Raw genomic sequence first — 72,089 nt, forward strand, 5'->3', positions numbered from 1 at the left:
CATAAAAACTGTCATCTACTTCAATGAAGATTTTTCTAAGTTGCTTTCCAAGGTCTCTATAACAATACGGTCAAATTTCCCTCTTTTTTAAGTTGATTACCAGTGGTCTCTATAACAATATGCTCAAATTTCCCTTTCTTTGAAGTGATTAACTCAAATCATTCTCACAAAATCACCCCTCACACCCTTACAGTACAATGAAGGCAGCCATTGTTCAACAACATAATATCTTCAGCGCCAACGATTTTTGCCGCAACTAAAGAGCCATCTATATCATTTTCACTGAACTAAAATTGATACAGAAAGCCATAATTATAGGCACAGGCATAGTCATAATCATATACAAATTCATATTTGATACACGAATAATAGAGATTCCGCAACGCAACATACCCTATTTTCAGTTCTCTTTCCATGTTCTGCTGTCAGAATATGGTTTAGCATCGCTGTCTCTTCAATTCCATTGCAATTTAATAAATAGTTATGAAAATGAGAGGAGATAAGATATATACTTTTCCCGGACCGAGAATAGATATGTATTTAATGGATTCAGATGCATATCTCTAAAAATGTATTTTTGAATTTTGAAATTTATTATCTGCTAAACTTAGTAATCTCAGTAATGAGTCTCAATACATAGACAGAAACACTATCTTCAAAGATTCAAGCCACAATTGCAACCAACAGTGTATATAATGTTAATTGGTCACACAAATCTGTCACATGTATGTTACGTGCATGGTTGATAGGTCACATCTTACTGAAAGCCTCGCTTTGAGCTTATAGAGGACATTATCAACTTAATCAAAATGTGGCTTCGTTGCATTTTTTGTGCTCTCAATCCACTCTTGAACTTTCTTGTATGGGCCAATAATACGATCATGATCCTTCTCGTCTGAAATCTGCATCCAACAAATATGTAATTATCACCATATGATCAGATTATGTTTTGCATGACACATTTCTAGCTAAACAGAATTTAATCAGGTCGACATTAATTGTAGGAAATATTTCCTCTCTTTAGCCGAACCAGACTCAAATAGACGTGCCAGACTTCCCTTCCGTGTTTCTCTATTTTTCAACCATACAGTGCAAATTGAACAAGAAAGACCTTTACAATTTATTTTCTTTGAACTCAGAGAAAAATCTCAATAAAAAAATTCCTTCATGAATCATGGCATGAAGGTATTTATAGGAACTCCCCAATCCCCAGACAAGACTGAGATCTGCTATGGAAGGTCGGAAGCTGCCAAGCAAGAACTGTCCGTCACGCTTAAGCCAGATATTCTCTATTGTGGGCAGAGATGATACCAAAACTTTCTTGGCTTCAGAAGCTGCTTGTGTGTTTAGTGGTAGACCTAGTAATGGAGCTAATACAGTATTTAGAACATATCCGGCTACAGCAAAAACAAGTAGACTGGGTCATGTGTGCAAAAACAAGTAGCAAAAATTCAAAGTGGTATCATGTGTGCGAAATGTTGTTTTGTACGTGTCGCGATTGTGCACACGAATCTGATGGTACCCCGCTCGTAAGTCCAATTTGGAAAACACAGTAGCACCCCCCAAGTTCATCCAAGAGCTCATCAATTGTGGGAATTGGAAATTTATCCTTGATCGTAGCTGCATTCAATGCCCGATAATCCACACAAAACCGCCAAGTTCCATCTTTTTTTCGAAGCAATAACACCGGTGAAGAAAAGGGACCGTGACTTGGAGTAATAATGCCCTGATCAAGCATTTCTTTGACCAATTTCTCCATTTCAACCTTTTGGAATTGCGGATAACGGTAAGGTCTAACGTTAACAGGTTTGGACCCTTCAATCAAGTGAATGCGGTGGTCAACAGAGCGATGTGGAGGTAATCCTGTGGGCTGGGCGAATATAGCAACAAAACGTTTCAGCAGGTCTGTAAATAGGATAGGTAAATCACCAGGAAACATCGAATCCAACTCAGAACGTGGCGCCGGAGATGAGTGAGTAATTGCAAAGAACTCAGCAATGTCCGCCTTTTGAACTAAAGCTAGTATGCGATAAAGAGAAAGCGATTGAGAAGCCAAGCTAGAGTCACCAACCAGAGTAACGGGCTTACCATTCCACACAAATTCCATAGTAAGAGCTGAGTAGTCATAAATTCTGCATAAAAATTTGCAGAGAGTCTCTTGAGGGTTGAAGCTTGAACAAGGCAAGGTCTCCAATCTCTAATGTGACATGCTTTCTCTTCTTGTCAGCCTGATTCTTCATTAACTTTTGAGCCTTATGTAGATTTTGTTGTAACTGAATCAGAATATGTTCTCTTGTTATAAGGGAAAGAAATGGCCAAATTTGGTTTATCCATAGCGACTCCTTGTCCCGATACCACTCTATTTCATTAAGACCAAAAGAGCACTTAGACAATTTTACAAACAGTTGGTGGTCACTGAGAAGCTGAAGTAGCACCTGTAGATGTTCAAGATGCGTGAGAATATCATCAAAGAACACCGACACAAACTTTCTAAGAACAGGCTGAAACACTTGGTTCACCAAATAGCATTACAGGCCATTCACAATGACCATGATACGTACGGAATGCTGTTTTGTGTCGATCAGCTGATTCATCAAGTCTAATTTGGAAAATATTTAATAGCTTAGTAATAAAACTTAACTGATTAAAAACAGATACATGTCCACTTACCTAATCACTAACCAACATACATTATGTAAATAACTTCAACTATGATCCCATACTTTTTGCTCAATTGGCGAGAGATAAACTTCAACTATCTATAGAATTGTAAATGCATCTTTCGACAGACTCTAATATACTAAATTCATGTCTAAGTTACTCACACCTTCGTTTTGTTAAATAATATTGTCCGAAATTATATTTTTGAAAAAATTCGGAAGTATACTTCCGTGGGATAAAAACTGTCATCTACTTCAATGAAGATTTTTTTAAGTTGCTTACGGAGGTCTCTATAACAATATGTGCAAATTTCCCTCTCTTTTTAAAGTTGATTACCAGTGGTCTCTATAAAAATATGTTCAAATTTCTCTTTCTTTCAAGTGATTAACTCATAAATCATTCTCACATGATCACCCCTCACACCCTCATTGTACAACGAAGGCCGTCATTGTTCAACAACATAATATCTTCAGCGCCAACGATTTTTGTCGCAACTAAAGAACCATCTATATCCTTTTCACTAAACTAAAATTGATACAGAAAGCCATAATTATAGGCACAGGCATAGTCATAATCATATACAAATTCAAATTTGATACATGAATAGTAGAGATTCTGCAACGCAAGATACCCTATTTTCAGTTCTCTTTCCATGTTCTGCTGTCAGAATATGGTTTAGCAGCGTTGTCGGTCAATTCCATTGCAATTTAATAAATAGTTATGAAAATGAGAGGAGATAAGATAAGATAAATACCTTGCCCGAACCGAGAATAGATATGTATCTTATGGATTCATATGTATATGTCTAAAAATGTATTTTTGAATTTTGAAGGGTATTTTTGAATTTTTTAAAGGTGTTTCTTCACCATTTAGAGTGGGAGAAACAATTCCTATTTAGAAATATATATGGGGTATACGATTAGAAATACTAAATATTGCTTTGTCACTTTAGTGAAAAACCAAAACTATCTCTAGAATTCGGAAATGTATCTCCGGACGTACCTCATCCATACACAATTCATTTGTTTTTTAGTCACGCTTCAATTGTATGACTAAATTTAATTCAGAAATGCATCTTCGTATATCTTATAGAAGTGTATTTTTGGAACCTACTAAACCAGAAACAAATGCAGAAACAAAGATAAATTAACATCAATAATTGTTATGACATACATAAAACGAAATATTACAAAGATAATTGTTAACATAGATTGAACAATACATTTCATCATCAAGTATGACATTTCAACATCTTCAAAATATTTTCGGTGGATCTCACAATTTTCGCATCCAGCTCAATCAAACCTTTTGTTTTGTAACGGTGAAATGTACTCCACATAACCCTTAAATTTGCATTCATCTTCAGCTCAAACTTTCTAAAATGTGTCAATTGAGGGTGAACGATACTCGAGTTTCACAACTCTTAGATTGTATGAGTATTCTAGGAGATTCTTCAGTATGAATTTCATATCTACAAGCGATGTGTACTTAATGACCCTAAGTTCAAGCGAGGTGTTCACGCCGTTGAAGTAGACAAATGCGACCTGTCAATATATGTCCATTCTAATGTGATGCGATTTTGTTAAAAATATGAGAAGAAATACACATATTTATTCAAGATTTAGGCCAATATGGACCTTAGAAATTCAGTTATGTCTCATGGGATATTCCAAAGATGTACTTCAGGATACATCTCATTTCATTGTGTGAAATTTGTGAAATTATGGTGAATTCAGAAATGCATTTCTATATAAATATATGTTTTTTTAATATTTGGGGTAGCTTTGAAAATGCATTTTCGAATTAACTTGACACTGTTCACACATAACCTATTTCAGAAACAGGAACTGTTATTAGAAAACAAATATTAAGACATTTTTTTGGAAACTGAGTTTTATATTGAAATTTGTGAAAATGTATATATTTTTTTAATATTTATTCAATATTTCATACAAAACATGTCTAATCCATAAATACATCGTTGAATAAAAACTAAAATGAATTGAAACATGTGTCAGTATTAAATCTATATCTATGGATGATTCCGCCTTTGATTTTTGTTTATTTGTTTCTCTTTCAATCTCGCTCAACTTGGTGAATTCTTGCATCCTTTCTATTAAAATGATTCGGCCAAATCTCGGCTTCCCTTGTTGAATGAGTTGTCCACTCCAGTGATGTCAGTGGTATAAGGTCTCTCGGTTTCAAATAAACTTGAACAAAGTGTCGATATTATTGAAAGTCATTCAATACACATAATACAATCAGTTGAATTTTAAGGTGGGGCGGTGCGTTATGGAAAAAATGTTTTCGAGAAACTGTATCTTGTCATATTAATACATACCTTACTTATTATATGAATTTGCTATAAGATTATCCATTTTTTCTTCCGGTGTCGATCCACTAATGCAAGGAGTAAGACATTCATAAATTGCATCAAAGTTTTCTTTTATCCTGTATAGTCGTGTGTATGATTCTTTATGGCTCTTCAACTCTTTGATAAGTTGTTTCCAGACAAATGTATGATCATCCTCTCCTTTACCGAGCAAAGTATAAACAACTCGAAAACTATAATTATTGTCACCCTTAACATTGACGACCCGTTCAATGTATTTGTGCATAAAAACTGACATCTCGTCAATGAATTGGGTTTTTGGTAAAAAAAATGGTGAATGAGGTGGTTTGCTAATGCGAGCTCTTTTGAAAACACATTTTTTGAGATTTTGAAGTTAGAGAATCTGGAAAAAAACTTGTCAACATGTTCAAAATACGAAGGAGACTGCATTGTTAAATTGTTACTCGATGTTAGTTTGACCTTCTTAGGAGAACCTTTTGTTTTTATTGGTTGAGACAATGGTTTCAAATTTGTGGTTTCTGGATAGGCAATCTTCCTCATTTTCTCTTTGATGTGAAGTTTCATTTTGTCATTGACTTTTAAAATTCTCTCTTGTATCACTTTCCATTCGGTCAAGATAGAGATATTCGATTTATCGTCTTTCATCACATAATCATCATCAAACATGACTCTTTTCTAGTGAGTACAAACCTCATCCATTTGTATTAGGCTATCATGCTTAACTTTCTTTGAAATTAGACAAGCACATGGGAGACCATACGTTTTTCTAAGTGTGCAACCACAGTTTAAGCTATCAGGACCTACATACTAAACTTGTTTAGCTTCATGAAAAATAAAATTCAATCTTGATCAATATATGTTGCCGACCAACAGTGAATAAAGATTGTTATCTTTGAACTTGTGTTCTAACACTATGATGTTGTGACCAAATTATATTTGTATATCATTATGTTGATTTTGAATCATTTGGTTCATAGAGAATCAATCTCTACACAAATCTCCCTTACTATTTCCCAACCAATTCTTCAGTGCAGCATGGGCAGACTCAACTTGATAAGTTGTTGTATTTCCAAGGTGTCTAACTTGATCGGTCCAAGCACAAACAATCTTCTCCTTCACCTGGTCCAAAATTGTACTTTCTATATATTTAAACAAATACGAATATTTCTCACACACCTTCCTGAAAAGTATAATAGCATAGGCATATAATTATTTCGTAGAATAATTTATTATAACATTCTATGCATCTATTATTCTTTCCACTATCACGCTAGATTTGATCATTTTTCAGTTTTCTCCATTTATTTGTTTGGTCCCCACTGCAAGTTTAACTAGACTTCTCATATCATTTGTAATGTGATACCTACAAAGTAATGTGTATGAAGTAGGAAATACGTTTGCAACCAAATTCATCAATGTGGTATCACGATAGGTGACAACGACATTCGCCGTGTTATCTTTGTCCTTCAACATTGTCTGACACACTTCTAAAATCGAAGTAACATTTTCCATTTTTTTGCTCTCCAAAAATGCAAACCCAACAGAATAAGTCTTCTCAGTATAGGTAACACCAAAAAATTCCAATAGCATATGCCTCTACTCATTGGTCTTATACGTTGAATCAATGATGAGTACAATGGGAAATATGTTGAACAACTTCATGGAATCAAGACGAGTCCAAACTATATCTCGAACGGTTACTCCATTCTTACACGCTCAGTACCTAGATACATAATTGTTATCATCCAGAAGTTTCAACAATTGTTGCATCTTAGTTATATATCCCATTAACGCCTTGTTGTTAAGGACACAAATATTGTATACTTCCTTGATATTTGAGATATTTTCAGATCTTTTACGTTTCAAAGTTGAAAGTATGTTTTTGGGGTGCACCATATTCAAAGTCATGTACGAAACGATTTCCCTCTCTTCTAGCATAAGGCGACATGCAATGGGATGACCGACTAACTTGTCACATATGTCATGGTTATGTAAACCACAAATCACATTAAATCTCCATTTATTATTTGCCTAAAGATAAACACACAACTTAAAGGGACACTCACACTTCCTTGAACTAATGTCATCTTGAACTTCAAACTTTTGTCCATTTGTAAATTGGTTGCCAACATATACCTTCTTGACACCAACATGTTTAACATCTGTAGACATGATAGGTTTGGGGATAACATCAAGGTGAACCATAACTAAGGCAAACAATAACAGAAATTTTGACATGTGTTATTTTACGTTTTATAAGTTAAATGATGTTTTTTTGTCTATATATAAATATTATATTATGAAACTTTGCTTATATTCATTAAAATATATAAGTTATTTTGAAAATTTGTTGAAAAGTTGGTTGGGAGACACATCACATACTCATAAAAAAATTTAAAATAATAAATGTGTAGATTCTTTCACTTATAAATGCTTAAGCCTCCATATTCATAATTAATGTAAGACTTTCCTACATAGGTTAGTCTATATGGAAAAATACGGAGAAAAAACAAAATCCGAAAAGGTGCTATGTACTTCACTTTTTAATCATGATATGATGTTAGAATAATTCAAAATAAATGTAACTAAATTAAGTGTCACTTGATGCGAATTAAAGCATTTAAACTCAATAAAGAATGTATAAAGTGCACCTTCAAGCAACAATGTCAGATTGCTTAGAGAAAAACAGAGTCACGCCTACAACGATAGATATAATTAGATATTTATTAGATATAGTTAGATACAAGTGATTTATATTTAAAAAATAGTTAAAATTTGTTACTTTAAAATGCACTTTAAATTCTCTCTGTCATGTGGTTAGTTTTAAAAGTTATCATTATTTTAGTTTATTTTCTTTCTAAATATATGACTCTTTTTTTTAGTTTTATTGAATTTTTCTAGTTTTACTTTTAAAAAGACTTTCTTCAAATATTAAAGTGCACTAATGATTTTTTTACATATATGCTCCTAATTATGTTGCACTTTTTTTTAATAATATATACTAAATACTTTTATTCAAATATCAAATAATTCTTTTTAAAAAATAAACTTATAAAATTGTATAAATAATCAATAAATTTAATAATTCACCATTTTTAATTAATGTAATTGTTTCTATAAGGTTTGTCGGAGGTAGACTAGTAAATATTTTAAAAACCGAACTCAACAATCAATGAGTTTAAATAGTCAATAGTCAAACTAGACAGTGAATGATTGAACTATATGTGTGACTCATACAAAATTAAATCACTCGATGATATAAATTAATTTCGCTGAAAAAAATTTAAGTAGAACTTCTTTTGCATATGTTTAGTGTTATTTTAATCGCTTTGATAATTAACAATGTATGTCTTATCATGTTGTGTAAGATTTCTTGATTAACTTAATTGAAACAAAAGAGCATGGTGGGCGTGTCTGTGGGGTTGGAGATGATATCGTCTGAGAGTATTTTTTGGTACATCTAAGAAAAACCACCGGACAGGTGCAAAATGAAACGTTGGAAGAGTTTCAGAGGAAGATAGAGACTCAAAAGCAAGAATTTTATGAGAAGTTAAAAGCGGAGCGGAAAACTCGAAGGAAAGAATTGGAAGAATAAAAAGAGTTATATGCAATATGTGAGAGTGAGAATTGTGTTATATGAAATATATTAGATTTAATTATTAGATTTAATTCATATTTAAGTTTGTTAGATATTAGATTTAAATATTAGATTTGATTCATATTTAAGTTTGTTAGATATTAGATTTAAATATTAGATTTGATTCATATTTAAGTTTGTTAGAGGCTTATAAATAGGGTGTCAATCATTGTAACTTTTAATCCTTTTGTAGCCATCATTCTCTGAATAAGAATATTTCCATTCATCATATATTCTACCTTTGCACCAACAATTGGTATCTAGAGCTCCGGTTCGGATTCATTGGGGAAACACGGGAAACACGAGTGAACGTGAGGTCTTGTGTGTTTGATTTTGATTCTTAGATTCGTGTTGAATCTTGAACAAAATCTGATCAGAATTTTTAATTCTGTGGGTTGGGAAACACTGTGTGAGAAATCTGAGTGTACTGTGCAAGGTAGAAAGATGAACGGAAACGGCAACATGAACACCAAACTTCCAGTATTTGACGGTAAAAACTGGAATCGTTGGATGATCCAAATGCGTGTACTGTTCGGTGCTCAAGATGTTCTAGATCTTGTCACTGATGGTTATGTTCCGGTAGCAGCAGATGCGACGGATGAACAGAAAAACGCGCAGAAGGAAGTAAGGAAGAAGGATCAGAAAGCATTGTTCTTCATTCATCAATGTGTTGATGTAAATGTGTTTGAGAAGATTGCAGATTCAACGACAGCAAAGGCTGCGTGGGACACACTGGTTAGATGTTATGGTGGTGACGCATCAGTGAAGAAGGTGAAGCTTCAGTCCTTGAGAAAGCAATATGAGAATCTCAACATGAAGAATAATGAGAAAGTTTCTGAATACATCTCCAGAGTGATTCTGATCACTAATGAGATGAAAGCGTGTGGAGAAACTCTTTCTGAAGAAACAATCATGGAGAAGGTATTGAGATCCCTTACCTCTCAATTTGATTACATTGTGGTAGCAATAGAACATTCCAAAGATCTGAGCACCATGAGAATTGAAGAGCTGCAGAGCAGTCTAGAAGCGCAAGAGTTGCGTTTGACTGAGAGAACTTCTGAAAGGGAAGTAGAGCAGCAGGCTCTGAAAGCAACTTCTGATAGGAGGTATCAGAAGCAGTCAGAAGCCAGGAGAAGATCTGATGGTGGTCAGAAGTCAGAAAGCTCAACCTCTGATAGACAAAAAAATGCTCAGAAGGGAAAAGAGAAGTATGACAAGAAGAAAATCCAATGTTACTGCTGTAAGAAGTTTGGTCACTTTGCTAGAGACTGTTGGTCAAACAAGGAGAGAAAATCAGAAGAAGCAAATATAGCCAGAAGTTCTGATGACGAATCTGTGCTATTGATGGCCTCTGAATCTGATGATATGGATCTGATAGACTGGTGGTATATGGACACTGGCTGTTCAAATCATCTTACTGGAAACAAGAAATGGCTGGTTGACTTTGACTCTGAAAAGAGAACAAAGATCAGATGTACTGATGACAAATATCTTAATGCAGAAGGTATGGGAAATGTCAGAGTGATTCTGAACAATGGGAAAACAGCATTGATTCAGAACGTGTGGTATGTACCTGGCATCAGAAGCAATCTGATGAGTGTGGGACAATTAATTGAGAAAGGTTTCTCAGTTACCATGAAGGACAATCTTCTGAAGCTGTACGACTGTAATCAGAAGTTGATTATGGAGTCAGAACAGGGAAGGAATAGAACATTCAAGGTGAATGTCAGAACTGCAGACTCAGAATGTCTTAGTGCAACAAGTGCTGAGAAGGAGAGTGAGCTGTGGCACAGAAGATTTGGTCATTTGAATTTCAGAAGCTTAAAACATCTGAATTCAAAGAAGTTGGTACATGGAATTCCTGCAATTAAGAAGCCTGAAAAGTCATGCAAAGTTTGTATGGAAGGAAAACAACCACGATTGCCATTTGCGTCAGAAACTGCTCCAAGAGCAAAACATGCCTTGGGAGTTGTACATTCTGATGTGTGTGGTCCATTTCCAGTAGCATCGATTGGAGGGAATAAATACTTTATGTTATTTGTTGATGAATTCACAAGAATGACATGGGTATCCCTTATTAAGTTTAAACACGAGGTGTTTGATGAATTCAAGAAGTTCAGAATGAAGGCTGAGAATCAGAGTGGTCAGAAGTTGAAGATTCTTAGAACTGACGGTGGAGATGAGTATAACTCCAAAGAGTTCCAGAAGTTCTGTGAGGAGAATGGAATTGAGCATGAGGTTACTGCTCCTTATACCCCTCAACACAATGGTCTTGCTGAAAGAAGAAACCGCACTTTGCTTGATATGGTGAGAAGCATGCTAAAGGAGAAGAAGCTTCCTCAGAAGCTCTGGGGAGAAGCTGTTGCCACTGCAACGTATGTACTCAACCGATGTCCTACGAAGAAGTTGAAGGAAATAGTTCCAATACAGAAGTGGACTGGAGATAAGCAAAGTGTTAGTCATCTGAAGGTGTTTGGTTCTGTTTGCTATAAACATGTTCCAGAAGCCAGAAGACAGAAGCTGGATGATAGAAGCAAAGTGATGATTCTGATAGGGTACCACAGTACAGGTGCATACAAGCTCTATTGTCCAGAAACCAATAAAATTGAATTCAGCAGAGATGTGATTGTGAAGGAATCAGAAGTTTGGAATTGGGATAAGTCTCAATCTGACTCTGATGTTAGAACCTCTGAAGAAAGGTCAGAGTTCAGAATTTCTGAGGCTGGAGTAAACTCTGATATTGATTCTGATTCTGATAGTGATTCTGATTCTGGAGAAGACTCAGAAGATGAAGGTGACTCTGATGACCCAGACTCTGATGGTAATCCAGATTCTGGTGGCAATTCAGACTCTGGAAATATGCCAGACCCTGAAGATGGTCAAAGCTCTGGAGGAAGTCAACCATCTGAAGCTAGAAACTCTGAAGCTCAAGACTCTGAACAAGTTCAGAGACCACAAAGAATCAGAAACATCCCCAGAAGATATGCAGAATTTGACATGCTGAAAGACACTGAAGTAGACTCTGAAGGAGAAGTTATTCAGTGTGCCATGTTAGTAGACTCTGAACCCATAAGTACAGAAGAGGCTCTTAAGCAGAAGCTCTGGCTGAAGGCCATGAAAGAAGAACTTGATGCTATAGAGAGAAACAAGACTGGAAGTTCTGAACAAGAGATAGCCAAGTTCAAGAAAGTTCTGATGAATGAATTCGAAATGACTGATCTAGGCAAAATGACATACTTTCTAGGGATGGAGTTCAGATACTCTGAGAAAGGTATTATTTTGCATCAGCTCAAGTATGAATTAGAACTTCTGAAGAGATTTGAATTAGAGAATTGTAAGATTGCTGTCACACCTTCTGATACAAATCAGAAGCTGGATTCTGACTCTGATGGAAAGGATGTGGACGCTACAACCTTCAAACAGTTAGTTGGTTCTCTGAGGTATTTGTGCAATACCAGACCTGATATTTGCTATTCAGTTGGGATGGTTAGTAGGTTCATGAGTAAACCTAAGTGGTCCCATTACCAAGCTGCAGTCAGGATTCTGAGGTATATCAAGGGAACTCTGAAGTATGGAGTATTATTTCCTTCTGGAAGAAAGGATGAGTCAGAACTTCTGAGTTATTCAGATTCTGATTGGTGTGGAGACAGAGTTGACAGAAGAAGTACGTCTGGGTACTTATTCAAATTTCTGGGAGGTCCCGTTTCTTGGTGTTCCAAGAAGCAACCTGTTGTGGCGTTGTCAACTTGTGAAGCTGAATATATTGCAGGTGCTGTTACTGCATGCCAAGCTGTGTGGATTCTGAATCTATTGCAGGATCTGAAGATTAAAGTAAACAAACCTCTGAAGCTGATGATTGACAACAAGTCTGCAATCAATCTTGCTAGAAACCCAGTGTTGCATGGGAGAAGCAAGCACATTGAGACCAAGTATCATTTTCTGAGACATCAAGTTCAGAGGGGAGTGTTAGAAGTTGTACACTACAGCACTCAGAAGCAGTTGGCAGATGTTCTGACGAAAGCTATCAAGACTGATCAATTTCTCAGATTAAGGGATGGAATTGGTGTTACAAGTTTTGATGGAATATGAATTAAGGGATGGTATTAGATTTAATTATTAGATTTAATTCATATTTAAGTTTGTTAGATATTAGATTTAAATATTAGATTTGATTCATATTTAAGTTTGTTAGATATTAGATTTAAATATTAGATTTGATTCATATTTAAGTTTGTTAGAGGCTTATAAATAGGGTGTCAATCATTGTAACTTTTAATCCTTTTGTAGCCATCATTCTCTGAATAAGAATATTTCCATTCATCATATATTCTACCTTTGCACCAACAAAATATAGGGTATATATTGTGTTAATTCTATTTTGTGTTACTGTGTGTATTTTATGATGCAGAGAATCAATGGAATTGTCCCATAGTGTACAAATGAAGATGATGATGATGATGATCAATTTTCTAATAAAAATGTTGTACATGGTGCAAGCACAAAAGGCAGTTGTTCAGTCGCCCCGACCTGTAGAGATATCCATTACGGATTATTGGCTCCTTCTGAAGAATCATATTCCAAAATGATAGCTTACGTTATGCGCAACGAAGAAGCGGTGTTTACTCTTCCGCTAGAACATGATCCAGGGATTGAGAGGTTAAAGGATTTTTTTATGATTCCTAAAAATATAAATGATATGATTGTTGGACAACGGTGGCTGGACATAGGGCTACTATAAGTTTGGTGCACGTAAGTATATCTAATTATGGTACATTCATTATTTTGTATATAACTAATTTCTCGCATGTTTTTTGTATTTTGCTTAACCGTTTAGGAACATTCATCATATATGTACAAAATTAAATGAACCGAATACTTATGGATTGTTGGATCCAATTAGAGTTCGATTTACAAATAATTATCCAGAAAATATTGAAGAATACTTAACATTACGGATAGAGAAGAGGGAAAAATGTTACTTAGCATTATTCCTCTCAATAAGTAAGCAATTTTAAAATTATGGTTTCTCTATTATAGTTAATTTTCATGTTTTATCAAATACTAATAATATATGCTTGTATTTTTCATTCAGAGAACATTATCAATTGATCATTATATCTCTTTAGACGAATATGGTAACTACACTGTGTTCGTTACACTGAGAACTTGAGCCTACGATGAAACAAATTATTACTATGTAACTTTATGTTTATGAGAATTTTTCTGAAATTTTATCTTTGACTTTGTAATTATCTTAGTGTGTAATATTTTGAAATCATTTTCAATATACAGGATTGTTGAGAGGCAGTGTGTACAATATTCAGGATTGTCTATACATATATGATGATTGTACAATATTCAGGATTGTCTATACATATATGATGATTGTACAATATTCATGAAATGCATATGTGATTATATATTTATGAAATGTGTAAATTTGTAGACGATGAGACAAGCAGAGAGATACGAGTGTGAGTACTTGTAATGAAACACATGTTTAAAATCGTCTCTGCCGGCATTGTTGATTTGTGGGATCAGGTGTATAATATCATGAAATATTTTCAATAATATATTAATTTGTTTATTATAATTCAAATCACATGATATTCAATTTTTTCACTTGTTTAGGTAGACGTTTAACAACATGACATCTTTCTCTTCTGAAGACTTAGACGACGTCCGTAGACGTTGGACGTTTATTTTTAATGTGTTACTTGAAAATGAGGAGATTGTATGGGATGAATTTGTCTTTGATAGTGTAAATATATATTTTTGGTTAATTTGATATTTTGTATATATATATATATATATATATATATATATATATATATATATATATATATATATATATATATATATATATATATATATATATATATATATATATATATATATATATATATATATATATATATATATATATATATATATATATATATATATATATATATATATATATATATATATATATATATATATATATATATATATATATGGTAAGGATCAAATGACACCAAGATGTCAAACTTAGTCACATGACACCTTCGATAACTCTTTACCGCATATACGTATAAAAAAATTCACTATTATATTGAAAGATATTATCATATAGATCATCTCTATAAAAATTAACATCAATCGAAAATCATCTGATATGTTTATGAGAATGATCAAAATTAACGGTTTTGTTAAAGTTTTGTAAGACGTTAATTTTTATGCATCTTGTTGACATATCATGATTTTCTATTGATGTTAAATTTTGTAGACATGATCTATATGATAATAGTTTTCAATCCAACGGTAGATTTTGTCATACGGATGTGTGATCAAAAATTATCGGAGATGTCATGTTATTAAGTTTGACACATATGTGTCATTTGATCCTGACCTATATATATATATATATATATATATATATATATATATATATATATATATATATGTGTGTGTGTGTGTGTGTGTGTGTGTAATATATGGAAAAAAAATAAAAATAAAAAAATATTTAATCACTTATACCAACTGTTGTTATATATAGAGCATAAAATATTATTAACCATACATTCACTAGGTTTCGAACACATGATCATTCACTTTATATTACAACAATTGTATTATTTGACCGTTGTGATATATATAATCACACCCTACATAACAACGGTTGGTCGAACGTGGTTGTATCCTTTTTCCAACCATTATGATAAGTGTTTTTCTTAGTAGTGATGGTCTGTAGAGTGGCAATCTGAGTGTCTTCCTCAAACTCGCCTCATAGTCATGGGTTCTCTCTCAATAACAACAATACAGTGACATGTCTACAACACATTAGTGACATGGTCCACCATTGTCTGCTCATCTTCATTATTCCATTTAGGTCACTCATGTCCCTCAGCATGCTTCGTGGAGTACCCATCAACTGTCGTTATGGTCATCTAGTTACGGACAACGTTTAATCAGCAATAAGGCACTCGAGTCTACATCTAGGGTCCATAGTGGTTTCAGGTTGAAGGGTGGTATACACCATTATCACCATGAGAATAACTTATGACACTTTGCATAATATTCTATATAGTATTCTCATAGCAGGTCAATCCAGTATAAATATTACTCTTAATATTCATACCTATGTTTAAGACTTGATAACTCCTTATCCATGATCCATGAGATGTGATCATCAGTCTATATACATAATAGTCTTAATGTTTTAATGTTATCCCATTTCACAACAAAGCTCGACTACGGATACTTTAAGAATAATGTCCTTATGTTTAATGGGATCTCGTGATTAAGTCAGACTTGATACATTAAACAGACTAGTTATTCTAGGGACTTTATTAAACAAACATAATAAAGAAAAAACCTTTTATTATTAATAAATAATTCGATACAAGTAACAAAAGTATTGGCATCTAGGGCTTACACCAACATATAGTACTCCACAAATATTCCATCAACATCTTTGCAGATCACAGTGGCAGGAGCAACAACGTTGTGGTCTCTATGTATACCCTGCATATACCTAAACCTCCGCATGACTAGTTCAAATAGATGTGGGTACATAAGTCGAGACCCACAGGTCAGTCATCTAGAGTCTAAGGATATCATTTTCAAGGGTTATGTCTTACGATGATCGTTGTAGGATATAAAGCAAACATTAATTAGCACGATACGGTCAAGAGCAAATTGAAATGGACCAGTCTCCTGATTCTGTTTGAGCATGATGATTGAGCATGCATGTGGTATAGCCTCATAGTAGTCCTTCACGTATGCCCAGACGGAGAGACGTGAAAAATACTTGTGGATCCATGAAAGAAAATGTTTCAAATGAAATATTAGTAATAGTATAACATAAGTATTATGAAATTAATATCAGTAAATGTGCAAAAAAAGTTACCATAAATAACAACTATTTCTTGTCAACTGTCTCATCTTCCATAAACTACTTTTAACTAACTTAGAGTAAAGGTACACAATTTGAGAATTCCTCTAAGGTATATAACATCGACATAGGTTACATTTTTCCCCATAAATATGGGTGAGCCAACTAAAACCATATGGTATGACCTTAATGCACATGCTCAATGATATGCAACTCGTGCATCATCCCCATCAACATCCACAGCTGCAGTCGGGTGGTTTTCATACAGACCCACCAAATGAACATTGGAAGACGATGCGTCAACATCAAATAATGTTTCTCCAACTGCAGGTCGCGAGGTTCTAACTTTTTCTCTAAAACTAAAGCATGTTGGGTCACTCTACCATGTCTCAATACTTTTTGATTCTCAACCATTTTTTCTATAATTAAACAAGAAAAATCATGTCATAACAAAATAAATTATTGGCAAATCGAACCATAGAACATGGGTAAATCCAGATTTTGTCATCTGGACTAAGGGTCCAGATTTCAAATTTTGGATTGGACGAAACTAACACAAGCAAAGTAGAAACAGAGCATGCGCGAGCGTGAACTCTAAGTTCTAAAGTTCAAAATTTTCAAAGAAAGGACAAACAAATATGACGTATCTATTGAATTTAATATATTGTATCATACTTGTAAACTATTTAGGTTATGCATGCATGTCAAATAAGAAAGGTAAGGAAATGAGTAATTTACCAACTGATAATGTCCTTCTCGATACACTTAACTATATAAAAATCTCATGTTTAAAACATTAAAATATATTATATTATTTTCTTTTCTTATATTTTATTCTTCTTATATTTCTCTTAAACTTTTGAGTTGATCGATTGTATTTTCTCTTATAATAAGGAGAACATTTATTCAAGATAAAAAACATCATCAATATTACTTTCTACATGATATCTCCTAAAGTTTTTGAGTTGATTGATTGGTGGAATCAAGAATTGCAAAGTCCTTTAGGTTCTTACCTACAATAAAACATGTATAAGATGCCGTAAAAAATACTTATTCAGATGTTCAGAACTCTTCTCAAGTTTATGGTATGGAATCAAAGTTGTAGAACTTAAAACAACCACTAAAGAAACAATGCTTATAAAAAAAAACCTAGTTGAAGATAAGAAATCTAATAGACCCTAGTGTGAACATTGCAAATGTCCTTGGCACACAAGTCAGACTTGTTGGAAACTTCATGAAAAGACTTGTTGAATAAACTTTAAATGTCATAGTTAATGGGCTTTTATTAATAAGTTAATGGAGAGTTTTGGAAGGTCAAAAGACAGTGGTCAAAATTAATAGTATTTACAATATTTCATGTTTCCTAGAATAGCTAAAGTCTATGAGTCTGTATAAAGACCAAAACGTATTCTAAAGAAAATACAGAAGTTACAATAGATTTGTCTCCTTTCTCACAAATTGGTATTAGAGCTAATGGCAAACATGATGAATCAAATGTCGTTGCCACGGCTAACGAAGTTAAATTACGAAAACTGGAGTATCCAAATGAAAGCTCTTCTCGGATCTCTAGACGCGTGGGAGGTGACCAAAGATGGGTTTGAAGAACCAACAGATGTTGAGGGATATACGGCAGCTCAAAACAAGGCGTTGAAAGAGACGCGATTGAAGGATAAAACGACACTTTACATGCTGTTTAGGGTTGTTGATGAATCAGGCTTCGAAAAGATTGTCGGTTCGACTACGTCGAAAGAAGCGTGGGATACGCTAGAGAAAGTGTTCAAAGGAGCAGATCGAGTAAAGCAAGTTCGACTCCAAACACTTCGTGGCGAATTGGAGAGGATGCAGATGAAGGAGTCAGAAAATGTATCTGACTACATCACGCGTGTACAAAAGGTGGTAAACCAAATCACCAGAAATGGCGAAACAGTAACTGATGCACGAGTTGTCGAAAAGATTTTGAGATCTTTAACAGATAAATTTGAGAATATTGTGTGTGCAATAGAAGAGTCGAAGGACCTTTCGACGCTCGCAGTCGAAGAGCTCGCTGGTTCCCTCGAAGCACACGAACAACGTAAGATGAAAAAGAAGGAAGAAGGAGTAGAGGACGCAAATCAAACCAAGGAGCAAATCAAAGACGAAAAGGTACTATTTTCTCAAAACTTTCGAGGAAGAGGACGTGGTCGTGGAGGACGTGACAGTGGTCGAAGTGGTAGAGGCAGCAACTTCGAGAGAGGACAGTCGATCTAGCAAAACTGGCGTGGCAGAGGACGTGGTCAAAGAGGTGGTAGGTCGAACCATTCCAACTTTGAATGCTACAAGTGTGGGAAGTATGGTCATTATGCGAAGGATTGCAACTCATTCAAACGCTATAACTGTGATAAAGTGGGACATCTCGCAAAAGATTGTCGAATCGAAAAGAAGGTAGAAGAAACAACCAATCTAACTTTGGAAGCTGAAGCAAATGAAGGTTTTCTCTTGATGGCTCAAAATGAGATCAACACAAATGACAATGTTTGGTATCTTGACTCAGGAGCAAGTAACCATATGTGTGGTCACAAACACTTGTTTAAAGAAATGAGAAAGATTGAAGATGGAAATGTGTCTTTCGGAGATGCATCGAAAGTGAAGGTCGGAGGAAAGGGAACGATCCGTTACTTGCAGAAAGATGGGTTGATTGGATCAATTCAAGATGTTTATTATGTACCAAATCTTAAGACCAACATCTTGAGTTTGGGACAACTTACAAAAAAAGGTTATTCGATACTTATGAAAGAACGGATACTGTATTTGAAGGACAAGCTGGGACATCTGATTGCTCGTGTCGAAATGGAGAGAAATCGAATGTACAAACTGAATCTGATAAACGTTCGAGAAAAATGTTTACAAGTAAGTGTCGAAGACAAAGCGTCACTATGGCATCTACGCTTTGGTCATCTACATCATGTTGGTTTAAGAAGGTTGGCGAAAAAGAACATGGTGCATGGACTACCAGATATGGATTATGAAGGAAAGTTTTGTGAAGAATGTGTGCTTAGAAAACAAACAAGAACTTCATTTCAAAAGAAGGCAGAATATCAAGCTAAGCATATCCTTGATTTGATTCACACCGACATATGTGGGCCAATCACACCAGAATCTTTCAGTAGCAAAAGATACTTTATTTCCTTCATCGACGATTACTCATGGAAGACATGGGTTTATTTCTTGAAAGAAAAGTCTGAAGCATTCGAGGTGTTCAAAAGGTTCAAAGTAAAGGTGGAGAAGGAAACCGACAGACACATTAAAGCAATTCGATCTGATAGAGGTGGTGAGTATACTTCGACAGCTTTTATGAAGTATTGTGAAGAGCAGGGTATAAGGAGATTTCTAACTGCAGCATACTCACCTCAACAAAATGGGGTGGCTGAAAGGAAGAATCGAACAGTCCTTGACATGGTTCGTTCAATGCTTAAAAGCAAGAACATGCCAAAGGAATTTTGGGCAAAAGCTGTACAATGTGCCATTTATGTTCAAAATCGATGTCCACATTCGAAGTTAGAAGATCAAACACCACAAGAAGCGTGGAGCGGACAGAAGCCAACAGTCTCTCATCTCAAAGTATTTGGAAGTGTTGCTTATGCACACGTACCAGATCAACGAAGAACGAAACTTGAAGACAAAAGTCAGAAATACATACTCATTGGGTATGATGAGAAAACAAAAGGGTACAAGCTATTTGATCCCATAAGAAAGAAGGTGATGGTGAGTAGAGACATTCGAATAAAAGAAGCAAGTAAATGGGACTGGAACAGTTCGACAGAAGCTATTGTCGAAGTTGAAGAATCATCTGTCGCTGTACCACCAAACATTTCGACAACACTTGAAGATTCTGACAATTAAGATGAACCTACACAACCCAGAATGCGAAGTGTGCAAGATCTGTATGATTCGACAAGTGAAATGCACCTTGTATGTCTCTTGGCAGATGCTGAAAACATCAGTTTTGAAGAAGCAGTACGAGACAAGAAGTGGAAAAGTGCCATGGACGAAGAGATGAGGGCGATTATCCACAACAACACTTGGGAGCTAGTTGAATTGCCAAAAGGTAGTCAACCCATTGGTGTAAAGTGGGTATTCAAGAAAAAGATGAACGCTCAAGGAGAAATAGAACGATACAAAGCGAGACTTGTTGCGAAGGGATACAAACAGAAAGCAGGAGTTGATTATGACGAAGTATTTGCACCTGTTGCAAGAATGGAGACAATTCGATTACTCATATCTCAAGCTGCTCAATTCAAATGGCCAATATTTCAAATGGATGTCAAAACAACTTTTCTGAATGGTGTACTAGAAGAAGAAGTCTATGTTGAACAACCACTCGGGTACATGAAAGCTGGAGAAGAGAAGAAGGTACTGAAATTGAAGAAAGCGCTATTGATAACATGAAATAATATCACATTTTTGGACTCGATTTAATTAAATTATATTATTATTTGTTTGGATTTATTTCATTTTATTCGAGATTACTTGGTATTTTTCTTTCTATTTATCTCAGGTAATTTATTTGAAGCAAAAGTGAAAAAAGAAGAAAAGGGGTGCAAAAATGAGGAAAGCAAAAGCCCAGCGCACAATTACAAGCCAGGAGCGCTGAAGTTGTGACGATCGCCACACAAGCTGTGACGAGCGTCACGCCTTACTACCTTGTGTTACGAGCGTAACACATGGTGTGACGCCCGTAACACCCCTCTCCTATATTTTAGGCTCCAGAAGCGCAACAGAGGCACGTTGAAGCCTATTATTACGCTTGACCCTTGGAACGTGAAGACCATTTTACGGAAAGGACTTTTGGAAACCGTTACAAAGTAGACTAATATAAATAGTTGCTTTTAGCCAACCCTGAAGCGCTCCGTCTCTTTCCGCCGTGCAAGCATATTTTACAGTACTACTTTCTCTTTTTTTTCAGCATTCTACCTCCATAGCAACTTTTATTTTCTTTTCTTTTCCAGTCAATTTGTAAGCACTTAATTAATTTTTCACACAATAGTTTCTACACCGGAAACTATTGTGTATCTTTTACTAGATCTAACCTTACGTTAGATCCTAGAATTTTATTCCTTCGCTTTTATTTTCCTGTCCGATTGAAGAGTTCAAGAACAAATCCAACCGGTCTGTGGTGGAGTGTTCAAGATTGCTATTAATTATTCAGGTTATTTAATTTATTATTTTAATTTATATATGCTCTGCATTGCTGTTTATTTATATTGTTTGCCTGATATGGTTTTATTTAAGCATGATGATTGTTTAGACCTGTTTAGCATGTCCGGCTAATTAAATTAGATATCGGTATGTAAAGTAAGCGGAATGAATGAATCAAAACTAAGTTGGTTTAATTTCATTTAAAAATAAAGTCACTCTTTTTATGGCCTCAATTTACAGCATTAATCCCAAAGTTTTTGTACGAGAGTAAAAGACATAAAGAAGTTAAAATCAATAGAACGAAAGTTTGAGTTTTTAACTGGACAGTGTAAATTGAACATTAATTCTAAATCAGGGCGAAAGCAATTTTTAGAGTTAATTAAATTCTAATCTTTTTCAAAAAGTATTTTTAAAGGTTGAATGTGAGGACGAGAGTTAAGCATTTAAATTTAATTATATAATCTAAGTCAATAGAGCGAGAGTTTGAGACGAGGGTGTTTAAACGGTTAGTGTTTTCTTAAAAAAGGTTTCTATAGATTCTGTTGTTTTCAAAAAGTGATTTTGGACTTAACTAATAAGTGACAGCTACGTTAATATAAAGTCATAGTCTATTCAACAGAGCGAGAGTTTGAGAAAATGCTTTTAATCAATAGTGTCTACTGAAAAGATTTATTTTAAAATCAAGAAACCAACGAAGATTTGATTCCCTAATTACGACGAACTACATACCGATATCCGCTTAATTGATATTTAATTTAGATCTAATTTTAGTTTTACTTTTCCCCCAAACAATCAAAGTATTATCCGCCTTAGCTTTACGAAGTAACCTTAGAAAACGGTATATCGATTCATAAGTCCCTGTGGGATCGATATCTTTTAAAACTACGCGATAGAACTGTGCACTTGCATTTAATACCCCAATTCGACTCATAAAGTCGCGATCAAGTTTTTGGCGCCGTTGCCGGGGACTTTTATTTAGTCGATATCGTAACTCTTCTGTTACGCTGTAGAGACTAAGGCATTTATTTTTATTTTTTTCTTTTTCTTTTCGTTGATTTGTATGCCACACACTCGCTCACAAGGCGAGCCGTTTTACTTACAAATCAACGACATTGAACTATATCTCTGAGTCTTACGACGAATTCGGGAATATCGTGCTGCAAACAATCTCCCTCCTATCGAAGTGCCCGACCTCAAAAATCTTCTTCCTTCACCGATACCCGAGATGGCAGAACCAGCTCGTGCCCTTCGAGATTACGCCGCTCCATCGCAAGATGAGCCGCATTCGAGTATTGCTCCACCTGCAATCGAAGCAAACAACTTCGAACTTAAGCCTTCGCTGCTACAGGCAGTGCAACAGAATCAATTCTCTGGAAATCCTACCGAGGATCCAAACCTTCATTTGTCCGTATTTGTCCAATACGCTAATACTGTTAAAGCTAATGGTGTCACTTCAGAGGCAATTCGACTTCGTCTTTTTCCTTTCTCGTTAAGAGATAAAGCTAGAAGATGGCTTCAGTCTCTTCCTTCCAACTCAGTCACCACATGGAACGAGTTGAAGAAAGTCTTTCTTGCCCGATATTTTTCTCCAAGCAAAACAGCTATGTTGAGAGCCCAGATAAATGGATTTAAACAGAAAGATAACGAGTCTCTTTTCGAAGCATGGGAAAGATACAAAGACATGATGAGACTTTGTCCACACCATGGTTTAGAAGACTGGTTAGTAATTCATACCTTTTATAATGGTCTCTTGTACAACACAAGGTTAACAATAGACGCCGCCGCAGGTGGTGCGCTTATGGATAAACCTTATGCCGATGCTTATCAACTTATCGAAAGCATGGCCCAAAATCATTATCAGTGGGGAAGCGATCGAACAATGGTAGAAAAACCTCAAACGAAAAGTGGCATGTACGAGATAAGTAGCCTTGATCATGTTAATGCAAAAGTGGAAGCTCTTGCCCAGAAAATTAAAAGTTTGAATGTATCACCTCCAGTTACCGTGGTTGGCGCAACTCAAAATTGCGAAGTCTGTGGAATCCAAGGTCACACTCCTGCAGATTGTCAACTCCTAACGGGAATCCAAGCAGAACAAGTGAATTATGCTCAAGGAAATCCCTACTCGCATACCTATAACTCTAACTGGAAGAACCATCCTAATTTTTCATATAAGAGTAATAATGCTTTATACGCACCAGGACAAGCCCCTAATCAAGCCCCATCTATACCTCCGGGATATCAAAAGCCGATCCCATCTACACCTAACAATAACGTTCCTAGGAAATCCAACTTGGAAATCATGATGGAGAACTTCATAGCTTCTCAACAGCAAACCAATAAAGATTTCTTAAACCAGAATGTACACACTAGCGAACAAATTAAACAACTAGCAAGTAAAGTAGATGCCCTGGCTACCCATAACAAAATGCTGGAAACACAAATCTCACAAGTAGCTCAACAACAAGCGCCTACTGCTGCCCCAACTGGTACATTTCCTGGACAGCCCCAACCTAACCCGAAAAGCCACACTCATGCAATCATATTAAGAAGTGGAACAGAAGTAGAAGGACCGTCTGATCCAAGGATGGAAAACCAAAACTCTAAAAAGTCAACTGAGGAAGAAAGTAAACCTAAGGAAAAGGAAGAGAGTAATAAGGAAACCGTAGAAAAGAAAGAACCTTATGTACCTCCACCACCTTATAAACCACCTATCCCTTACCCTCAAAGGCTTATTAAAACCAAAGACGCGGGTCAATTTAAAAAATTTGTTGATTTACTGAAACAATTAAACGTCACAATTCCGTTTACAGAAGCTATTACGCAGATGCCCTCATATGCTAAGTTCTTAAAAGAAATTCTTTCTAATAAAAGGAAACTTGAAGATAGCGAAATCGTTACACTCACTGCTGAATGTAGCGCCATAATCCAGAATATGCCTCCAAAACTTAAGGATCCTTGTAGTTTCTCTATACCCTGTCACATAGGAAAATTTGTCATAGATAAAGCCTTATGCGATTTAGGAGCCGGTATCAGTGTTATGCCTTTATCCATATGCAAGAAACTGGAAATGGGAGAATTAAGACCAACTAAAATGTCTGTGCAACTAGCAGATCGTTCTGTTAGATATCCTGTACGAACATGCCCTCTATGTGAAGAAAAATGAAAAGAATGTATTACTTGTTGCTCTCTCTGTTGATGATCTTATTTTTCTGGGCAGTAATGATCAGATGATAGAAGAATTCAAAAGCATAATGACACGTGAATTCGAGATGACAGACTTAGGCCTGATGAGATTCTTTCTTGGTCTGGAGGTTCGACAAGAAGAAATAGGAATCTTCATTTCACAAGAAAAATATGCAAAAGAAATCTTGAAAAGATATAAGATGGAAAGTTGTAATCCGGCTTCGACGCCAATGGAACCAGGAACAAAACTGTCGAAATTTGATGGAGGAGAACGTGTCGAAGCAGGAAAATATCAAAGTTTGGTAGGAAGTCTTCGCTATCTCACATGTACAAGACCAGACATCTCATTAAGTGTAGGCATTGTAAGTCGATTCATGGAGGAGCCAGTTTACACACATTGGAAAGCATTGAAGCGAATTCTGAGGTACATCCAAGGAACAGTGTCACTTGGGATGTTTTACTCGAATTCAGACAAATACAAGTTGGTTGGTTACTCTGACAGTGATTGGTGCGGAGACATAGACGATCGAAAAAGCACTTCTGGATATGTGTTTTTCATGGGAAATACTGCATTCACTTGGCTTTCTAAAAAGCAGCCAATAGTAACACTTTAGACATGTGAAGCAGAATATGTAGCAGCATCCTGGTGCGTTTGTCATGCAATATGGCTCAGAAGATTGATGAGTAAAATGGAGCTAGAACAGAAAGATGCTACAATAATACACGTTGACAACAGGTCGACAATTGAGTTAGCAAAGAACCCAGTAAACCATGAAAGGAGCAAATACATTGACGTTCGCTTCCACTTCATTCGAGAACACGTGAAGGAAGGAAATGTCGAATTGAAGCATGTAGCAAGTAAGGACCAAGCAGCAGATATTTTCACAAAACCACTATCAAAGGAAATCTTCGACAGAGGCAAGAAGTTGATAGGCATGATGAATAGAAGAAACATTTAAGTTTACAGAGGAGTTTTGTTGAATAAACTTTAAATGTCATAGTTAATGGGCTTTTATTAATAAGTTAATGGAGAGTTTTGGAAGGTCAAAAGACAGTGGCCAAAATTAATAGTATTTACAATATTTCATGTTTCCTAGAATAGCTAAAGTCTATGAGTCTGTATAAAGACCAAAACGTATTCTAAAGAAAATACAGAAGTTACAATAGATTTGTCTCCTTTCTCACAAGACTCCTAATGCAAAGAAAAAAGTTGAAAGTTTTGCACTTCAATCTACTTTTGATCAAGAGTCACAATCTTCTCCAACTACATTTCCTCTCACCAATAAACAACTAATCTCATTGAAATGTTCTTTAAAAACCATCCAAAATGTATTATATATCCGGAATTTGTCTCGCATCTTGGTATCTTTTAGTAAGAAACACAATAAAAATTGTCAAGTTCATTCTTTGATAATCAACATGTGTGTCAAGATTTGCTCTCAGGGAATATGAGTGGCACTGCTAAGAAAAATGTTGGACTCTACTACTTTGAAGATCCAGAAAACAGACATCAATTTGGACAAATAAGTTTTTCCATTGATTTTTTTTTTGTTTTCAAATAATAAGGATGATATTATGTTGGGCATTTAAGTTTAGGCCACCCTAGTGTTAAATATAAAAGTGTATTTTTCCTTAACTTTTTGTTAAAGAAGATATTTTGTCGTTTCAATGAGAGGTTTGTGAATTTTCTAAACATCATAGAAATTATTTTTCAGTACAAACATATAAATATTTTATAAAAATGTTTGGGAGTCTAACATGATAAGTTCATTATTCAACAAAAATGATTTATTACCTTTATATATGATCATACTAGATTTTGTTGGGTATATACTTATTAAAATAAAAATCAAAGATAGGTCATATAATTAAAAAAAATGCTTAAATAGTCGATTAATTTTAATAAATTAATATGTTTTTTTTATTTTCGTTCCTATATTTTTAATTTTTTTAAACAATCTTTGAATGTTAAAATTCTTTTGATTTTAGTTTTAAAATTAAAATCCGGATGAAAATTTATAAAAAATCTACAAATTTTTCTGTGAATTTTATCTTTAGAAATTAAAATCAAATAAAATTTAAAATTTAAGGACTTTATTAAAGCTCTTGTGTTGAATATAAAAAGAAGGATTTGCAGAGGAAAAATCGAAGCCATCTTGAGGCACCATGAGTTCTACTCCTCTCTACCAATGTCCCAAAATTGTTATGGGACGAAGATATCTCGATAATTTCATGTTTACTTTATCGCATGTCATTTAGTGTTTTTGCAATTTCAAACTCATTTTTAAACTTTCTTGAAATATTTTTTCATTGCTTCAATATTAGTTTATTTACCACTAAAAATCTTTCGATGTACAATTTTTGTTCACAAACTCAAAACATCTTGCTAAACTTGAACCCTGTGATATCAAATATGTTTTTATTGATTAACCCTATACTAAAAAAGACTAGGGGATTTGTGAAGTTATGTTGATTCTTAGAGTTTTTAAATAAGTCTAGTTGTAGAACTTCTATTGAAGTTATATTGTGAGACTAAAGTCGATATAAACATATCTCATAATCATGTTCAACGTGAAAAAACAAAGCATGTTGAGATCTATCATAATTTAATAAAGAAAGAAAGATGTTATAGTATTCTAACCATAATTTGACAAGGACGATATTTAAATATTTGATAAGCTAGTTGAACCTGATTGATATATGTCCAACTAAACTTTCACATAAGTCCATTACTTAGTTCTCATGGTTAGTACAAAACATTTAGTAGTTTTTTAAAAAAAAATATATCCACCTATTATTAATTTTACTTATTTTTAACAAAATTTGTTAATTAACGATTTAAAAATTATAAAATATTTAATTTTATTTAAACTATATATATTAATGCAATTTTTTAATAGAGTATGCATTTTATTTTTAAAATTTCACTAAATTATATTTAATTAATTAATGTGATGCAAATTTAAATAATTATATTAAATATAAATGAAATATAATTTTAAATAGATCATAATACCCATTTTTGTCTAATAGTTAAAATCGATTTTAATCTAAACTATCTATTCTAGGTCGGACTTACCCCTTTGAAACCGACCACTTTGAGATAATTCATTTCGAGTCATAGCTTCTGGGCCGACTACATTGTTGTGTCTCTATAGTCTTCTCCTCACCACAGAACTATCATACACTCTACTATATGAGATTTACGCCTCAAACAAATCCAACGGACCTCCTCATTACACTCCTGAAAGATAGCGAGATCGTCATTCTTCTCTCTTATATATAGTGAATGGCGTCATTTCAGGTAATAAGTTTCAAAAACAATTTTAATATTATATACTCTTTCACATACTTACTTGAGCGTTGGAGTACTGACCTTGCAGATACACCATTGCTTTGTCGCATCGGAAGCTCTCCTCTATCGCAGTTTCCACATCTCTCTCTCTCTCTCTCTCTCTCTCTCTCTCTCTCTCTCTCTCTCTCTCTCTCTCTCTCTCTCTCTCTCTCTAACATAATAGTGATGTTGTTTGTGGGAATCAAACTTTAATTTATGCATTTTTATCAAGAATAACTCGTTCTCGACCTGAAGAAAGATCTCTACCAGAAATAAATTGAGCGTCAGCGGTAACATTTTGGAAGATGATCGAGAAACCTGATTCCATTTCAGATATGGTTGTTGATGTATCATAATTGATTTACGCATTTCAAAATGACACAACGTCCAATGCTTCTCCGTCCCCCGTTTTTTTCTTACTAGACATCGATTCGGGAGTTCAACAAGTTGATAGGTCATAGTTAGGGTTCTTAGGTCGAGAAAAGATCGACAAAATCACAAACTCTGAAATACCTCTAGTTATCATGGTTGTCATCGCCAACCATGCCTTAACGTGAATCTTGGTACATGAAGGAAGATGTTGTAATGTCCTTTATGAAGACACGCTATAACCACTAAGTCTAAGGCAAACAAATATGAATCTGTTTGGAGGAGAAGATATGTTAACCTTCAATGATTTGGTTACTCGACCTTATGGAATGATAGATCTAACACTATCAATTGGATAAGGGACGGATCAAAGAAGAGTGACACTCACGCTCCTCGTGATATATTGTAGAAGTACCTTCAAATGTATTTTGGGAAGATCCTTCTTAGCAAGGTTAGACGTAGTCACTTCTAGCGTTCACTTGAAGGTAGCCTACAATAACGAAACAATAGTATCGGTCACCGTCAGCGCAGATTTACAGGAAGCAAGAAGAATCAGGAGGGCAATCTATAAAAATATATATCTTGTTGTCAATGTCAAGAAGCAGCAAGAATTTAACCTGAACGCACACGAATACGAAGGCAGACCTACCCCAAACTTGGATACAAATTTATGGGAAGCAAGAAGAATCAGCATCAAGAAGCAACAATGAATTCTACCTAGATGCACATGAAGAAGAAGTCATACCTACCCTAGACAACGAGTTCAAGTCCGTGCAGCTTGGAGAGAATTCGGCCATAACGGTTAAGGTCGGGTTTATGCTCTCCCCCGAGGTTAGGTTTGTGTTAATCAATTGCCTCCTGGAAAATGCCAACCTTTTCTCCATCTCTCTGCACAAAATGCCCGACATCGACCCCCAAATAGCTTGCCATCGGCTGAACCTGGACGTTGGTGCCCGATATGTGTCTCAACATCGGAGAAAACAATCCTTTGAGAAGCCGAGGCTATCAAAAACACGATGAAAGGGTCTCCTAGATTCTAAGTTCATTTGAGAAGCAAAGTATATTGAATGCTTATATAACATGGTTATGGTTAATAAGGCCTTGGGCATATGGAGAATGTGTGTCGACTACTCCAACCTCAATCGGGCATGTCCAAAATATTCATATATGCTTCCAAACATCGACCAACTTGTCGATAATTCAGCCAACTACCAGTTGTTATCCTTCATGGATGCATATTCTGAATACAACCAAATACCAATGTTTGGACCTGACAGGGTGAAAACTGTGTTCACGACCGAGCAAGCTAGGTACCAGTATAATGTCATGTCATTCGGGTTAAAAATAATGGAGTAACCTACCAAAGAATGATGAACAAGATCTTCCGAGAAGAAATAAGGGAAACACTACAGGTATACATGGACGATATAATAGTGAAGTCTAGTGCGAACACCTTCGCACTCAACTGTTCGAACAAGTTTGGTTCTACAACTATCCTTAATTTTTTTGATACCAAAGTGTAAGAGAACAATTTTATACTCTAACTATTTTGCTGAGTGTGCATAAAATTGGAAACATATTCTGACTCTAAAGATGTCGAGACTCTTAACCAAGGAATACAAGCGTTCAAACAAGTCAACATTCTGAACAGAAGTTCTCTAGACTAACTCTAATATAAATCTTTGACTATCAACTTGTGAAAGTCTCAGACCCCAACACTCAAAAGACTTTGAAGTCTCACTAAAATTATAAAGACATATTATGTTTACTACTTAAGCTTAAATCCACTTGCATACGAAGATTTGTATCAAAAGTCAACAAATATTTAATGTGACAAAAGCACAAAATCAAATCTACTTTTTCCATAAAAGTAATGTACTTTGTGTCAAATAAATCTTCCGCATTTCATCATCTTCACCATCTACTAGCTACAACGCCACTATAGTGTTACATTTGAAGTGATCTTCATACAATGAATACTTAGAGGATATTTCATCTTCACCTTCAACTGGTCTATTTGCATCTATATAAATAGGTCTTTGAATATTGAAGAACATACTTACACGCACTAATCTTTCATCAATGGTCACACTCAGGAAATATATACAGAAAATAAGAAGTGTTTCTTACACTTATACATTTAGAACAAAAAATCATTGAATATTCTTGTTAACTGTAAAAATTAATTGTAATCTTGTGTATCTGCTAATCTGAAGCATCTTGTAAACAAAAAACTTGTTATTACAACTTTGATTGTAATGCTCAAGCGACTAGGTTAGGTCAAACTCTTGAGAAGTCAATAACAGGTAGTTATTAAGGTTGAAATCTTCTTAAGCGGCCGGGTAGGTCAGGATCTTAAGGAGTTAGTATCAGTCATATTTCTTAAGCGTTTGGGTAGGTCAGGCTCTTAAGAAATTAGTGGCGGGTTATCACTGCATTTGTAATCAGTGTTGATTATTGGATTAATTCCTTGTCTAAAGCAAATCACCCAAGTGGGTAGACTGGAGGTGGCCTTTTAACAGTGAACTAGGATAAAAATCCGTGTGTACTTTATCATTGTTTTTAGTGCTTCAAGCTTTTATTTCGGGTTGAGAAAATCTACCATACCTGAAACCCAATGTAAACCCCCCTTATTGTGTTTCTTGAACCTTCAATTGGCATCAGAGCTTCGATTCTGGTATAGACAAGTTTGTGTCAGAACACTTAATCGTGTCAGATAAAGGTCTAGATTTTTATTGAAACACATAATGACATCTACTAATGGTGAGAAGTCATATACAAACAACAATGATTGTTACTCTACTAAACCTCCAATATTTGATGGAGAAAACTTTGATTACTAGAAGGATGGCTACTAAACCTCCATTCTTAATTGAAAGTTTCTTCCTTGCGTATGATGAAAATTTATGAGATATGATAGTAGATGGCTACACACATCCTGTGAACTCAAATGGCAATAACCTTGATAGAAGCAAAATGAGTGAACATTAAAATAGAAATAACAAAAATCACTACATATCAAGAACAATTTTTCTAAATATTATTTCCTACATTTAGTATGAAACGACTACCAATAGAGACTCTACTAAGTCTATATTTGATTCATTAAGAATGACTCGTGAAGGAAATGAGTAGGTGAAAGAAACCAAGGCCTTGACCTTGATTCAAAAGTACAAGTCTTTAAAAAGGAGGAAGATGAAACTATTGAGAGTGTCTTCTCAAGGTTTTCAAACTCTTGTTGGTTTGAAAGTTTTGGACAAAGGCTTTACAATTGAAGATCGTGTAAAGAAAATCATCAGAAGTTTGCCAAAGAAATAGAGGTCAATGGTGATAGCACTAAAGGTGTCAAAGGATCTGAACCAAATAACTCTAGAAGAACTAATGATTTGTCTTATAAGTCATGAGATCGAGCTAGAAGAGGATAAGCCTCAAAGGCAGAAAAGTTATCTGGCTCTGAAGTCAAAAACCAAAGTTCTTCAAGCTAAAGCACAAGAATATGAAGAATGGTCTGGTGATGAGGATGAGTTGTCTCTTTTGTTCAGAAGAGTCAACCATCTCTAGAAGAAAAGACAGAAAAACTTTAGAGGTTATAGAAAAGAAGGAAGATCTAAGTCAAACTCTAGACAACATAAGTCTAAAATAGACATATAAGGCACCTCATTTGAGTGTGGAATACCAGGTCACTACAGGAATGAATATCCGAAACTCATCAAGGAAAATCCTAAGAAAAGATTATGCAAAGAGAAGAAGAAATGTCTAATGGAAACATGAGATGAATCTGACTCCTCAGAAGATGACTCTGAAAAAGAACAAGCCAGCGTAGCATTCATGGCTGGCACTGAAGTTTCAGAACCAGAATCAGATACAGAGTCAGAATCAGAAAAGGTATTTTCTCAATTAACTCGTACTGAACTTTAAGTGGCCTTTGTAGAAATATTTGAAAAGATCCAAAAACTCAAGGAAAACACATGAAGCTAAAAAGGATATATGTTGATAATTATGGAGCACATAGTGAGCTGATAAGGGAAAAATCTTGTTTAAAAGAAAAAATTGATGTTCTAGAAAAGTAAAATCTTGCTCTCAAAAGCGAAAACAAAAAACTTGAAAAGGAAACTCTTTTAGCAGCTCCTATTAATTATGAATGTATGTCTAATAAATATGATACAACTTTTAAAAATGTTATAGCTAAGAACATAGACAAAAGCAAGATAGCTTCTATGATCTATGATGTTAGTAAAAATGGAAAAAGAGGTATTAGTTATTGTCGCATCTCGAAAAATACAATCCTTCGTGATGGTCGCGGAAAAAATGATTCGAACAGAGTCACTATCGAACTTTATTTATTCCAAAAGAGGAATAGGAAAATATTGATAAACCCCTTGAGAGAAAAGGAAAGTGGTCTTTGTAACCATATTCGGGTTCGAGAGTCAATTACGCAAGGGGAAAGTATTAGCACCTACCACGTCTGTTGTACTCAACGGGAGCCTTTTTAGTTAAAACTTGCAATTGAATGTTGACTTGTGTTAAATGTTTTCTTAAAGTAGATTAAAAAGAGAAAAGAAAAAGAAAAGGGGTGTCTGGAATTTTTTCATTAGGGTGTTTGACGAGATTGCGGGTCTCGCTCCTATGTATCCTCTGGTACAATGAGGAACTTAAAGCTATGTAGTTCGGGGTGAAGGCTACGGTTTGTTGGTTTGTTTTTATGAACGACTGTTTATATCGCGCTCTAATGGTTACATGTTTCTTGTGCTCTCAAGTGGAGGCTTAAAGCATTTGTTTGTATTTACATTAGAACAGACTAAACAATGTCCTTTTGAAAAAGAGTTTTAATTTATTAAAGTGTGTTGGATTGAATAGGTATCCATATTGCATTCTAATGGTAAAACATGGCTTGCTTACTCGCGACGGAGGCTTAAGCGCTTGTTTGTATACGTTAGAAGGGATTAGACAAATATTCTCTTGTGAAAGGTTTTCAATCACACTGGGGCGAGAAACTAAGTTTGATGTCTTTGAATGTTTTTTAATGGTGAATGACGAATATTCGGCAAGAACAAGATGTGAGCCTCAGAACCAATTATTCAGGATATTGTCGGAATGCTAGACTACAATAATACATTTTTCATTCAATGTATTTAAGAAATTGTTTGATGATTAATGAACATTCAAAAGTTTGTTCAAAGGTTCCACCGGAATGCTAGACTCCAATGACCCCTCTTTTCGTCCAAGTTATTTAAGTATTTTAAAATCGAAAAGAGTGAATGAAAATATAACCCAAGACGTGTGCCTCGAGAGAAATCATTCAAGGATTCAAGGAATTCGAGACTCCAAGGACTCATTTCTTTCGTATTTATTAGGAAAAAAGTTTAACAAGTTGAGAAAGCGGAAGAGAAACTTGATGTTGATCGAGTGTTTTGTCGCATTAGTGAAAATGGTTTATGAAATGGTTTGAAGTGATATGAGGTGCTTATTAAAGAAAAAAACTTAGTGTGATTTTGAAAAATGTACTTATGTTGATCAAACACGTTTTATCTTAGTATTTTTGAAAGGTTAATTTTAATGGTCATTTTGTTTTTTTGGATTAACAATTATATATCAACTAAAAATACAATAAACTAAACTAAAAAATAAGACAATAAAAAAGGTCAAAGAAATAATAAAAGGGAGGGGACGCACAATCAATACAAGAGGTAAAAAAAATTATAAAAAACTAAAGGAAATAAAAGAAGGAATAAAAATAAATAAATAAAGCAATAATAAGAAAATAATAAATAAATAACAAGTATACAAAAGACAAAAACAAACTGAAAATTAGAGTGTAGTTAGAAAAATACTCTGGGCCAAAGGAGGGGGACCCCACAGGAGTGTGCTGAGCAATCAAGGGGTGTGGGGAGACTTCATCTTCCTCAATCCCGCATTTAGTTACTATTCCCGTAGCAACAAAAATGGAAGAAAAATGTTACAACAAAAACATAAAAACACCATAATTTTCTTAATTTTTCATGGAATTAAGCAAATAAATAATAAAAATTTATCTACTTGATCTGATGAACACAATGATATATTCAAAATCAGCAAAAAAATTCAAAAATCAATAAAAATGTAGCAACATATATTTGCTTGATTTGACCATTTTATCCACCCTCATGATAAACAAACTATGGATTCATGCTCGATGTGATGTTGAGAAGTTATTGGATATATTATTTATGTAAAACAAGCATCAATTTGTATTTGACCATTTTTATTAATGGAGATTCAAGAACACTTCAAACTCTTGATTTTGAATCAATGGAGTTTCCATACAAAATAGTTGTGCTTAATATACTAATTAAGTGCAATAAGAATAATAATGCAAAACAAAATTAAATAAACAAAAATTAATTCATATTTAATCACTTTTTTTCATGAAGGTTCAAGAACACTTTAAACTCTTGATTTTAAATCAATGGAGTTTCTATGCAAAATGGTGGTGATTAATGTAGTAAATAAATGAAGCAAGAACAAAAATGCAATGGAATTAAATAAATGACAGGCATAAGAGTCTATCTAAAATAAAATTCAATAAAGAAAGAAAGAAATATCTTGAAGAAAAATGGAGAATTTTGACTTAGTTTTTATGAATGGCTAATGGTGTCATTTATGAATGAAATGGGGTGTATTTATAGGCTCTAGAAAGGATAGTTTAGAATTATGCAAAGAGTGTGATTGCCTTCTAGAAACTTATTTAATTAAATAGTGAATAATGATGTAATATATGCATGGAATTATGATGTAATATATGCATGGAATAATGATGTAATAAATGAGAGATGTTTTGGACCTTCTAGAAATATTGATTTTTGTTTTATGATGCACAAAAATGATTAATAAAATTCAAATAGATATTTTGATAATAAATCAAATGATCATGAATTTATTTTTTAAAATACATAATGGAAAATACAATTTTAGTCAATTTCTTCAACATGTAAAATATTGATTTTATGTTGACTTTTTATTATAACACAAATATGTATGATTATGGTGACTTTATTTGATGATAAAAATGCATATGGCTGAAAATACAAAACTTGAGAAATGAACATGTATCAGATGATTTAAAATACCCTGACAAAATTGGGGTATGACAGTTGCCCCTATTTAATTAACTTGAACTAGAAGGTATCAATGACAATGGTATTCGTACATTCATGATGGAAGATAATTAAATACGAAAAGACCCTGAATTTTTCTTAAGAGAAAGAAGGTGTAATGAGTTTTTTAAGAGAACCAATATTTTGGGGGTAGAATATCAGATCAATGTCGACCCTCGGGTGGACACTGAATAACTTGTACAGATCGCCATCGAAAAAAGGACAGTGGTTAAATTATAACTACAAAGATCACCATCACCAAAAGGATACGGTAAGATCACAAAAAAGCTTGCTAGCACCAAAAGGATGATAGTTAACTCATCAACTTCAAAGATCATCATCATTTAAAGGGTGAAGGTTAAATCACACTGGCAAAAACTTCCATCACCAAAAGGATGGTTGTTAGATCACAACTTCAAAGATTGCCATTAACAAAAGGATAATGGTGAAACCAACCTTTAGCGACGAAGCCAAACTTCAACGATCGCCATCACCAAAAGGATGATGGTAAGATCAAAATACTTCAAAGATTTCCATCACTAAAAGGATGACGGTTAAATCACAAGGACTTCAAAGATCGCCATCACCAAAAGGATGATGGTTAGATCAAACTGAAAAGATTATCATCACTAAAAGGATGATGGTTAATTCATAATGACTTTAATGATTGTCGATATTAAAAGGATGAGGGTAAGATCAAACAACAAAGTTTGATGTCATCAAAAGGATTATGGTAAGCATACAACTTCAATGATCACCATCACCAAAAGGATGAAGGTAAGATCAACAGCAAAACTTGCCATTACCAAAAGGATGATAGTAAACCACAATAATTTTAGAGATTGCCATCACCAAAAGGATGATGGTCATCACCAAAAAGGTGATGATTAGTATTATTGATTAAGGGACTTCCATCAAAAGGGTAATATTAAGAAAACATGTTGGAAAATAAGAATACCGACAAAAGGACAATAGAACAAACTTGTTGGGGAATAAAGATATCAGTGAAAGGTTAATAGAATAAACTTGATAGGGAATAAGACTATCAACAAAAGGCCAATAGAATAAACTTGCTAGGGAATAAGACTATCAACAAAAGGTCAATGTAAAAAACTTGCTAGGGAATAAGACTATCAATAAAAGGTCAATAGAAAAAACTTGTTGGGTAGTATTGGAACATAATTGGGTAAGACTTGCTTGGGAGTATCAACAACAAAAGATTGCAGAAAAAGATTCACTAAAAGATATAATTTCCATCAACAAAAGGTTGAAAGAAACAACTCACAAAGGAATTCCAAATGAGAAACGAGCAAGGTAAGAATTTATCCAAAGAAATACCATTGACTTAATTGAGGATAACATCTCCTAAACAAAAGGTTGAAAGAAATAACTCATTGGGGAACGCCCAATGAGAAAATAACATAGAGGGACCTTACTCAGAGAAAATACCACTGACTTAACTAAGGATTAACCTGGATACTTATGATTACCTGGATCACAATTCGTGGTATGTGCGTTTGATTTTTATATGGTATTCCACCTTAGTGGAAATACTGTGCATGCACTGATGCATGTAGGGATGCAACTGCTAGGGATTTTTTTTTAAGGTTCATGTAGGAATGCAAATGATTGATATAATATTGTATAATGTCTTACCTTAGCATAAATGTTATGTATGCGGTGATGTATGTCATATTTTATTGTTTTTAAACTTCTCGTTTCTGCGGGAATGTTATGCATGAAGTGACGCATGCGATGCATATTTGGATGCAAAATAGGTGATTGGATGTTTGGGATCGGTTTCCCTTTTTCAAAGGTGATAGCTTTTTTGGATACCAATGTCAATTGGATTTGGTTTAGTGACAATGCTAGCAATGTGGACTTTGGTTTTTTGTAGTTGCCAATATGAATTGGACTTTCATTCCTAAATTTGATCCCTTGCTGATAAGCTGGATATTTGTTCCTCAAAACTTCAACTTTTATGTGTGAGGGTCGGGATGACCTGCAAATGAGTGTAGCGACATGATCAACGAATGACGATTGTGTTTTTGCTCTCCCCAAGCATTCCTGTCAGAAGGTGATACGATGATGTACTAGCGTCATCTATGGACCCTTACTTTGAACTTAATGGTTACTAGTGTATGCCATAGTTTGCTTGACCAACTTAAAAGTATGGAAAGGACCTGCCCTTTTTCAATTTGTCTTGCCCCAATTTGTAGGGTATTTAAAGGAAATTTCCTTGAAAGGAAACCTTGGGAGAAATTATATCATGACATGGTCTAAGATGATTTTCCCAAATGTCTGAATCTTGTAGTGTTCTGCCCTAATTAGCCGGTTCTCGAAATAGTTCACTTTGGATCAACTGATCTTTGAAAGTTTGAATTCATTATACTCTTGAGATGAATTGTCCATGATTGAACCTTTGAAGGACTCGCCCCTGATAAATTGATGCTTAAATATTTGTTTTAGACTAACCAAGTCCACATAGTCATTTGGTTCCATGTCCCTGACCATAGGGTTATGAGGTGGTCTTGATTCGGGTGAACAATCAAGTTTCTCTCTGTTGCTCCTTGTTAGAATTTCCTTGGTGTCAAGTACTGACTTGCAATTAAAATTGTTCATTTAAAAAATGGTAATTTTAATGTGAGATTCATGCATGTTTTGAAAAAAAACATTTACTGGAATTATGTGGTAGTGTGTGACTAGTGGACCATTAGTCCAAACACAATGTTGATATAGCTAATGTGAAAGATACAACAAGAATATGATATCAATACATAATTTTAACAAATCTCTAGGAGTCAGTTTATGCAACATTGTTGTAGTATGCTTTCAAAATAAACCTTGCTTCAATTAGGTCTTTTGAGGGTTATAGCGTGGCTTGGTTCATGGTCTGTGAAACAAAGAATATAAGGCTTAATTTTGTTTTGTCCCACCCCTTCTACGTGATGATCTTCTGTCCTACATTCAATCGATTCAACACATGAATTCTTCTTTCAAGGGAATTCGAGAGTGTGAGAGTGAAGATGGTGATTCAAGATTTTCTTGAAATGGCAGTCACCTTATTTTGTTTTTGTCTTAGATGTTGGTGACCATTTGATTCGTGGCTGTTGAATCTTGTTTTGTTTTATTTGAGGATTTGGCGACCTTCTTTAATTGATTTTTTTCCCTTCGACCCCTAATTTTTTCCTAGACCATTTTGAAACTTTTAATTCACCAGGATTGCCCTAATTTTTTCCTAAGTCGCATTTTGGGTGTTTGACTTGGCGGGCTTTTCTTTTTTAATTATTTTCTTTTTGCTGAAGGGTTATGATTGCCACGTCCTTGGTTATTAAATAACAACTGCCATAACCTTTAGATTTTGCTTGGTTCCTTCGACCCTTCAATATGTGTATGAAGAATATGTGATTGATCCCCATACGGGATGTTTCATCTTGTAATTTGAATGCGTAGTCAGATTAACTGAACACTGCCCTGCCCCAGGTTAAGCATAATGGTTTTTAGATCCGAAAGAAATACCTACTTTTATGCTCAAAGTGGTTAACTAGGGACTAATTCCTTATCTCCAGTGTTTGAGAATTTGAAATAATGCATGTACATCATTAGTAGGATTTTATCCGAAAGCATACTGTTAGCAATTATGGATATTTCGTTTTCGTCATCCTTCCTTCAATCTTTGCTAAAATAATAGTATGATAAAGAAAGTGAGGCGGAGAAGTATGTGTTTGTGCTTTGCAATAAATGAGAAAAGATGAATGAATACGAAAAGACTTATTCAAAACATGCATAATCATTTCATTAATAACACCAATTACAAATAACAATGCTTAAAGCAAACAGTACTTAGACAAATAAGAAAAATTACAAGAACAAAAAATGGTAATATGGCTTAATGATTGCCCTCATTGAGGAAATGAGTTTGCCTTTCTTGATTCACTGCTGACTAGCTTTGTTAGAAATCATTCTGCCAGTTCAAACCTAGTATGATGTTTATCTTTGGCAACCCCTTCAATGGCATTCACTGACAACCCGCATGCGTCGGAATGGGGTTTGTTGCAACATTTTGGCTAATTGGCGTGAATGTGATTGCCTTATAGTCAATTAGGTCTTGAACTTTGTATTTCAAATCCTTGTGATTCTCCACTATGTGCCATGGGCCCCCCATATGATACTTGTAGTGAGCATTGGCATCATAGCTTAGTGGATAAGGGGGAATCGCGGGTGTTAACTCTTTCAAGGTAACTGGTCCACTTTTTAGCAGATAAAAGGATACAACTATATGGTACGGGCAGAGGATCAAATTGTCTTTCTAGCCTCCTTACCCTTTATTGGTTAGGTTGATTCTGTTGTGGAGTGCGTTGGTGTTGATTTTGGTCTTATTATTCATACCCTTGTGGTTGATAGTGCTATTGTTATTGGTAAGTTGGTTGTTGATATGGTTGGTGTTGCTGAAATGGTTGTTGATATGGCGTGGGCGCGTTGGCAGTAACTTGATGGTAAGGCAGGGGAATATGTGGATGAGCTCTATTTCCCCATCCTCCCATTATGACATTGGTTTGACCTTCTGGATTCTTTAGGAAGTTAGAGTATGGTTTCTTCCCTCCACTCGAGGCACTGGCGGCACAAGGTAGCTTTCCCTTCTTCATCTGGCTCTCAAGTCCTTCCCCAAAAGAAATAACCTCAGAGAAAGTTGGGAAGCTGGATCCCACCATCTTTTCCATATGTTGGGCATGGAGAGTCCTCATAAACATATTAATCAGCTCTTTGTCAAGGAGAGGTGGTCGGACATGAGTTGCAAGCTCTCTTCACCACTGGGCATATTCCTTGAATGATTCGTTGTTGCGTTGAGTCATGTCTTACAGTTGAGTGCGGTTGGGCACCAAGTCAATGTTGTATTGATAATGCATAAGAAAGGCTTCAACATGGTCTCTCCATGACTGGACTTGCCCTCTCTAACCGCATATAACACTCCAAGGATGCCTCACTGAGGCTATCTTGGAAATAATTAATCAAGAGTTGATCATTATTGATGTAGGCTTCCATATTACGACAATAAGCTCTAAGGTGAGTTCTAGGGCAGCTGATCCTTTGTACTTGTCAAAATCCAGAACTTTGAATTTCCAGGGAATCACTAGACTTGGCATCAGGCACATATCAACGACATCCAAGTCGGGAGTAATGTGAACCACCAAGGACTTGAATTTTTCCTCCAAAGCATGGAGTCTCTCAACAACTGGGTCTAGAAGAGCTCCAACAACATACCATGTGGGTTGTGGCATAAAGAAATCATCATATTGATCTTCTAGACCCATGTCGAGCAGACGCGACATAATGCTTCGAGGGGTCTACATTGACCACATGTACAAGTATGGGGATATGGCCTCCTTTAGGATGAGCAAAGCTACCATAGAGATTGACCACCATGGTTTTTAGAAAGAAGATTCATGAGTGAACTAAGGAGAAGATCATGCACAAAGAGAAATACAAATGCAAAAAGAACAATAAAACCAACAATTAAAACAAAAACAACAATGAACATTTTGGAGAAAAAAGTAATGCCACTTAATTGATAGAGAGCATGGATATTGAATACAATGAGTGCATGAATAGAGACATGGGCCCTAAGACCAACCACATGTCTAATGCAAATTAACATCAGGGAAAAGGAAGGTTTAGAAACATGAATGACAATAATCCTCTAAAGAGACATATAATTCAATAGTAAGCAGAAGGGAACAAAAACTAACACTTACACTAATGTTAATGGGTACTCCGGATGTAAGAGTAGAAAAAATGTCGAAAGTTGTAGCTTTAGTCAAGCTCTTCGAGGCCCTAACTCAAACCACATACACAACAAAGTAAAACAGTAGGATATGGGAAGAATAAAAAACATGCAAGAAAGTATTCATATGAATATCAATATGGAAATCGGAAAGAAGTAAAAGGGGATGAAAACAAACACTTACAATGACATGGTTAGTAGATCTGGATGTTTCAGTAACAAAAATAAGGGCAATCGTAGCTCCGACAAGGCTCAGACCCACATGTAAACTGAGAATCATGAGTGTTGTGATAACATGCAAGCAAAGAACAAGAAAAACGGCAATGGGAGATGCTCATCATGTAGTATAATAAGCTGAAGAACAAGGATTGCCTCTCCATGAATGCTACAAATCAGCTCAAAAAAGCAGAGAGATGATGGTGACAGTCGAATTAGGGAGTTTTCGATCATAATAGATGTTAATATCACTATTGATGGAGATTGGAACCTTGTAACCTTGGAGCCATGATCAAGGATAAGAAGAAAATGGTGGTTGTTGATATCACTTAGAATTAAGTAGGGTATAAAAGCTCTCTTGTCGTTGAGGCCCAATCCATTATCATCTCGCTAATGGTGGCCATAATGCTTGGCTTAAGAAGTGTTCATATCATGACGGATTGTAAAAGCATCGTGGACAGAATCAAGATGAACATGGAAGCCAAGGAGACAAAGAGTGTCAAGGACATAACTCATGTAAGGTACCAAATGCAGGGTACCAAATGTATCATATTAGTGAAACCCTAAAAACCTTTGGTCTAGGTAATATTTGGTTCATTAAACGAGCCCAGAATATAGAGGCCCAAGATCTAGCTAAAAAGGCATATGGGATAAAAAAACAACAGGGAATTGCTTAATGCACCCTAAGTATTGCTTCCCAACCCTAGTGAAAAACTAAAACTACCCATATAATTCAGAAATGCATCTTCAGACGCACCCCAATTACATCAAATTCATATGTAAATGAGTTACACCCCCATTTTTGTAAAAAAAAAAAGTTTGGAAATATACTTTCGAATAAATCTGGAAGTTTACTTTCAAAACCACATAGTTGCTGCTGAAAAATCCACCACCTGCTGCTGAAAATTTGAATGTTAAAAAAATTGATTCAAGTTCAAATAGTTATAGCGAGGCTTTTTCACTCACAAAAACTCCTAAAATTCTCAATATCTACATGATCAACCACAAAACACCTTCGTTTTTCTTTAAATTAAATGGAATTTCTATTATAAACAATATAATGGCTACGACTATAAGTTGCACAATGGGAGACCAATTTTCAAGTGCATTTACTTATGAGTCTTGGAAATAAAACTTTGCATCCTCAGAGTCACACTTGTCTCTATTTCTGCAACTTTAAAGATGGTTGGAAAAATTTCTGAGTTCAATTTTGATAAAAGATGGCTTGGAAATTATATTCCAGCAATGCCCAAGTTTAGTAGTTCTCGTGATTATATTGTTTCTCGAAGTATATTTCTTGACAATTATTTTTACAAAATCAGGGCGTGACTCATTTACATATGAATTTAGTGTAAATGAGTATAAGGTGAATTCGAAAATTCATCTTCAAACTAAATTTGGGGGATATATGAGATAAGTTTCACTTAGAACGTGTATTGGTGTGAAAATAATGCATTAAAAAATGTATTTCCAAAATCTGATGAGCATTTTTAAAATTCTTTAAAGTGTTTTTTCACTATTTAGGATGAGATAACAATTTCCAAAATAGCACGGTGTTGTACTAAAAAGTGTTACCAAGACTTTTTTTTGATATATTTAAAAATTAATATAGTTTTGGGAAATATATAAGATGAATTTAAGTGAAATATGTTTTGGTTCAAAAAATATGCATTCAAAAATGCATTTTTAAAAGCCGAAGACATTTTCAAAATTTCTTAGTGTGTTTTTTTACCATTGAGATAAGCAATTTCTAAAATAGCATTGTGTTGTACCAAAAAAGTCTTACAAAAAATTTCTTGGATATATTTAAAATTATTATAGTTTCTAAAGAAAAAGAGTATTGTTTAATGCTATTTATTCTATACAGTACTATGCGTGAACCATGCTCTTATTTTTTCACGAATCATGTTACTCCTATGTTGTAGCTTCTAAGACTATTTGTTTTTTTATTAATAATATTCCGTTCATATACTTTTCTGATATTTATTAATTTGTGATATGAATTTAAATTTTCAACTGGAACACAAACTTAAGTATGTCTGTTTTAGTTATATAAAAAAGTATGTCTGTTTTATATTTTTTCATCAACTTTTTTTAATAATATAAATAAATAAATAAACATAAATTTTAATAATTAAATAAAATAATCTACTCTCAATATATAAAATTTAAATAACACCATTATTACATTTTAAACAAACTAAAAACTAATTAGAGGATTAATTTTATGTTCTAATTAGTAATTTTTATTGGTTTAAAATGTAATAATAGCATTATTCAAGTCTATTATTATTGCAACAACCTTTTATTGATTAATATCAAAGTAGAATCAATGGAATACGTGAACACATTTTATATTTATTATGCAACCATATCTTGTGTTGGAGATTCCAAAAACTGGTACCACTATTATACTCATTCATCTACTCTCTCTAGTTCATTCTCACTTTGCCACTCTTGCCACCACAAATGCCGATTTCGACTTCAAGGTATCATTTCATCATTTAAGCCACCATTTTGCCACTCTTGCCACCACAAATGCCGATTTCGACTTCAATGTATCATTTCATCATATAAGCCACCATTTTTCTATGTCTTTCATGATAATGGCCAAAACATTTGTTACCTGCTTAAACTTATTATACCGTGTCTATCATGGTTCTGCTTCCGGTGATTTGACTTTATTTGTTGATTTAGTTCGATTGATGGTTTTTCATGTGTTCGATCATTTTAATACCCTAATTTTAAAAATAATTGTTTATGAATGTGAATCAATTATGTTGTTTTATTAGTTTTTGCTGTGAATATTGAGTTTACATTTATGTTTATTTATGGAACTGTGTAGTTCGTGTTTCAATTCATTGAGTCTAGAATAATTTTGGATCTGTTTTGATGTTTGCATATTTTGTTGTGGTGGAAGTAAAATTGATATGTTATTGTTGCAAACATTAAAATAGTGTTTTTTAGTGTATTTTTGCATTTGTAAATTATTCTAACCCACTTTTTCTTTTCTTTTCAATTCCCCTTTTCTTTTTTGTTTAGATGAGTGTTATTGCATAATTTGAAGGTTATTTTCCCCACCATTTTTGTTATTGTAGTAAATTTAGCAATTTGTTAAGGAGAGTTCTATATGTTATCATTATCTCATGTCTATGGGTGATTCTTATTGCGGTCTTTTGAAGAAATATGCAATAACCCTTCAAATGATTTTCAAGTTGCTCTAAACCAAGTATGAAGAACCCTGTTTAAAATTTTGATTTTTCTTATTTGATATGATATCAGGCCTTGCAAAGGAAGACACAACTTAGCTCTTGCCAAAATTTGAGTCCTGAAATGTCTACTCACTCTACTCAACTGATTGTTCAACTGGTATGATCCTTATTTTTTTATTTTTACTTAGAATCATGTTTTGCCAAAATTTGAGTCTCGAGTCTTGTGGGCATAAACACATAGAATCAGTTTTATGCATCATAAAACTCTGTTGACGGTTGAATGTTTGGTTTATTGAATTTCATTGAAATAAATTGTTGATTTTAAAATGTTTCAACTCATTGCCAAATGACAGTGATTTGATATATGATAGTTACATGTTTTATGTTTCAAATACTTCTAACATCATGATTATATTTGTGTTATATTGAATTCGCTTCAAAGTTAGATTTTTGTTATATTGGAGTTGATTCAAAGTTATGTTATGTGATTTAGGCGTGATCACATCTTAATCTTTGAATCATGAAAGTTGAAATCATATGTATTTTTATATGGAATTGTGATTTGTGAAAGATATAGCATGTTGATATGGTATACAAGAACAACATCAAAGAGGTGCAGCTAATGACTTTGCAATGACTATTATGCCAACATTCAAATTATTATGCAACCTTTTTTATTTAACCTTTTTGCTGATCCTATAGTACTCTAACTTTTACATACTTTATATTAACCTAAGACTGTCATTTTTGTTGTTGATTGATATAATACAATGAGTTAAAAAATGTCATTGTATTCGGTGTAATCTAAAACAAAGGTAGGAAAATATTCTAAAATAAATCAAACAAATCAAGAATATTAATTAGATCTAATTGCTCAAAAATAATTATAATTTAATTTAATTTTGAAACATATTATGTAGATTAAAAAGATGAAATTACAAAGCTGGCTCGAGCTTACTTCTACTTGACGGTGATTAATGTCACCATATTTATTATTCTTCAAATATATAAATTATTCAACTTAATGTTATGTTGTGTTATGAATTAGTTTTATAGAAAAGATGTTTTTTCACTTAATTGATTTATCTTTAAATTATAAAGAAATCAAATAATTGGGTTAAGAATTGATGTATTTATAAATTATAGTGGTGTTAAGAATTACAATAGGGTAAAACAATTTTTCAAATATTATAGAGTTATTAAGATTTTGTATTTAAGTTAATCTATTTCTTCTGAAATATAATAAATTTTGATACTCATTCATTGATATTTGGAATAACTATTGATTATATCAAAAAATAAATTACCAAGAAATCACGATTGAATTTTCAGTTATCCTTTTAAATATATAAGGCATACAAATAGTGGTACTTTAGATGTTTTTTATCAATTAGCTTTAAAATGTAGTATTAATTTATTTATATTTTAATCTTTAAATTTAATCAATTGTAATAAATATACTACTAATGTATTTTATTTTTCTGTAATTTTAGATTTGTAATAAATTGTAATAATTTTGTATTATTTTTAATAATAAATTACAATAACTTTTAATATTAAAGAATGTTATTTTGATATTAGATTTATTATGAATAAGTAATATTAAAATTATACTTATCGATTAAAAACACGTCCACATAACTGAATTTATGTATTAAAGAAATAAATATAGTACTAAATAACTTTATAATTATATAAGAGAGAAATGAAAAAAAAAATATTTTTAAAATTTAGTTTGTTTAATATTTTCTGCAAAAATATTAGATTTTTTCCAAAATAATCAACTTTTTCAAATAAAATACGAAAATAACCATTTTAAAAAAAAAAACCAAAATAACCTACTTCCCTCCAAGAGGAGGCGTCAATGCATCAGTCAAACACATTACCATTGCACTACAGACCCTTCATGTTAATTTGTTTCATTATATATTTAATAAACCGTGTATAATTGCAGTAGATTAATAAATTATTTAAACTTAGTTGAAATTTTTTTCACTTAGTTTTAAAATAATGTATAATTACAGTAGATTAATTTGTTTCATCTCTATATATTTGTATTAATTATTTTCACTTAGAACTTTTATACCTATTTTAAAATTTTAAATTTACTAAATGTATATTTAATTTTATTTTATCATTGTTTTAAAATATATAAGTTAAGAATATTATTTAATATTTGCATTTTAATTTCTTAAGACTATAATCATAATTGTATATTATAACATTAAATATAAAATATAGATAATATTCATTCGACATATCAAATATGAGCGTAGATAGTTAAAATATTTATGTTTATTTAAAACTGATTATAATAAAATTAAATAAAATATATATTTTTTATTTTATAAAAAGAATTGTTTAATAAAAAAGAGTAATATATAAAAGAATATATATATATATATATATATATATATATATATATATATATATATATATATATATATATATATATATATATATATATATATATATATATATATATATAAAATAAAAGTGCAAATAAACAATATACAAAATATAATATAAATTTAAATTTAATTGTTAGAGAAAAAAGTGAAAAATTTGGTCTAAGGAATAAATATATATATAATATATATATATATATATATATATATATATATATATATATATATATATATATATATATATATGTATATATATGTATTTATATATATATTAAATATATATGTATTTAATATATATATTAAATATATATATTTAATATATATATATATATATATATATATATATATATATATATATATATATATATATATATATATATATATATATATATATAAAAGAGTATTGTATAAACGAATTGTACATATATAATGATGAAACAAATTTAACATGAAGAGTCTGTGATGCAATGGTAATGTGTTTGACTGCTGATGAGAAGGTTGTGTGTGTTCAATTCTTGTTGATTTTAAAATTAAATTTTCTTTTCACAAGCAACACGCAGGCGCCTCTTCATGAAGCCCAATATATTATCTGGGGCCTCCTCTCATAAAGTATGTTATTTTGGTATTTTTTTTTGAAAAAATAGTTATTTTCGTATTTTTTTTTTGAATAAGTTGGTTATTTTGGAAAAAAATTCAAAATATTACCATTTATACCAAAAAAATTATTACAAACATTTGTTTTTAAACTATGTCTTTTTTGGTGTAATATATCTAATCATTATTAATCATTAATATTAGTAATTAAATAAATAATTAAAATTGTGTTCAAATATTAGATTTTAATAGGATTTGACATTACCAATAATAAATTTATATTAATAAAAAATTATCTTGAAAGATTCAAATTTACAAGTTTGAATTACTAATTCAAAAGAGGGTGGTATTAGTAATAGGATTTGACATTACCAATAATAATGTTATATTAAAGCAAAAATGAATGTATTAATAAAATTATTATTCTCCAATATAAAATATAATTTCTCAATATAGATGCATATACTATCATTGATGGAGATAGATAAGCCTATTCACAAATTAAAATAATAAGTAACTAAAGTTTGAAAGAAGTTTTCTCAATTCAAATAAATATTAAAATAAAATAAAAAATCAAATTGATTTTATAATTTAGAATTTAAAAAAACCATTTTATAATAGGCTACATGTTGATACAATTATTTTTATAAATGGACACAGATTTAAGACGCTTATAAATCGGAAAAAGTCTACATGTTGATACAATTATTTTTGTAAAAAAGAATAAGTTACAAATATTTTTATAAATAAAAAAATTTAACTATTAATACAATTATTTTTATAAACGAAAATAAGTTACAAATATTTTTTATAAATGGACACACTGGTTCAAGGTCCTTATAAACGGAAAAAAGTCTATATATTGATACAATTATTTTTATAAATGGGGATAAGTTACAATTACTTTTATAAATGGTAAAAATTAGAAATATATTTATAAATGAAAAAAAGTTTATTATAGATACAATTACAATTCCGTCTATTTGATTAAAATTCAAATTTTACTACCATAATAGTGAATCATTATTGTAGTCACCTATTTTTAACTACTATAAATGGAATACCAATGGAATACATGAAGACATTTTAGATTTATATGGTATATAATTTAATTTACCCAACACACTATTCACTCATTATTTACAATGTAGGAATTTTAATTTACACAACACACTATGCACTATTTATAAATATTTTTATAAATGATTATAAGTTATAAATATTTTTATAAACGGAAAAAAATCTATTATTGATAAAATTACTTTTATAAACGGGAATAAGTCACAAGTATTCATGTTGAAAGGATTTATATATGCTTAGAGGCTTGCAAGGCAAGCTTTGCCAAGACATACAGGCCACTCGTTGGATTGGATGCTTGTTTTTAAAGGGGTGTGGGGGGTATGATGGACAATTAATGTATGTAGTAGGCAGGGGTGGTAACAACAAAATCTTTCCAATTGCATATGCAGTGTGGTTGAAGTTAGGACCAAAGATTATGGGAATGGTTTTTACACCTTCTACTGGAAGATTTAAGTGCATTCAATCAAAAAACATATGGCTTTGTTTCTGACCAAGAAAAGGTATATTGTCTTATGTCATTTTCTTTGCCTTTCCATGTCATGTATAATATCTTACAGAGGTTGGTTCTTGCAATTCAAGGCATCAGTGCCCATGTGGAGTAAAGACTTTATGTCAAGCATCTATATGGTAATTGGAAGAAGAAATACCCTGGTTTGGAATTAAATGAGGTGATGTGGGCAACAACTAGGGCAACTATAGTACCAATGTGGGAAAGAGCAATGCAGAAAATGAAAGAATTAAATGAAAGTGCATGGAAGAACATGATGGATACCCCTGCATAACTATGAACCAGATCAAATTTCAAGACATATATAAAGTGTGATATGCAAGTAAACAACGTGTTTGAGGCTTTTAACATGGCAATATTGGAGCATAGAGACAAGTCAATAATCACTTTATTGGAGAGAATCAAACATTATATAACAAAGAGGATCACAAAATAAAATGAGTTGTTACAAGGGTGTGATGGAGTTATATGTCTTAGAATCTAGTTGGTAATTGAGAAGAATAAGAAACATGCACAAGGATGAACTCCAACATGGAATGAAGATGATGATCTTTCAATTTTTGGGTATGACCAATGGGATTGAGACCTATTGTATGAATCTTAAAAATGAAACAGGTTCATGTAGAAAGTTGGATTTGTCTGGAATACCTTATTGTCATGTAATCCCATGTATTTGGAACATCAAAAAACAACCTGAAAGTTTTGTGGCTGAGTATTATAGGTATAATTCACATGCATTTTGAATTCTTTGGTTTGTATGATTTGTATGATTTGTATGGTTGATTGTGTTTATGAATTTGTCAAGAAGTCAACTTTTGAGAAGACCTACTCAAATATTGTATTTCCAACAAATGGACCACAATTGTGACCTATAGTTGATCATGTGCCAATTTATCCTCCTGTTATGAGACGAGCAATTGATCGTCCAAAGAAATTGAGAAACAAGGCAAATGATGAACCAAAGAATCCTCATGTGCTTTCAAGGAGACTCGCAATTGTTACTTGTAAGAAGTGTGGAGAAATGGGACATAACAAGAGAAGTTGCAAGGGTAAAAGAGTTGTTGATAGAGCAATACCAAAGGGAGGAAACAAAGTAAAGAAGGCAAACACCATTAAGGGTGGAAACAAAGCAAAGAAGGCAAAAATCATTAAGGGTGGAAACAAAGCAAAGAAGACAAAGAATATTAAGGGTGGAAACAAAGCAAAAAAGGTCAAAAAGTCAAGTGAAAACTGATCGCGACTTAATGAGTCGAATTTGGGGTACAAACTGCAAGTGCACAGTTCTATCGCGTAGTTTTAAAAGATATCGATCCCACAGGGACTTATGAATCGATATACCGTTTTCTAAGGTTACTTCGTAAAGCTAAGGCGGATAATACTTTGATTGTTTGGGGGAAAAGTTAAAACTAAAATAAGATCTAAATTAAATATTAATTAAGCGGATATCGGTATGTAGTTCGTCGTAATTAGGGAATCAATTCTTCGTTGGTTTCTTGGTTTTAAAACAAATCCTTTCAGTAGACACTATTGATTAAAAGTCTTATCTTAAACTCTCGCTCTGTTGAATAAAATATGATTTTATATTAACGTAGCTGTCACTTATTAGTTAAGTCCAAAATCACTTTTTGAAAACAATAGAATCCGTAGAAACTCTTTTTAAGAAAACACTAAACGTTTAAACATCCTTGTCTCAAACTCTCGCTCTGTTGACTTAGATTATATAATTAAATTCAAATGCTTAACTCTCGTCCTCACATTCAACCTTTAAAAATACTTTTTGAAAAAGATTAGAATTTAATTAACTCTAAAAATTGCTTTCGCCCTGATCTAGAATTAATGTCCAATTTACACTGTCCAGTTAAAAACTCAAACTCTCGTTCTATTGATTTTAACTTCTTTATGTCTTTTACTTTCGTACAAAACCTTGTTATTAAACCTGTAAATTGAGACCGTAAAAAGAGTGATTTTATTTTTAAATGTAATTAAACCAACTTAGTTTTGATTCCTTCATTCCGCTTACTCTACATACCGATACCTAAATAAATTAGCCAGACATGCTTAACAGATCTAAATAATCAGCATGCATAAATAATTCCATCTCAGGCAAATAATATAAATAAACAATAAAGCAGAGCATATATAAATTCAAACAATAATTAAAGAACCTGAATAATTTATAGCAATCTTGAACACTCCACCACAGACCGGTTGGATTTGTTCTTGAATTCTTCAATCGGACAGGAAAATAAAAGTGAAGGAATAAAAATCTAGGGTCTAACGTAAGGTTAGATCTAGTAAAAGATACACAATAGTTTCCGGTGTAGAAACTATTGTGCGAAAAATTAATTAAGTGCTGAAAGATTAACTGGAAGGGAAAGTAAAAATAAGAATTGCAATTAAAAGCAAAAACAGTAAAGGAAAAATAATGGTATGCTTGCACGGCTGGAAGAAGAAAATTGAACGAAGCGGAGTGTTTCGCAGGGTTTGCCAAAAGCTACTATTTATATTGGTCACTTGTTGTAACTGTTTCCAAAGGTCTTCCGTGTAAAGAGTCTTCATGTTGCAAATGGTCAGGCGTAACAATAGGCCTCAACGTCTTTGTTGCGCTTCTGAAGCCAAAAATATAGGGGAATGGTGTGACGTCCGTCACACCATGTGTTACGCTCGTAACACAAATAGGTAGGGCGTGACGCTCGTCACAGCTTGTGTGACGCTCGTCACGGGCGCAGCGCCTTGCTTTTGGGCTGGGCTTTGGCTTGGTGGAATTTGCTTCTTTTCATTTCTTTTTGCACCTCCTTTTCTTCCTTTTTCACTTGTGCTTCAAATAAGCTACCTGAGATAAATAGAAAGAAAATACCGAGTAATATCGAATAAAATGAAGTAAATTGAAGTAAATAATAATATAATTTAATTAAATCGAGTCCTAGAATGTGATATTATTTCATGTTATCAAACTCCCCCATACTTAGACCTTTGCTTGTCCTCAAGCAAAATACAATATAGAACTCGTTTTAAAAATTTAGCCAGATGAAATTTCAAAACACACATCAATTCGTACTAGGTTGCAAGTAGATTTTGTTTAGAAGCAACTTGAATTTAATCTCGACATCAAGAACTACCGTTACCACATCTGATAATCTTACCTCATGCAAACCAGTTCGAGTCATGCTATTATAGCTATCCTGGTTCTTTTACTCTTATTTCACCCGTTTTCATTCTAGCGAAATCACATTAAGCCCTTTATCGTTTCGCGCACATAGTGGAGTGACCGGTTAGTGATTCTGATCCCCTTTTTAGCTTGAAGCTCTGGTACATGAGTCGGATAACTTCGTTATTTAGTCCATTGCGAATTGCGGGGGATCGGACCGTAGTCCTCCCTACCAAGTTCAGTACCAGATACCTGCTGAACCAACTCATAATGGGTCTTTCGTATTATGTTTTTGTATGATCTGCAACCTTTAGATTAAATGATCTGATAATGATCACCTAACTTAATTAGTGCATTTCCTGATATATATATATATATATATATATATATATATATATATATATATATATATATATATATATATATATATATATATATATATATATATATATATATATATATATATATATATATATATATATATATATATTTTATTTTGGGAATCATTCACTTATATTCATCGGCCCTCCACGTAGTTTGTTATTAAGATGGTGTTGACTTCTTGTATAAACTACTCGGGGTTACTATAAAGTTAAAAATCCAGGGACTTGTATAACAGTTGCCTTTCTGATCTAACAAGTTGAGGTTTGTTTAGAGTGTTGGGGCGGTAATAGTTTTTGTCTTAATTTGTTCAAGTTCGATAAAATAAGCAACCTTTATACTTACTGAGTGTGTTGAATTTTTGTTATGGCTCATGAAATTTTTTGAGGGAATAGATAATAGAAATTTTTCACACTAGGGACTTAACTTAAAATATATTATAAGAAATTTTGTTTTTTTTTTCTTTTTTTCTTTTTTTTTTTAAATTCAAGGGAAATAACAATGAAAAGAAAGGTACATACTTGAAAAAGGGAGGATAGAAAGAACACGTTTTTTCCCCCCATACTTAAATGAAACATTGTCCCCAATGTTTCAAGGAAATTAAAAGAAATACAAAAAGAAAAGGAAATTAAATCAATGCTGCCTTTCGCCTCTTGTTCTTGGACCTGGTGATCGTTGACGTACTTCTAAGTCGTCAAACCTGCTGAGCAACTCAGTGAACCGCTGATCGGTTATAGCATTCCTCGCTTCCTGTTGTTGTTGCATTTGGTGCATCATTTGCATCATTTCGAGATCCTGCGCTTGCATACCATCAATAGCATCCATGATGTCGTCGTTGGTTGCAGGTCTTCTTCGTCGACGACGTCGTGAGGATGGGCCAACTGCATTATCGGAAGGGTTGAGCGGGACTGATTGTTGTGCAGGAGCATGATCACCTAGCTCCATTTCTTCAAACTCGTCTGTAGACGGGTTTGCATGTGAAGGCTCGGTAGCTTTGGGAGCATTCAGATCATAGAGGTGGCGGTTGGGGTTGGTGACATCCGTTAGGGCAATGTTGGGTAGAACAACGCTTGGGACTTCCTGGTTATTCACCATAAGGTAATATTTTCCGCCTACTCTGTTCTTAATTAGGCGGCTGGACCGACAGTAGCTTATATCCATAAATAGGGGAGGTAAAGATTCTAAAGTTTGGAGTCGGTCCCCTAGGTTTAAGCCAAGTGCTATGGTGGTGATTAATCCACCAATTACAAAAGGTTGACGGTCTCTAGCACATAAGGTGTGGATATGATGAAATAGGAAGGAGGCGATGTTTACCTTAGTATCCGGTTCGAAGACGCATTCGAGGAAGAATAATTCCTTTGCGTTGACTTTGTTGTTGTTCGGTCTTCCAAAAACTATGTTTTGCAGGATGCGGATAAAGTACCGGATAATTGGGTTATGTATATGGGAAACAAGGAGCTCTTCCCAGTTGTTGGCATCTACACCGGATATTTTCCTAAAGAGGTCGAAGGCGTGTATGTTCCACTTGGAATTCGGAGGGATTCTCGGGTGGACTTGACCTACTACAGGGAACTGTAGCATGGTACTCAATTGGTTTTGGGATAAGGAGTATTCGGTATTGAACATACGGAAGGTTGCGGTATCGGTTAAGTACTCGTCTTCACCGGTGGGAGTGTTGTACGCATATGAACTTAAAAATTCTAAGGTTAGGGAGGGGTAGGTAGGTTGATTATGCGTGCATAGAAAGGTTAAATCAGCAAGATGGAGCATCCATTCTATACCTTGAAGTAATCCTAATTCTTGTAAACAAGTTAGATCAGGATACCTGGTAGAGGTGACACCTCGTTGTTGGAAACGCTCGAACTGCTCCCTTTGATAATTATCATCTTCGGATCGGAAGATGATATTTCCGAAAGCTTGGTTGCCCGCCATATCGATAAGTGGTTTGAAAGAGGTAATTAGGGGAGAAGGGAAATGAAATTGATTTTAGAGAATGGTTTGTGGTGTATGAAGAAAGGTATGGTGGGTATTTATAGGAAAAAAAATTGGAAGTTGGAAAGGGAGTGGTTGAAAAGTAAATAAATGTGGGTAAATGTGAATAAATGAGTGTCGCATCCGCGAAAAACAACCGGCGGGCTAAAACAAAACAAACAGAGCCGCCACCGTGTGTTATTTATCCCAAAAGAGGGAAAGGAAACGCTCGAATTAAACCTGGAAAAGACATGGTCTCGCGACCAAAGAGAGATGGGATCGGGAGTCGGTTATGCGAAGGGAAGGTATTAGCACCCCTACGCATCCGTCATACTCGACGGGATCCACGCTCAGAAGGAAAGAATAAGGTTGCTAAAACTGCTCACAAACATCACACACACACACTGGAAACAACACAGGTGGGAGAAGAGGGGAAAGGGCTCGCTAGGATATCGCATCCTATGCCTACGTATCTCATCTGGAATGAGAATCAGAGCTACCGTAGTTCGGCTCACGCACGCCAAACAAAACACACACAGGAAACCGACTGTCAATCGCTGGACTTATGTCAGACTCCACACAAACAGGCAAACATGGAAACCGAATGCCAATCGCTGGACTTACATCAGACTCTGAACCAACAAACACACACGGGAAACCAACTGCCAATCGCTGGACTTACGTCGGACTCCACACAACCAAACCCCAATAGGATACGGAATGCCAATTGCTGGGCTTACATCCATCTCCTACAAACACAAGAAGGTTAACACACAACAAGTTACTAAGGAGTCTGGCACTCGAGCCTAGTAACTGTCAAGCAAACACACACAAAAAGAAAAAAGGGTGCCCGGAGAGATCTCGTACGATCTCCTGCCTACGTACCTCATCTGGTATGAGGATCAGGGCAACGTAGTTCCCCTTAACAAGGGAGAAACTTTCTCCTAACCAGAGACTGGGAAATGACAAACTAGAAGAGAGACTGACTCGAGCCTAATAGTTATCATGTAATCCACCATGGTCCTAGGTTGAGGTTTCTATCTAACTTGCACAGGCAGTAAGCTATCCTAAACAACACAATCAAAGCAAACATACACATAATTAGCACACACTATATACAAACAAAGTGGGCTCACACAAGGTTAGGCTGTGAAACACAAGCCAACTGGAATCGGGTGTAGTTAGCTCTTAACCCTAACATTGAGAGTTAGGGTGAAGCAGATGAAGTGGGAAGTGAGGGTAAGACCTCACAGCTCTTATCCCTAGCCTGGGAGAGCTTCAGACAAATGAAAGGTGTGGGAGTTCAGAAAGTTGGAACTCTTCTCCACATATGACTGACTCAACAAAGATCTTGGGTTAATATCCACAATGCATCAACACAAGGTGTGTGAGCAAAGTGGATGACACACTGAATAGCAGAAGATGGATTGCACATCTCTTTTATCTGCCAATTGCCTTATCAAAGGACTTTTCCTGCTTGGCACAAAGATAAACATACACAAGCATTGCCTCTTAAGGAGGGCTTCAGACAGGTGTCTGCCCAAGTAACAGGACAGGTCTTCCAGACTACATGAAGTCAGAGAGTTATACCTATGTGGTTAAGCAACCAAGCAAAAGCAAGTTCAAATTGAACTTAAGCAACTTATGTACCTGTTGAAACATCACACAAGTCAGTTAAACTGTACAGACAAACAGATAACATGAATATCAACAGTCAAACCCAATAAGCAAAGGCATAAGCCACAACTCAAGCTCAAATGAGTTAACAACCCTACAAAACACACAATGTTAGTAGTCAAAAGCAAGCATCAAATGCTCAAGTGAGGTTGCATCATGAAGCATACAACCTGGATGTTCAACCTGAAATCAAAGCTCAAAGATGAGACAAACCACTAGGTAAAGGCCTAGGGTCAAAGAGGGAGAAAAAAATTCAAAACAGAACATGAAATTTCACATGAATCAACTTCAATCAATTAAGAACATCATCCAAAAAATCTCACATCAATATCATTCACCAATTTCATTTCATGAACAAAATATGGCAAGGTATGCAAATTGAAAGCACATTGTGATAACAGAATGAACAAATGCACAATAAATAAAAAATGATTCAATTAATTCCAACAAAATTCATGGTTAAACAGAACACACAACATGATCATCACACAAAAAATTAGAGCATTTGGACATGATTAGGCATGGTAATCAAATTCATCAAGTCAAGGCAAACATAACAAGCTCATATGTGACACAACTTGATACCTCAACTTAGCACAAGCCTAAAACAGAAATGGTAAAAGGTAAAAACCTCAAACCAAAGCCAAAACAACCTCTAACATGTCTAGAAAGAGTGTGCAAAATTTCACATTCATTGGATAAACAACCATCATTTCACAAACAAATGAAAATCAATACTATTCAAAAGCTCATACATGGCAATCCAGAAAGAAAAATCTCAATCAAATCAGAAATGGTTCAAAAAATTCCACAAACAATCATGAGCATTCACAACATGCATATCAAGCACCATACAGAAAATCAGAATATTTGGAGATCATTTGGCATGGCAAGTTCATCAATCAAATTGGACATCAAAAGGTGTGACACAAATTGTCACACCTAACTTAGAAAAATCATAACTCAGCAATGGCAATTGATAAAAATTCAAACTCAACACCAAAATGTCCAGCAAGATGTCTAGTTTAAGCATACAAAATTTCATGAGCATTGGATAAACAACCATCATTTCACAAATGAATTAGTAAGGCAAGGTTCAAAAAGCATACATGTTAACATTCCCTAGGCCAAACAATTTTACAACCAAGCACAACTTCTGGAAAAATAATCAGAAAAAACTAGACACAAAATGTGACCTAATGCAAAAATTCCCACATTTTTTGGATCAATTTTCTATTTGTTGTGATTTTTGAAAGTTAAAGAAAAAATAAAAAATACATGTGGAGCACATATGAACATGTGGAAGGAAAATTGGATGAAGCACATGAAAATTTCCAAAGGCTGGAATCGAACCGCCTGCCTATTTGAATTTTGAATAGGCGCGCTTGCATGGGAATGGCATGCAACCAATCAGGTTGCAGCCCTAGCGCATGCCTATGGCAACGGTTTTGAAACCATGGCCTATTCCCTTGTATCTTCTTCTTTAAAATGCACGGCCATGAACAGTGAACCAATGAAGAACATCATGAACATTTTTCTCAGAATTTAAAACTAAGCACATGAACACGAAGGTCTTTCATCACATAACAATAATCCACCATTAATTTAACACGAAACAACGAAACATCCAAGAATCGAAGACATCAAAAATCATGAGTGAACCTTTAATTGCATGTAACTTCATGGATATTACACCAAATCACTCTATTTAAATTGCAGAATCATCACCATTAAGAGATCTACAAGACTATACTAACAATTTCATGAATTAAAGAAGTCGAAAAAGTGACCTCTTGAAGAACAGCTTGGTGATTTCGCGGTTTCTTTGCCTTGCGATGCTTCAATCTTCCTCTAGCAAGCTTGTACAAGTGTTTGGAAGAATGTTTGAGGTCCAATTGGTCTTGATTCAACAGAATTTTGATTCCACCATTGATGAACTCAAGCTTTGGATATGCTTCAAACTACACGAAATCACTTGAATCTTGATTCAATCTTGCTCCACAATGATACTAGATGATGAATTGATCAAGAAAAATGCATGAGATGTGAAGAAATTTAGAGAAAAAAATGAGAGAGAATTTTGAGAGACTTTGAGAATTCTAGATCTAGAATTGGGAAATGTGAAAATTCTGTTATGATTTGTGTTATATATGCTTCACTAATCATGATTAATTAAATTAAACCAAGTGCTAATGAAAAATGGTTAAGTTTGGAGGTGTTTTGCAAAAATTGGGATTTCACCCTTATGCATGGGATGCATGTGAATAGTGCACGTTTTTGGCCTTGATTTCACTCAAAATAATGTTTTAAGACCAATGGTGATAGTAGCATGTGCAAATGATTCACCAACTTTGAATTCCATTTTTTCCCTCCAAAAATGCATTGAATTTTCAAATATTTATATGAATGGAATGCATGCCATGTAATGCCAATTTTGGAAACTAGAGGTTAAAACAAGAATGTTGCAAAAAAAGCCATCTCATTTGGACTTATGGTTTGAAAGTTATGCCCTTTTGAAGTTCCATGTTCATTTGGCCAAGATTGATCCATATCTCCTCAACCACACATGAGAAATTCATGAACTTGGACTTTTTGGAAATGGGAGAACAAGATCTAAAATTTTCATGTTCAACAAAATTTCATTTGAAGCTTTCTTAATGATGTAATCTTGAGTTGAAAACCTTTCCATTTTTGGCAATTATGAATTACAAGTCACTTTCTATTTTTGGAAAGTTTTGTCCTGACTTTATTTTCTTCAATGTTGATGTTTGAAATGTCAAATGAGACTCATTTGAACATGAATGGAGTATTTCTAACCACTTCCCACCTCCAAATCCAACATTTGACTTTTGGTTGACTTTTTCTAGTTGACAGATGACCTGGTCATGCGCAGATGATTTTGAGCCTCAATCTCCTGATGAAATGGCTCCAAAATGAAAACCTAGCTTATACAAGCTCAATAAAACCATATGATGATCCCCATCTCCATGAAGAACTCATCTCCTTGAAAAACCCTGACTGGCATAATACCACTGATTAGGGTTGACCAGAGGTCAAAACCCTAATCCCAAGGAAGCGTGTCAGGAACAATGAACCTCTTGGTGATGATAAGACCATGATGATGGTGATGTACCACTTCAACCAAGATGATGATCAATCTCCTTGAAGAACCAAGAAACCCTAATTGAAGCACAAACCTTCATATGGCTAGTGATCAATTCATGAGACCCTCAGGCTTGAATCTTTTAACCTCTCTATCTTCTGAGAAAGACCTAGGAGGATGACTTGCTTATTGTTTCCATATGATATGCAAAGATGTAATGCCTAATGTCCTACAAGATGAGATGCAATATGCTAAGCTAGTCCCAAGAGAGGAGGGCAAATTTTGATGTGTTATAATGGGGAAGGTAAAAAGGTGAAGTGGTGTAACGGTCGTCTCCCAACGGTTAGTAACGTTAACATGGTCAGACGGTGTCATGCTCGTGACAGAGGCGTTACGGGCGTCACAGGCACTTGGTGTGACGTCCGTGATAGATTGTGTTACGCTCGTCACACAGTCTTTCTGGCACGTTATTGCTTGCGTTCTTTATAATAATTATAGTAATTTATTTTTATTATTTTGTTTTGCTTCAGTTTATTTTATTTGGCTATTGTGATACTTTAAATTGCCTTGCATGCTATTCTACTTTCCATAATATATATATATATATATATATATATATATATATATATATATATATATATATATATATATATCTTTAATAAGTTATGTAGGTAGCATACAGTAGAGAGCATTATTGCTAGATATTGCATAATTCATAGTAAAGTAAAATAAATCAATAGCTTCATAAAATAATCATAATGTAACATTGGAGGAGAAAACAACAAAAAAATGCGAAAGAGAAACAAATACGAACATAATTTGAAATAACATTAATGAATAATCTAACTAAAACTAAATAACTAAGAAAAACAACTTCTATCCATCTGCACAATCTCTGGCCAGAAGAGCAAAGGAGTTAACGCGGTTTAGCAACTCGTGGAACTGATTTGTCATACTGTTCATGTATCCCAGAAATTCTTGTCCCATGTTAGCTAACTCTTCTCTGAGGGCGTCTTGTTCTGACATCAAAGCTTGAATGGTGGTGTTATAATCAGCTCCGGGCATATGATGTATAAGATCGGGTATCGCCGATTCTTCGGCCGGGCCGGGTTGAGGAGGAGGATCAATATCATAATAACCAAATGGTGTCTGAGGGTCAGATTCAGCATAAGGGATCCGGTCATCACAAATCTCATAGTCCTGGATGGATTCAGTAGATCTAGCTGGAGAGGGTGTTGCGTTCAGATTGTAGAGCCAGTTATTGCGGTTATGAACACTAGTCCTAGGACTGGGCAAGGTGAATAGGCAAAGAACTTGGTTATTAATTATAAGCTCAAACTCTTCAGATCCTAGGTTTGCTATAAACATAGTGTTGAAGAGGAAGGGTATACTCATAATCGTAATGCCACAAAAAGAGCTTAAGTCAAGCATAGGTTGACGTAATCTGATAGCATTACCAATCATGGTTATCAAACCGCCTATTCGAATTGGTGCTCGTTCATCTTGGATAAGGTGGTCAAAATTTGCCAACATAAAAGTGGCACCGTTTACTGGACGGTTCTGGGAGGCACAAAATATGATGAAGAGCTCATCACGTGAAACTGAGGTACTGTTTGACTTCTTCCCAAATAAGGTGTGGGTCAGGATCTTATGGAAATAACGGAAGGTCGGGTTATGTATGTTCCCAGAGAGAAACTCATGTTCCTCGGGATCGTCATTTCCAGTCAAGCTTCCCCAAAAGTGTTCAAGTTCTCTATATTCAAAAAGTTCTTCTTGGCTCACTGTGAATGTATCAAGGGAGGTAGGGAAACCTAAAAGGTTGGTAAAGTCTTGAATATTAAATTGATACTCCATGTTAAACATTCTGAACTGGATGAAACCTCTGCTTATTCCTTTCCCATGGCTGGGTAGATAGATCAGGGAGCTAAGGAATTCTAGTGTTAGTCTCCGGTAGGTGACGAAATGTCTACGGATAGAAGAGGTTTCCCACCCAATCTGACTCAACAAATACAGGACACTTTCTCTTAGTCCAAGGGAAGTCATTGCCCAGTCATCAGCATACAAACTAGGCAGCATCTCTCTCGTGGCTAGTTCCTCAAACCTTTGTTTCTGAGCTTTCCCTCTGAATTTGATACCCATACGATCAATTTGTCCCATCAGGTTAGTGTTAGCTAGAGAAAAAGAAAACAAGAGTTTTAGTCAGGATTTGGCCAAATGCCGAAAGAAGAAGAGAAAAGTTTTTAATAAATTAAAATAAATTAAGAAAGAATACTAAATAAAATTTAAAAGAATAATTAAGGAAGAAATGAAAATATAAATATTTGTGGGTTGTCTCCCACTAAGCGCTTTGTTTAATGTCGCAAGCTCGACATAAAAACTATCAATTATAATCTATAAATTCTGGAGGCATTTCGCCTAAGTGCAAGACTTGCGAATCTTCATTGTTTTCTGCATAGTGATAATGTTTTAGACGTTGCCCGTTTACGGTAAATGGTTCCATAGATTTGCCTTTAATTTCTACCGCTCCATTGGGAAAGACATTGGTGATATGAAAAGGACCTGACCATCTAGATCGTAGTTTTCCCGGGAATAACTTTAGCCTAGAGTTAAATAAAAGGACTGTATCGCCTTGTTTGAAGATTTTCCTTGATATGCGCTTGTCATGCCATTGTTTTGTTCTTTCTTTGTAGATTCTGGCATTTTCGTAAGCGTCTCTTCTGAGTTCCTCTAATTCGCTTATATCAAGGATTCTCTTTTCGCCGGCGGCCTTATAGTTTAAATTTAGATTTTTAATAGCCCAATAGGCTTTATGTTCTAATTCTACCGGGAGGTGGCAGGATTTTCCATAAATGAGCTTAAATGGGGTTGTCCCTATGGGAGTTTTGTAAGCAGTTCGATAAGCCCATAAAGCTTCTGGTAATTTCAATGACCAGTCTTTCCTTGAGGTGGCGACTGTTTTTTCTAATATCTGTTTGATTTCTCTGTTAGACACTTCCACTTGCCCACTGGTTTGAGGGTGGTAAGGTGTCGCTACTCTATGCCTTACGCCATACTTAAACAGTAGTTTTTCGAGTACCTTGGATATGAAATGCGATCCACCATCACTGACTACTATTCTTGGGACACCAAATCTTGGAAATATTATATTCTTAAAGAGTCTAGTTACTACTCGTGTGTCGTTTGTTGGAGAAGCTATAGCTTCAATCCATTTTGATACGTAGTCAACTGCCACGAGTATGTATTTGTTACCGAATGAGGATGGAAAAGGTCCCATGAAGTCTATCCCCCACACGTCGAAAATCTCTACTTCCAAAACACCCTTTTGTGGCATCTCGTCACGTCTAGATATGTTTTCTGTGCGTTGACATCTATCACATTTCTTAATAGCCGCATACACATCCTTCCATATATTTGGCCAATAAAAACCGGCTTGTAGGATTTTAGAGCAGGTCTTGGATGTACTTGCATGTCCACCATAAGGAGCGGAGTGACAGTGTTGGATGATATTTTCTACCTCTTCTTCGGGTATACACCGACGGAAAATACCATCGGGGCCTCTTTTAAAGAGTAAAGGGTCATCCCAGTAATAGTGTTTTATGTCATAGAAGAATCGTTTCTTCTGCTGGTAGGATAAAGTAGGTGGAACTATTCCGGCAACTAAATAATTGACGAAATCAGCGTACCATGGTGTAACAAATATGGCTAAGGTGGTTTCTACCTGTTTATCAGCGTTATTTTCTCCCAAAGTAGCTATAAGTTTATCGTACGAGAAATCATCGTTAATTGGTGTTCTTTCCGGTTCAAGGTTCTCAAGTCTAGAGAGGTGATCTGCTACTACGTTTTCAGTTCCTTTCTTGTCTTTGATTTCCAAATCGAACTCTTGTAGCAACAGGATCCACCGTAGGAGTCTAGGTTTAGCATCTTTTTTTGTTAAGAGGTATTTGATAGCAGCGTGGTCAGTGTAAATGATTATTTTGGCTCCGACCAAGTAAGAACGAAATTTATCTAGCGCAAATACTACTGCTAGAAGTTCTTTCTCGGTCGTGGCGTAATTCATTTGTGCTTCATCTAGAGTTCTACTTGCGTAATATATAACATGAAGCTTTTTATCCTTTCGTTGTCCTAAAACAGCACCTACAGCGTAATCACTGGCATCACACATTATTTCGAATGGTTCATTCCAATCTGGTGTCTGCATTATGGGTGCGGAGAACAATGCTTGTTTAAGCGTTTGAAATGCTTCTAAACATTTATTGTCGAATATGAATTCAGCATCCTTCATCAATAGCCCGATTAAAGGTTTAGTTATTTTAGAGAAGTCTTTAATGAATCGTCGGTAAAAACCGGCATGTCCTAAGAAGCTTCGTACTTCTCTCACAGTTTTCGGGGGTTGAAGGTTTTCGATTACCTCTATTTTGGCTTTGTCTACTTCAATTCCTCTGTTCGAGATGATGTGTCCTAAAACAATTCCTTCTTGTACCATAAAGTGGCATTTTTCCCAATTAAGTACTAGGTTGACTTTTACACATCGCTCTAGAACTCTTTCCAGGTTTTCAAGGCATTCTTCAAAGCTTTGTCCGCATACGGAAAAGTCATCCATAAATACTTCCATGATGTTTTCGAGAAAATCGGCGAATATTGCCATCATGCACCTTTGGAAGGTTGCAGGAGCATTACACAAGCCAAACGGCATTTGTCTATAAGCGAAGGTACCAAAAGGACATGTGAACGTTATCTTTTCTTGGTCATCAGGATGAATTGGTATTTGAAAGAAGCCTGAGTAACCGTCTAGATAGCGGAAATGAGAATGTTTTGCTAATCGTTCTAACATCTGGTTAATAAATGGTAAAGGGAAATGATCTTTTCGGGTTGCTTTGTTTAGTTTCCTGTAGTCAATGCACACTCTCCATCCCGATTCGATTCGTTTGGTTATAGTTTCTCCTTTTTCATTTTCAATAACTGTTATACCTCCTTTCTTTGGTACTACGTGTACAGGACTAACCCATTTGCTATCAGATATAGGATATATGATACCTGCCTCTAATAACTTGGTTACTTCCTTCTTCACTACCTCACTCAGGATCGGGTTTAGTCTCCTCTGATGTTCCCTGGAAATTTTACAGTCTTCTTCTAGCATGATGCGGTGCATACAAATAGAAGGACTTATTCCTTTAAGATCGGTGATGTTGTACCCTAGTGCGGTTGGATATTTTCTTAAGATATGCAGGAGTTTTTCGGTTTCGAGTTTTCCTAGGTCTGCATTGACTATCACTGGTCGTTCAAGTTCTAAGTCTAGGAATTCATATCTCAGATTTTTGGGAAGTGTTTTCAGGTCTAGGGTTGGTTTCTTAAGGCATTGCGTAGGGTCCGGTGTTATTGCTAAACATTGGTTGAGTTTGTCTTCTACAAGATAGTCAGACAATTTGTCATTTTCTAACTCTGTTTCTTTTATGCATTCATCGATGATATCCATGAAGTAACATGTGTCTTCTATTGCAGGTGCTTTCAAAAATTGGGAAAGAATGAACTCAATTTTCTCTTCTCCCACTTCGAAAGTGAGTCGTCCTCGTTTTACGTCTATGATTGCACCGGCAGTTGCTAAGAACGGTCTTCCCAGTATAATGGGTGTAACTTCATCTTCTCTAATGTCCATAATTATAAAATCGGTTGGAATGTAGAATTGACCTATGCGCACGGGAACGTTTTCAAGAATTCTTACAGGATATCTAACGGAACGATCTGCTAGTTGCACAGACATTTTAGTTGGTCTTAATTCTCCCATTTCCAGTTTCTTGCATATGGATAAAGGCATAACACTAATACCGGCTCCTAAATCGCATAAGGCTTTGTCGATGACAAATTTTCCTATGTGACAGGGTATAGAGAAACTACCCGGGTCTTTGAGTTTAGGAGGCATATTCTGGATTATAGCGCTACATTCAGCAGTGAGTGTAACGTTTCGCTATCTTCAAGTTTTCTTTTATTAGAAAGAATTTCTTTTAAGAACTTGGCATATGAGGGCATTTGCGTAATAGCTTCTGTAAAAGGAATTGTGACGTTTAATTGTTTCAGTAGGTCAACAAATTTTTTAAATTGGCCCGCATCTTTGGTTTTAATAAGCCTTTGAGGGTAAGGAATAGGTGGTTTATAGGGCGGTGGAGGTATATAAGGTTCTTTCTTTTCTACGGTTTCCTTATTACTCTCTTCCTTTTCCTTAGGTTTATTTTCTTCCTCAGTTGACTTTTTAGAGTTTTGGTTCTCAGTTCTTGGATCAGACGGTCCTTCCACTTCCGTTCCACTTCTTAGTATGATTACATGAGCGTGGCTTCTCGGGTTAGGTTGGGGCTGTCCAGGAAATGTACCAGTTGGGGAAGCAGTAGGCGCTTGTTGTTGAGCTACTTGTGATATTTGCGTTTCCAGCATTTTGTTATGGGTAGCCAGAGCATCTACTTTACTTGCTAGTTGTTTAATTTGTTCGCCAGTGTGTACATTCTGGTTTAAGAAATCTTTATTGGTTTACTGTTGAGAAGCTATAAAGTTTTCCATCATGATTTCCAAGTTGGATTTCCTAGGGGCGTTATTGTTAGGTGTAGATGGGATCGGCTTTTGATATCCCGGAGGTATAGCTGGGGCTTGATTCGGAGATTGTCCAGGTGCGTATAAAGCATTATTACTCTTATATGAAAAATTTGGATGATTCTTCCAATTTGAGTTATAGGTATGCGAGTAGGGGCTTCCTTGAGAATAGTTTACTTGCTCCGCTTGGATTCCTGTTAGGAGTTGACAATCTGCAGGAGTGTGACCTTGGATTCCACAGACTTCGCAATTCTGAGTTAGGGCAACCACGGTGGCTGGAGGTGATACATTTAAACTTTCAATTTTCTGGACCAGAGCATCCACTTTTGCGTTAACATGATCAAGGTTACTTATCTCGTACATGCCAGTTTTAGTTTGAGGTTTTTCTACCATTGTTCGTTCGCTTCCCCACTGATAGTGGTTTTGGGCAATGCTTTCGATAAGTTGGTAAGCATCAGCATAAGGTTTGTTCATTAGTGCACCACCTGCGGCGGCGTCTATTGTTAACCTCGTGTTGTACAAGAGACCATTATAGAAGGTATGAATTACTAACCAGTCCTCTAAACCATGGTGTGGACAAAGTCTCATCATGTCTTTGTATCTTTCCCATGCTTCGAAAAGAGACTCGTTATCTTTCTGTTTAAATCCATTTATCTGAGCTCTTAACATAGCTGTTTTGCTCGGCGGAAAATATCGGGCAAGAAAGACTTTCTTTAACTCGTTCCATGTGGTGACTGAGTTGGAAGGAAGAGACTGGAGCCATCTTCTAGCGCTATCTCTTAACGAGAAAGGAAAAAGACGAAGTCGAATTGCCTCTGAAGTGACACCGTTAGCTTTAACAGTATCAACGTATTGGACAAATACGGATAAATGAAGGTTTGGATCCTCGATAGGATTTCCAGAGAATTGGTTCTGTTGCACTGCCTGCAACAGTGAAGGTTTAAGTTCAAAGTTGTTTGCTTCGATTGCGGGTGGAGCAATGCTCGAATGCGGCTCATCTTGCGATGGAGCGACGTAATCTCGAAGAGCACGAGCTGGTTCTGCCATCTCGGGTATCGGCGAAGGAAGAAGATTTTTGAGATCAGAAAGTTCGACAGGAGGGAGATTGTTCGCAGCACGGTATTCCCGAATTCGTCGTAAGACTCGGAGATATAGTTCGATATCGTTGATTCGTAAGTAGAATGGCTCGCCTTGTGAGCGAGTATGTGGCATACAAATCAACGAAAGAAAGAAAAGAAAAGAAAAATAAGCCTTAGTCTCTACAGCGTAACAGAAGAGTTACGATATCGACTAAATAAAAGTCCCCGACAACGGCGCCAAAAACTTGATCACGACTTAATGAGTCGAATTTGGGGTACAAACTGCAAGTGCACAGTTCTATCGCGTAGTTTTAAAAGATATCGATCCCACGGGGACTTATGAATCGATATACCGTTTTCTAAGGTTACTTCGTAAAGCTAAGGCGGATAATACTTTGATTGTTTGGGGGAAAAGTTAAAACTAAAATAAGATCTAAATTAAATATTAATTAAGCGGATATCGGTATGTAGTTCGTCGTAATTAGGGAATCAATTCTTCGTTGGTTTCTTGGTTTTAAAACAAATCCTTTCAGTAGACACTATTGATTAAAAGTCTTATCTCAAACTCTCGCTCTGTTGAATAAACTATGATTTTATATTAACGTAGCTGTCACTTATTAGTTAAGTCCAAAATCACTTTTTGAAAACAATAGAATTCGGAGAAACTCTTTTTAAGAAAACACTAAACGTTTAAACATCCTTGTCTCAAACTCTCGCTTTGTTGACTTAGATTATATAATTAAATTCAAATGCTTAACTCTTGTCCTCACATTCAACCTTTAAAAATACTTTTTGAAAAAGATTAGAATTTAATTAACTCTAAAAATTGCTTTCGCCCTGATCTAGAATTAATGTCCAATTTACACTGTCCAGTTAAAAACTCAAACTCTCGTTCTATTGATTTTAACTTCTTTATGTCTTTTACTTTCGTACAAAACCTTGTTATTAAACCTGTAAATTGAGACCGTAAAAAGAGTGATTTTATTTTTAAACGTAATTAAACCAACTTAGTTTTGATTCCTTCATTCCGCTTACTCTACATACCGATACCTAAATAAATTAGCCAGACATGCTTAACAGATCTAAATAATCAGCATGCATAAATAATTCCATCTCAGGCAAATAATATAAGTAAACAATAAAGCAAAGCATATATAAATTCAAACAATAATTAAAGAACCTGAATAGTTTATAGCAATCTTGAACACTCCACCACAGACCGGTTGGATTTGTTCTTGAATTCTTCAATCGGACAGGAAAATAAAAGTGAAGGAATAAAAATCTAGGGTCTAACGTAAGGTTAGATCTAGTAAAAGATACATAATAGTTTCCGGTGTAGAAACTATTGTGCGAAAAATTAATTAAGTGCTGAAAGATTAACTGGAAGGGAAAGTAAAAATAAGAATTGCAATTAAAAGCAAAAACAGTAAAGGAAAAATAATGGTATGCTTGCACGACTGGAAGAAGAAAATTGAACGAAGCGGACTGTCTCGCAGGGTTTGCCAAAAGCTACTATTTATATTGGTCACTTGTTGTAACTGTTTCCAAAGGTCTTCCGTGTAAAGAGTCTTCACGTTGCAAATGGTCAAGCGTAACAATAGGCCTCAACGTCTTTGTTGCGCTTCTGAAGCCAAAAATATAGGGGAATGGTGTGACGTCCGTCACACCATGTGTTACGCTCGTAACACAAATAGGTAGGGCGTGACGCTCGTCACAGCTTGTGTGACGCTCGTCACGGGCGCAGCGCCTTGCTTTTGGGCTGGGCTTTGGCTTGGTGGAATTTGTTTCTTTTCATTTCTTTTTGCACCTCCTTTTCTTCCTTTTTCACTTGTGCTTCAAATAAGCTACCTGAGATAAATAGAAAGAAAATACCGAGTAATATCGAATAAAATGAAGTAAATTGAAGTAAATAATAATATAATTTAATTAAATCGAGTCCTAGAATGTGATATTATTTCATGTTATCAAAAACCATGTTGAGATTGGACAATGTTCTCACGCACCATAAGCTACTCAAGATTATATGTAGTGCTGTTTTATAATACCTAGTTGTCTATGCTATGTTATGGTATGTTGTGTTAGGTTTATGAATCAATATGGTCTGTTTGTGAACCATTGTCTTTTTTTTATGTAATTTGGTCTGTTATGAACCAGTATGGTATGTTTATGAATCATTATCTTTTTTATGTAATTTGGTTTGTTAGAAACCAATATGGTATGAACAAGTTGTAATATGATTTGTTATGATCTTTTGATATAATATTCAACAGTTATGAAAATTCAACTGTTATGATTAAGTTATGATCTGTTATGATCTTTTGATATAATATTCAACTGTTATGGTTATTCAACAGTTATGAACAAGTTATGCTCTATTATGAACGGTTATGATATGTTATTCAACTATTATGCAACAAAACCAATATATTGTAATTTCATTTCATTATCAAGTCAAGTTACACAAACAATTATGATATGTTATTCAACTATTATGCAACTAAACCAATATATTGTAATTTCATTTCATTATCAAGTTAGACAAACAATGTTACAAAAAGGAACACAACTGAACCAACATATTGGATCTATCAACTTAAACCAACAATGTTACAAAAAAGAACACAACTGAACTAATATATTGGATCTATCAACTTAAATCAACAATGTTACAAAAAAGAACACAACTGAACCAACATATGCTAAACATATAACATAAACATATTGGACCTATCCTATTTCATTATTGTTGAAATAAGATATGAAATTAACATAACAATGATAATCATCTAGTTGAACTTCAAATGATTCTTCAATAATTTCACCTTCATCTTCATTTCTTCATCTTTCTTGATATAATCTTTCACCTTCTATTTCTCATCATTCAAATTCTGCAGTAATGACGAAATAACTTCCTTTGCCCTTGGGTTCATTTCTTCATCCAATGAAACAAACTGGCTACACTTCTTGTAACATTGCATCTGGAGAAAATAAATGGAGTAAAATGAAGTAGCTTCAGTGGCGATATAACTTAACAGAGAAGAACCATAAAATAGCATAAAGGAAATCACACCTTATACATTTCACAACCATCAACATCATGGGTTTGCATCAGTCTATGTTATCATCAATGGAGCATCAATACCACAATGGCATTCGTACCTCACTGAACGATTTTTGTAGCTACTTTTTAAAACTGATTTCTCAAACATTTTAAGACCAGAAAGACTGGTTTGGGAACGAAACAAAGAAGGAGGATTGAATATGTGGGAAAGAGAAATCGAGTTTGAAAAATGGCAGACGGCTAGGGCACACACGCAGTGAGGCGACGAAGCTGATTTCCTTCCATTAATAAAGACAATAATAATAATTCATTTAAAATTATTATTTTAATTAAAATTGTTTTTAATACAAATATTAATTATCGTGAATTAAAATATTCAATTATAACTTACGTGGATGTCCATCATCATTAATAAGTCCGCAAAATGGAGGGCGGCCATGGAAATCTCAAAGAAACTAAACTTTTGGCTCAAAAAGTTAGTTTTTAAAATAGAGGGACTAAATTTTAAAAAACTTAAAAATAAAGGATCAAAAGTACATTTAAGACATTATATATTTATTTATTATAAATATATATATATATATATATATATATATATATATATATATATATATATATATATATATATATATATATATATATATATATATATATATATATATATATATATATATATATATATATTTTCGAGATTAATTATTATACACTGTCAGTGTAAAATTTTTTACACAATCAATTCGTCACCATCATCCGTTTGCATTACTTTATCGATTTTTAAAATAAAAGTCAAACTTGTTTCAACATCTAACGACTATAATTAACTGACGGTATAAAATCCTTTTACACTGTCAGTGTATTTCAATTAAATCATTTTTCAAAAGTGATTTAATTCAATTAACATGGTTTCTCAGAAAATTCTAACAAAACAGTATTATCGTATAAATTAAACTAATATTTATATGATATATATATATATATATATATATATATATATATATATATATATATATATATATATATATATATATATATATATATATATATATATATATATATATATATATATATATATATATTTATTTTTTATGTTAATCTAATTATTTATTATTTATATCGGCTTTAGAAGCTTCCAAAAGCAGAATCCATCGAGGGTGCTTTTCGATATTTTAAGGCAATAAAACGAAAATAAAAATAATCCCGGTGATACCCTTTCTTTCCTCTCATAAAAATCAATTCTCTTACCACTCTCTCGTCCATATCTCGCGTTACTCCAAAGCTTCCTCACACGAAGCTTTCATCACCAAAGGTAAATCCAAATCTCAGATCCATTCTCTGATTTTCACTTCGTTTTTCAATCGATCTGAGGGTTTTCCGATCAAACTCTTCAGATCACATCCTTTCGTTTACCCTCTTTCAGATCCTGTAACGTTCTTCCCGAATTTACTGTATTGTTTTGTTCTAATTTCGTTTCATTCACTGCGATCCGTTTTTCGATCCATTGTACCGTTGGATCTATTTGCATGCTAGGTTTGCGTCAACAATTTTATGAGATCCTCTTTTTTGTTTGTTTTG

At 34.3% G+C, this 72,089-nt stretch overlaps 1 protein-coding gene, 1 non-coding gene and 1 pseudogene across 3 annotated transcripts in view; 2 read left to right on the forward strand and 1 right to left on the reverse strand.

Annotated features, from left to right (window-relative positions):
- Positions 1–23,305: 23,305 nt before the first annotated feature.
- Positions 23,306–23,412, reverse strand: LOC127125029 (small nucleolar RNA R71). Its single transcript, XR_007804495.1, has one exon. It is a non-coding gene; the product is annotated as a small nucleolar RNA R71 (small nucleolar RNA).
- A 43,527-nt stretch (positions 23,413–66,939) lies between these two features.
- Positions 66,940–67,039, forward strand: LOC127124901 (uncharacterized; annotated as a pseudogene).
- Positions 67,040–71,655: 4,616 nt separating this feature from the next.
- The window catches only part of LOC127119313 (ADP-ribosylation factor 2), a 3,176-nt gene continuing 2,742 nt past the window's right edge, over positions 71,656–72,089 (forward strand). The window contains exon 1 of one of the 2 annotated variants that reach the window (XM_051049518.1): positions 71,656–71,823. The gene's annotated coding sequence lies outside the window, so the exon portion shown is untranslated. Of the gene's footprint in view, positions 72,045–72,089 lie in introns of both variants that reach the window. The other variant, XM_051049519.1, reaches the window with a different exon arrangement.

The sequence above is a fragment of the Lathyrus oleraceus genome, chromosome 2, assembly GCF_024323335.1.
Source record: "Lathyrus oleraceus cultivar Zhongwan6 chromosome 2, CAAS_Psat_ZW6_1.0, whole genome shotgun sequence".
Classification (NCBI taxonomy): domain Eukaryota; kingdom Viridiplantae; phylum Streptophyta; class Magnoliopsida; order Fabales; family Fabaceae; genus Lathyrus; species Lathyrus oleraceus.